The 71365-nt window shown below is 39.5% G+C and overlaps 5 protein-coding genes, 1 long non-coding RNA gene and 1 pseudogene across 6 annotated transcripts; 6 read left to right on the top strand and 1 right to left on the bottom strand.

Moving 5' to 3' along the window:
* Window positions 1-14084: 14084 nt before the first annotated feature.
* LOC149394156 (uncharacterized) lies at window positions 14085-17744 on the top strand. The gene is made up of 3 exons (XR_016299774.1): window positions 14085-14730; window positions 16332-16458; window positions 17447-17744. It is a non-coding gene; the product is annotated as an uncharacterized LOC149394156 (long non-coding RNA).
* Window positions 17745-19794: 2050 nt separating this feature from the next.
* Window positions 19795-21986, top strand: LOC149394155 (putative aldo-keto reductase 2). Its single transcript, XM_089617263.1, has 5 exons — window positions 19795-20088; window positions 20165-20368; window positions 20663-20835; window positions 20950-21052; window positions 21527-21986. Exons 1-5 carry the CDS (start codon window positions 19852-19854, stop codon window positions 21863-21865), a joined length of 1056 nt encoding a protein of 351 aa, XP_089473389.1. The 5' UTR covers window positions 19795-19851; the 3' UTR covers window positions 21866-21986.
* Window positions 21987-24046: 2060 nt separating this feature from the next.
* LOC149394154 (putative aldo-keto reductase 2) lies at window positions 24047-26440 on the top strand. Its single transcript, XM_089617262.1, has 5 exons — window positions 24047-24285; window positions 24728-24928; window positions 25034-25206; window positions 25285-25387; window positions 25881-26440. Exons 1-5 carry the CDS (start codon window positions 24058-24060, stop codon window positions 26253-26255), a joined length of 1080 nt encoding a protein of 359 aa, XP_089473388.1. The 5' UTR covers window positions 24047-24057; the 3' UTR covers window positions 26256-26440.
* A 3855-nt stretch (window positions 26441-30295) lies between these two features.
* LOC149394153 (uncharacterized) lies at window positions 30296-32411 on the bottom strand (annotated as a pseudogene).
* Window positions 32412-54624: 22213 nt separating this feature from the next.
* LOC149394152 (putative aldo-keto reductase 2) lies at window positions 54625-56648 on the top strand. Its single transcript, XM_089617267.1, has 5 exons — window positions 54625-54934; window positions 55016-55216; window positions 55467-55639; window positions 55754-55856; window positions 56133-56648. The coding sequence occupies exons 1-5, from the start codon at window positions 54698-54700 to the stop codon at window positions 56469-56471; spliced, it is 1053 nt and encodes a 350-aa protein (XP_089473393.1). The 5' UTR covers window positions 54625-54697; the 3' UTR covers window positions 56472-56648.
* A 4595-nt stretch (window positions 56649-61243) lies between these two features.
* Window positions 61244-63164, top strand: NAP57 (NAP57 homolog). The gene has a single exon (XM_089616906.1). The coding sequence runs from the start codon at window positions 61358-61360 to the stop codon at window positions 63023-63025; it is 1668 nt and encodes a 555-aa protein (XP_089473032.1). The 5' UTR covers window positions 61244-61357; the 3' UTR covers window positions 63026-63164.
* Window positions 63165-66593: 3429 nt separating this feature from the next.
* LOC149394150 (protein FAR-RED ELONGATED HYPOCOTYL 3-like) lies at window positions 66594-68721 on the top strand. The gene is made up of 4 exons (XM_089618270.1): window positions 66594-66811; window positions 67198-67290; window positions 67568-68282; window positions 68371-68721. Exons 1-4 carry the CDS (start codon window positions 66594-66596, stop codon window positions 68719-68721), a joined length of 1377 nt encoding a protein of 458 aa, XP_089474396.1.
* Window positions 68722-71365: the final 2644 nt, after the last annotated feature.

The raw sequence follows: 71365 nt of genomic DNA, 5'->3' as shown, positions 1-71365 counted from the left end.
GAAGCATAAGGGATCTTGTCCATGTACGCCAGCTCGTCCTCTGTCACTGGCGACTGTTGCTTGGACAATTTGAAGTGGCTGGCCAGCGGCGAGCTGACCGACCTCGCGTCCTCCATGTTGAAGCGTTGGAGCACCTTCTTCACGTACTCCTCCTGTGAGAGCTCGATGCTCTCTCTCGTCCTCTTGATCCTCATCCCAAGAATCTGCTTCGCGGCTCCTAGATCCTTCATCGCGAACTCTTCGTACAATCTCTTCTTCAGCTCGTCGATCTCGTGTAGGTTGGCACCTGCGATCAGCATGTCGTCGACGTAGAGCAGAAGAATCACATAGGAGTCTTAAAGTCTCTTGAAGTAACAGCAGTGGTCGGCCTCACATCTGCCGAACTCAGCTCGCTTCATGAAGTTGTCGAACTTCTTGTACCACTGTCGTGGGGCTTGCTTCAGCCCGTAGAGACTCTTCTGGAGCTTGCACACGAGCTCCTCTCTTCATTTCACCTCGAAACCTTCGGGTTGTCTCATATAGATCTCTTCGTCGAGATGACCGTGAAGAAATGCGGTCTTCACATCCATCTGTTGCAGATGCAGATTTCCTTTGGCAACCAATCCCAGCACGGTTCTGATCGTCACGAGCTTGACGACCGGAGAGAAGATTTCTGTGAAATCGATTCCCTCCTTTTGCTGGAAACCTTTCACCACCAGCCTCGCCTTGAACCGTTGGCTTCCATTGCTCTCCTCCTTTATCCGGTACACCCACTTGTTGTGCAGTGCTTTCTTCCCAGCTGGTAACTCTGCCAGCTCCCAAGTATGATTCGTGGTCAATGAATCCATCTCGTCCTTCATGGCGAGCTCCCACTTGGTCGAGGTGTCGACCTCCATAGCCTCTTCATAGCATTCCGGCTCTCCTCTGTCGGTAAGGAGGATGTAGTTGAGAGACGGAGAAAACTTGTGTACCGGTTTTCTGACTCTTGTCGATCTCCGCAGCTCGGTGATCGGAGTCCACTGATTCACCTCGAGCTCGGTGTTCTCATAAGCTTCTTCTTCAATATCGTGACCGTCATCAGCTCGGCCTGATCTCACCTCGGTCATCGAAGTGTCTTCTTCAATCTCGTGACCGCCATCAGCTCGGCCTGATCTCACCTCGGTCATCGAAGTGTCTTCTTCTTCCAGCTCGGTCGTCGAGAAGTCTTTCAGGTCGATCATTGACTTCTCGCCCTCAGGAGCTTTCTTGGTCGAGCTCCCCTTCAGCTCGTCCCCGTACGTCGTCTGCTCATTGAAGACAACATTCCTGCTTCGGACTATCTTTCTTGCATGGGCATCCCAGAAACGATAGCCGAGCTCAGTGTCACCATAACCAATGAAATAACACTTTTTAGATTTCGGGTCGAGCTTACTTCGAACAGATTCATCAATATGAACATATGATAAACAACCAAACACTTTCAGATAAGAAAGGTTTACCTTCTTCCCATTCCATGCTTCTTCTGGAATTTTGAAATCCAAAGGAACGCTTGGTCCTCTGTTTATCAAGAAGGCTGCCGTGTTGATTGCATCGGCCCAAAATGTCTTGGGCCGGCCGGAGTGAATTCGCATACTCCGAGCTCGTTCATTCATCTTGATCCCGTTCTCAGCACAATAACGCTTGAAGTCGGAGTCGACGTACTCCCCTCCGTTGTCGGACTTCAAGCACTTCACTTTCGAGCTCGTCTCCAGCTCGACCATCGCCTTCCACATTTTGAAGGTAGCGAACACGTCAGATTTATTCTTCAGGAAATAAACCCATACCTTCCTTGTGGAATCGTCTATGAACGTCACGTAGTAGCGAGATCCTCCAAGTGAAGGGACTGGAGCTGGTCCCCATACGTCGGTATGTACTAGCTCGAGTTTCTCCGCCTTCAGCTCTCTGCTCGCATTCGAGAAGCTAACTCGCTTCTGCTTCCCGAGAATGCAGCTCTCGCATTGGTGATGTTCCACCGTCTTCAGCTCCGGGATCATGCTGTCTTTTACCAGCATCTTCATTCCATTCTCGCTCATGTGCCTGAGCTTGCGGTGCCACAGCTCGGTCTTCGCGGTGTTGTCGACTACGGCCACCATGTCTCTGCAGCTCGACGTCATGTAGAGCGTGCCTGTCTTCTGTCCGCGAGCTACCACCATAGCTCCCTTTGAGATCTTCCACGAGTTATTCCCGAACGTCGTGGTGTAACCTTCATCGTCGAGCTGACCCATCGAGATTAGGTTCCTCATCAACTTCGGCACGTGTCTAACCTTGTTGATTTTCCAGACTTGCCCGTTTCCCATTTTCAGCCTGACGTCGCCGACACTAACAATGTCTAGAGGCTCGCCATCAGCCACGTCGACCTTCCCGTGATTTCCTGCGACATAGTTCTCCAGAATGTCGCTGTCAGGGGTGGTGTGAAACGACGCTCCTGAGTCGAGCACCCAAGAGTCGATCGAGTTGTCCACCGTTAGCAGTAACGCATCTGCTAACTCTTCAGTGACGGCGTAGGCACCTCCTTTCTCCTTGGCGGGCTTCTTGCAGTACTTCCTGATGTGGCCGGACTCGCCACAGTTCCAGCACGCAAAAGGTCGCCCCGACCTAGATTGACTTCGTCCACTCCGTGACTTCGACCTGTTCTTCCCTCGGTTCTGATTTCGGCTGTGGTTTCTTCCCCTGTTCTCCACGTTCAAGGCCGAACTCGTCGAGGCCTCGCCAGAATCAATCCTTCGCACCTCTTCGGCGAGGATGCGATCTCGTACGTCGTTAAACTTTAACTTCGCACTTCCAACCGAGTTGCTGACCGCGGCCCTCATCGGCTCCCAACTATTCGGCAAGGACGCGAGCAAAATCAGAGCTCGCACTTCGTCGTCGAACTCGATCTCAACCGATGACAGTTGGTTGATGATCGTGTTGAACTCGTTCACGTGAGTGGCCACCCCGGCTCATTCATCCATCTTCAAGCGAAAAGCCTCTTCATCAGAAACACCTTGTTGTTCGCCGAGGGTTTCTCGTACATGTCCGTCAGGACCTTCATCATTCCCGCCGTGGTCTTCTCCTTCGCCACGTTGTGAGCCACGTTCTTCAACAGCGTCAGTCGAATAACTCCCAGAACCTGCCTATCGAGGAGATTCCATTCTGCCTCGTCTATCTTTTCTGGTTTCTCGCTCAGCGGTTGATGAAGCTTTCTTCCGTACAGATAATCCTCGATCTGCATTCTCCAGAATGCATAGTCCGACCCGTCGAACTTCCCGATCCCATGCACCGTGCCTTCTTCGCTTCCCATCGTTTTCTACTTCGCTTCTTCTCCACAGGCCGCACTCCGTTTTGATTAAGAAACTGCAAACCTAGAAGCTCTGATACCAGTTGTTGAAAGGGCCGAGTTCCTCCACCGTGTTGGGCTGCCACCCACCTTAGTATGATATTGTCCGCTTTAGGCCCAAGCCCGCACGGATTTGTTTTGGGTTTCCTTCCCAAAAGGCCTCATACTAATGTAGTTAGGTGGGTCTCTTATATCCAATGCATTCTTTGCATTTACTTCCGATGTGGGACTTTGGTTTGCATCCCAACACGTATCCCATCAAAAACCAGTGGCTTCCGTCAGTCCTTGGAAGATCTTGGCATGACTTTTAAGTCGGTGCCACTTTTGCTTTAATTTGTCCACCTTATAGGCCTTACCGAAGTTAGCCACCATTTCCAACTCAATTTTCATCCAAGACCGTTTGTCGAATTGAGCTGGTCCCATACGGCCTTGGACTTCTTCATGACAAAGGTCAATGAACTTAGCCAAAGCCTCTTCCGACCAATGAGCACCGTCATCCATTTTTCAAAACACTGAACCATAATTGATATGCGATGAAATGAAAACAATGCAGCTTTGCAGGGCATACCACTTTGATTAAAAACATTTTTAGTACATTCCATAATCAGTATGAATTTAGTATTGACCATGTATTGACAAATGAACATGTATTCACCAAATCAAATGAACATGTGGTGCAGTGTAAACAGAAAACAAGTATTGACCATATCAGTATGAACAAATCAGTGTATCACATTCAGAACAAATAAACTTATCAGTTCAACCCTGCAAATAAACTCAACAAAACCATATCACATTCAGAACAAAAGAATCCATTCAAAACACTTCAAATCCAAGCAAATAATATGAAATCCGAACCCACACAATAAGGACCAAGAGTGAACCAAAACACATCCCACGTGAAATCTGTAATTGAACAAGTAAAACTCCAATTCAACACTTAAAACCGAGTCCAATAAATCAATTACAATCTTCACAACTGAAAACCCCCAATTTTCCCTTCAAAATTGTGGCCAAACAGGACTAATATTCTGCTTACTTACTATGCTATTGTCAATAAGCATTTTTAAAAAAAGTATGAGTCCAATTACATTCTCCTTAAAATAAACAATTTTGACCTGCAATCATACACTACTTACGAGCTTGTCTACCTAACGGCTTGTTCGACACAAAGTCAAAGTGCAATGTCTGGCCTTCATAATTTTACAATATCAATTCATTATTGGTAAAAGAATCTCAATGACATAGGATTTTATTCAAGAGTTAATATTTGCTTGAAAAAAATTGGATTGTGTTTGTGTATGTGTGTGTGTCTGTGGTATATTAGATTTTGTTTTTGGCTACAGAGTTATGGTTTCATGCTAAATCTGGAATCGTAAAAGGCCGAGCCCAAACCGAGCAAACCACAAATAATTTCAGATCATCAAACGAAATCAATTAATCATCAAAATAATCCAAATGAAATCAATTAATCATCAAAACTGAAACCCTACACATAATGTCAGATCAACAACGACCACAACCCGAGCCTAAACACAAGCAAACCACGAAATAATCCAAACGACATCAAAACCCCTAATTGGAAACCCTAGAAATCAGATTTCGAAGAGAACAAAAAGGAATTGGATTTCTACCTTGATGTAGAACGCGAACCCACACTCTCGGCCTCTCCTACTCCAAGAAATCACGCTCAACCTTGTAGAGAGAACAAAGTCGAAGCCAAATGCGTTTCAGAACATGAATGAAGAAGATGAACGAAGACAAATAAGAACAGATACATACGATAAGGACGAACGGAGAAGAAGAAGAAGAAGAAGAAAAACTCACCCACAACTCCGGCGTCTCTCTCTCTCTCTCTCTCTCTCTCTCGGATCTGCTCTCAAAATCCCTCTTCCGATTTTTTTTTGTTCGACAATGAGAGACGAGTGAAGAGAAAAAAATGTCGAGTACCGCACGAGGAAATTTCCAAAAACACCTTCTTTCACTTTTCACTTTCCTTTACTCTATTTTCAAAACAACTTCAAAAATTCTTAAAATATTTTACCCGAAAATTTTACCAAACCCCCCTTTCACTTTTTATTTCCTATTTTTTTAACTTAAAAACTCAAAAACACTTTTTGAGAGGTATACCAAACACAACCTTAGTCCCTCATTTTGCTTTCTTCTCAGAGCTTGTTAAAAATATCTCGACGATTAACCGTCAAAGTCCTTGTCAAATCATGTGTCTTCTTTTCTATTTGTCTCAATATATATATATATATATATATATATATATATATATATATATATATACACACATGTAACTAGTTTGCAAAAAATATAATTTATTTGATAAGAAATTATAGTAAAAAAAAACGACGTAGTGATATTAGCGAAAAATCGTTTCAAATAGGCAACCCATGATGTTTGATATTTTTAGGAGCTAGACGACATAAAATATTTTCATAAAGGGCTTTGTATAGTCACAAATTTTGTTTGATTAGTGAATCCCTCTGGTTGTGCCATAAAGTTAGCTCCTTTAAAAACGTTGTTGAAGAATGCATTGTGAACATTTACTTGATGAATATCTCCGTTTTTAGTCACTTCAAGTGTAAAGATAACTTTTAGAGTGATTTGTTAAGGTTCAACATATAAATCTGACTTAAAATCAAAAAGCAAAATTTGCGAAGAACAAAATAAAGAGCATACAGTTTTATAGTGGTTCACTTTCAATGCGAAAGCTACGTCCATTTTGTCGTTGAAGATTCTCACTAAAACCCAAATCCGGAGGAAATGTGTTTACAACTCTCTTGCGCTCTACAAAGAACATCGGCGCATATAGTATTTATAGGGAAGAAACTAAGGCTAATAGACAGGTCTGAAATTCATTTTTCCTTCTTAAAATACTCCCAACTAATAATGTTTAGAATAGGTCGATCCGCAAATCATCGTCATAAAGTCTTCAGTCGTCACCTTGACGTCGATTCAGCTCCACACCTTTAACACACACTCTCTATCTCTCTTATTTACTTAGGTTTCTAGGGTTTCAATATACACTGCCGATACACCGTCAGGTTGCCACCGTCGCCTCGGACATTGTCTGCTATCCTCACGCCATGGTAAGTATTCTTTGCCTCTCCATCTCTGTGAAATTGTTATATGTATGTGTTGGTACGTGTTATATGTGTGTGTTATGTGGACGTGTGTGTGTAGTTATAACCATTTATATCACTCGTTCATTTCTTAATTTCAAAATACACTCTCCTATATTGACTATAGTAATACTAAAACAATCTAATTAGTTATTAACTTATTAAATTCCAATCAAAAAAATAAAATAAAAATAAAAATAAAAGTAATTATTACATGAGAAATTTCATTAAGTGGGCTTAATAAGCCATTAAATATCTAATTTAGACCCTAATATTGAAAAATATCCCAAAATAGACTTTTGTACCATAATCGGACAAAAATACCCTTATACTCTATTTGAACTCACTCATTCCCCCCGAAATCAATATCTCACTCGATCACTTCAAAAAAAAAAAAAAAAACTCTACGATCGTGTACGAGGGCATACGACGGCATACGATCTTGTACGACTCGGTACGATAGAGGACGATGGCGTACGATGGAAATGCTTCGAGATCTGGCGGCGGTGACGGACAGAAATCCCGAGCTTCAAAACCAAGTAAAAAGGTAAGTTTTCATGAAATTTCTTGTTAAACTTCGTTAAAAATAGTTAGAATAGGGTTTAGGATTTAGTTATTATCTGATTTGAGTTGATTTGAGCTTATTTGGGTCGGATTTAGAATGTTAGGGTTTGAAATTAGGGCCAGTGTACGATGAGGTTGATGCATCGTACGATGTCATACGATGCTGTACGATGTCGTACGATGAAATTCATAGAGCTGTACGATGTGATACGATGGTGTACGATGGGTTTAAGTTTTTTAAAAAAATTGTCATACGATGCGATATGATGTCGTACGATGCTGTACGATGCTATACGATTCTGTACGATGATATACGATGATGTACGATAGTTTTAAAAAAAATTAAAAAAATTAAATTTTTTTGTTGTACGATGCTGTACGATAGTTTTAAAAAAAATTGAAATTTTTTTGTTTTACGATGTTATACGAGTTTGTACGATGTCATAGGATGAATTATGATTCTGACCTAATTTTGTCATTTTTAGGACAATTTGAACTACATATACAACGTCCCATTCCCGGGTCGTATCACGTACGGTGGGACGGGGATCTTGAAGCTCGTAAGGAGGAGATTCGATGAGCTCGGGATAAAAGATCGAATCCTCGAGACTTCGTTCGAGCAATTTTTTTCGGAGAGCGAGCTCGGCTTCTTACCGGTGCTCGTACATACTTTCCTTCAGAAGAAGATCGAGGCGACGGTACGGGGGGAGATACATTTTGGTATCGGAGGCAAACGAGTAAGATTTGGACGCCTCGAGTATACACTCGTCTTGGGGATGAGCTATGAAGACGGTCCGACGAAAGCCGAACAAGACGAGCGAAACAGCGATCGATTGATCACAGACTACTTGAACGGCGTCGTCGGAAGCAAGTTGAGCGCATTGATCAATGCGTTCACCATATGTCAGAGCCATGACGACGCGTTCAAGCTCGGGCTGCTCGTATTTGTCTATGCGTATCTTCTGAGACAACCGGCCAACAAAGTCATCGAGGAAAGGTGGCAGAAATTTCTGTACATCGTAGAAGACCTCCCCTTCTTCTTCAAGATGCCTTGGGGAAATTTGAGTTGGGCGGAGACGTATTCCAGCCTCTCGGTGAACCTAAGGCATTATCACGAGACGCTGCAGAAGAAGTTGAAGGACAAGCCGGACGTGGCTCAGAAAGAGGCCAAGTACACATTGACGGGTAATCTTCATACCCTTCATTATTGGGTGTACGAGGCTATCTCAGAGATCGGGATGAGGTTCAGGTCGAACCAGGGGAATCGTGTGCCCAGGATGCACTCGTGGTCTAGTAATGTGGTCATCATGGGCAAAGACATCGAGACCGTCCTGAATAAAAAAACGGTAACTTTTTATTATTTAACTTTTATTAAATGAATGTTACATTATTTTGGAATATTAATAATTGTTTTTGGTTTTGTAGGTGGGTGTTCTTCAAATGCTGAGACCAAGGGCAGCAGAGAAAGAATTTTTTACTCTCCTCGAGACACAGACGAGCAAATGTCTGTATCCCATAGAAGTCGAGGGAGAAGATGCGACAGAGCCGCGAGATATCGAAGAAGAAATAGATCGAGTCGCGACTGTTGCAGAAGATGTCATCGTCGGAGACTCCGACGACGAACACGTGTCAGACACTCCCGGCGTTCGACTTGATAGTCCGACCACTCCCGCAATGGGATCGAGGCCCACACCGACCCCTCGCGCCGACATTCCCGAGTCCTTTGTCATAACACGGGAAATGTGGTAAGAAATACGAGCTTCCCAAGAACAACTGCGAGCATCCCAAGAACAAATGCTGCAGTCAGAAGGGATAGTCTTACATGCTCTTAGCACGAGCGGCCGTAGAATTGAGCGCATTAGGGAAAACCAGGTTAGATTTAAATCAAGTTATATTTAAGTTGAAACTTCATTTTAGAGTTAAGTTTAAATTTCATTTTATATTTAAGTTTAAATTTCATTTAACTTTTTAAAGTTGAGTTTAAATTTCATTTTAACGTTTTAGAGTTAAGTTTAAATTTAATTTAACATTTTAGAGTTAAGTTTAAATTTAATTTAACGTTTTAAAGTTAAGTTTAAATATCATTTTAGTTTAACTTTAATTTAACGGTTTAGGGTTACCCTTAAATTTAATTTAACGGTTTAGAGTTAACTTTAAATTTTATTTAACGTTTTAGAGTTAAGTTTAAATATCATTTTAGTTTAACTTTAATTTAACGTTTTAGAGTTAAGTTTAAATTTAATTTAACGTTTTAGAGTTAAGTATAAATTTAATTCAACTTTAAATATCATTTTATTTTATTTTTAGTTTTTGTGACGAGTTTAAATTTCGTGACATATTTTGTTACTTTGACTTGCAGCTTGATATGTGGAAGAGGCTGCACATTTTGTTCGAGGAAGAAACGGGCTTGCCTGGGGGTGATATTCCCACGACCCAAGCTGATGGTCGTCGTAAACGCCGCCGGACCCCTCCCCCTCCTCCTCTTCCGGCGACTGGTCAAAAGTCGGCGTCTTCATCGCACGAGCCGTCTTCTTCGCATCGCGAGTCATCGAAGAAGTCGAAGAAGCCGTCTTCTACGCATCGCGAGTCGTCGAAGCGATCGGAGATCAAGCCGGTGACTTCGCCCAGGTTGTCGACGTCTTCGTCGAATCCTCGTAGAGAAGACATTTCGAATAAGCAACGCCCGCTCACAACTCCGCTTAAAAGGAAAAGCCACAAGGCATAACTTACGCCGCCACGTCCAGATCGTCGCGTTGGGCCGATTTCACTGATCCGACGAGGCCCAAATATTCAGAAAAGCCGATCCCCAAGTTCAACCCGTTGAAGGACGCGAAGCTAAAAGAGTTTGATAATTTCGTTAAGTGGTTACGGACAAAAAAGTGGGACGGCAAGTTCATGGAGTCTACTCGCCTGAAGACGTGCGACGGAGACGCGAATTTCTTCGACACGATATTGACAGAAACCAGATGGCTACATGATTCGGTACGTTATTAATTATATAATTTAACTTTCCATATCAATTTAAAATAACGCTATATGTTTGTTATGTCTCAGCATATTGATGCTATATTTCACATGATTCGGGCTCGCCAATGAGCTCTCGACGGATATCGGCAAGACGTCCGAATCATGGATTGTCGGTGGGTCCAGCACGTGTACGGCTGATTCACCACGGAAGAAGCGAACATCAAGAAGGCCATCGAGCTGGGGGCAGAGCCCGAACCCGTGGATTGGGACATGAGGGCAACTATTACCCCGATGACTGGGTATAGGGACACCGATATTTTGCCTTGGGATGGTGCTCGTGAGATTCTGTTTGTCGTGAACTTCAATAACCTTCATTGGTTCACATTTCGGATCGACATCCAGGCCTGGACCATTACCGTCCTCGATTGCCAAAAGGATCACATGCAGTCGTCGAATAATCAAAAGGACTTCACGGAGATGATGGAGGTACGTAAAATGTTATGTTATTAACAATTATTACCTTTATTTGTGGTTAATTAAATTATAAGGGTTACTTAACATTGTTAAAATGTTTATTATTCAGACTTGGACTCGAGCATTTGCTAGGATTGTGGCCATAGGTGGTTTCTTCAAGAACCATCCCAACTCTTACCGGGAGAGTGAGCAGGGTGAAATTAAGTTCGCTAACCTGACGTGGCTCGTCGATGACAATGTCCCACAATGTGCATACAGGTAAACATGTTTTCATTTTTTTTGTTACAATTATTTTAGAAGTTTTTTTTTTACAAGTTATGATATTCAACTTTTTTTGAAAAGTTATTTAACAAGTTTGTTTATTTTTTGACAAGATTATTACAAGTTCTTTTAAAAAAGTTTTTTTGACTAGTTAATTGAACTTTTTTTGACAAGTTTTAAACAATTATGTTTTTATTGTTAAGTTATTTTAGAAGTTTTTTTTTTTTTTTTTTTTTTTTTTTTTTTTTTTTTTTACAAGTTATGATATTCAACTTTTTTTGAAAAGTTATTTGACAAGTTTGTTTATTTTTTGACAAGATTTTTTACAAGTTCTTTTAAAAAAGTTTTTTTGACTAGTTAATTGAACTTTTTTTGACAAGTTTTAAACAATTATGTTTTTATTGTTAAGTTATTTTAGAAGTTTTTTTTTTTTTACAAGTTATGATATTCAACTTTTTTTGAAAAGTTATTTTACAAGTTTGTTTATTTTTTGACAAGATTTTTTACAAATTCTTTTAAAAAAGTTTTTTTTAACTAGTTAATTGAACTGTTTTTGACAAGTTTTAAACAATTATGTTTTTATTGACAAGTTATTTTAGAAGTTTGGTTTTTTTTTTTTTTACAAGTTATGATATTCAACTTTTTTTGAAAAGTTATTTTACAAGTTTGTTTATTTTTTACAAGTTCTTTTAAAAAAGTTTTTTTACTAGTTAATTGAACTTTTTTTGACAATTTTTAAACAATTATGTTTTTATTGACAAGTTATTTTAGAATTTTGACAAATTCTTTTACTTATTTTTGTGTTGTAGCGGTGATTGCGGGATGTTCGCAGTGAAGTATGTCGAACACATAGAACTAAACGAATCATTTGACACTCTTCAAAGTGTCAATATGAGAACGTTCAGGAAGAAATGGTGCGTGGACTTATTCTACAACCACCTTATCCCGTGATTTTGTATTTTCGGATGTTTTTTTTTTAATCTTTTTGTTTTGTATGTATGTAATAGTACCTTATAAACATATTATCGAGATGGTTTTTTTAATATTGACTTTCACCCGCCATCCATTTTTTTTATTTTCCGGAACTGGTAATATTAAGAAATAGACATTTCTTCTCTAAATCATCATTCCCTATACAAAGACTAGATCAATATTTAATGCAAGCCCTTCACACACCAAACAAAAAGCCATCACAAATTTCACACAAAAACAAAAACAAAAAAGGGTTTAGAACTGGAGAAGATTTGTGGACGAAAACGAGTCTAGAGAATAGTGAGTCCAACATTTAGCTCTTTCGCGGCTTTTGTTATGGACATCAACAACTTTGAGGCACCACCACAGTTATTACTACTATCGCTGCTTCTTTCTTTCGAGGACGATAATATTCGACTCCTCAGCTTCTTGTTGTTATGATGTGATGAGAAATAGATAATTAACCTTGAAACTTAATGCTTTCCAGAGTTGAATCGAAAAAAGGTCCATGAGACGGATGAAACTCCATTAAACAAAATAAAAAGGTCACTCAAATAAACATTAAAGTTTTAAACTTAAAAAATAATACCAGGTCTAAAGTTTTAATCCCTCCAAGTGCATGTTTTTCTGTTATGTCCCCTATCACCACATTTCCCGCATTTTCGCTGGATAACCTTTTCGCCTTGAGATGGGTATCGATTAATCCTTCTTCTTCCTTATTTACTTTTCTTCGGTCGACCGGCTTGCTTCTTTTCAACGGGTTCCGAAACTTTCATGTTTTTTATCTCATCCGGGACATCCCATTGATCTTCATTGCCAACCAGATATATGGCTTCCTTGTACATCTCAATCCACGTCTCCTTCAAATAAAAGTCACTGCATAACGAGTACACGTCCACGCTTCGATGTTGGGCTGCTGTGATAGAATGCTCGCACGGGATATTCAATTGTTGTGGTAGTCCGCAAGTGCATGTCTTCGCCATAAGGTCTACATCGAAATCACCTCTTGCGTCTTTGACATGACATTCATATAGACCAAGCTCGTACGCATTGACGAACTGTGCCTTATTATTTAGCTGTGCGAGATCATTTTGCCACGTTGGTGTCAATTTTGTGTTCAACTTGTTCGCTATCTCTTCTCGTTCAAAAAACCAAGTTTGGAGTGTGAATCGAATAAACTCGAGCAACGTCGTAATGGGAAACGTCCTAGCATTCCTTGTTTTGTTGTTGAAGCTTTCTGCGTTGTTGCTCGTCATTAGGTCGTACCTATATAAAACATACATGATTTATATAATCAACGACATAAAAAATTCAGTACAAAAGAAGTTCTAGACTTTTACCGTTTTCCGGGAAAGAAAGCTCTGGCCCACCGATCGACACCAACTTCTTCGAGATACTTTGCCATCTCGACATCCTTACGTCTCAACTGTCTAAAATTAGCTTCGAATGCTGTTTTACTGAAGGCGTAAGCCGCATCGTAAAGTTCAAAGCGACAATGGTCAGTATTGAACTTGTGTTGGACATTCAGTTGTAAATGATGGTAACATGCTCCGTGAGTGATACCAGGAAACACAACCTCGACACCATGTATGATGCTAACGTGGCGATTGAATATGAACGACAAATTAGGTACGTCTTCACCGATAACTTCTTGCAATCTTCTCAAAAACCAAATCCAAGAAGCATGACACTCGCTATCTACAACTCCAAATGCAAGTGGATATAATTGTGAATTCGCATCCATTGCAATTGCGCAAAGCAACTGTCCGCCGTATTTTGTCTTCAGAAATGCACCGTCCAATGCTATGACCGGCCGACATGCTTTGAAGCCTCTACGACATGCCCCAATGGAAAAGAAAGCATACTTGAATTTGTCACCATCTTGCACAAAGTCTGTTAACGTCCCAGGATTCTTTTGCTTCAAGATGTACAGCCAAGACGGTAACTTCTGGTACGATTGTTCGGGCGTACCCCGCACGTACCCAATAGATTTCTCCCTGGATCTCCAAGCTTTCAAATACGATATGTTCACACCTCATCTTGTCTTCACTTCTTCCCTGACGTTATGCGCCGAATATTCCGCCATAGAGTTAATTGAGTACTTTTCTTTAAATACGTGACCGATGACCCATGGTGCCGCTCCTCGATGGCCCTCTGTTCGAACAACATGCCCACATGAGTGTTTATGTAAGGACGAGCTTTTGCGTCACTCGTATTTGGAGATTTGGAATTAATTAATGAGTTTCCGTTGTTACAACTAAATTCTCGAGGGAACTATGGACCAATGGATTTATCGAATTAATTTTAAAATATATTAAGGTAAGGAGAAATCTCGGAATAAATAAGGGAATTATCGAGGTTATCTCGATTAATAAATTAATTCCGAGAAAATATTCCGGAAATTAATTTAAGAAATAAATTCTCAAGAACGAGAATTAATTCCGAGAAAACCTTAAATATATTTTAATTAATCGAGAACGAACGAGAAAATTCTCGAGTTCGAATCATATAATTATAATCCGTTAGGTTATGGATTTAATTAAATAATTATATGAAAGGACTTGGTTGTAATGATTTTTAAGGGACCCATTTGAAAGAAAACAAGGAAAAGAGATTGGTTTGTGAATAATAGGATAAGGATTGCCTATCCACGTCATCAATCAAAGAAATGAGATTTTTTTAAAGTGATGTTTATCACTTTGCCGAGTGAAAGGAAGAAGTGAAATCTTATTTAAGTGATGAATATCACTTTATCGGCCAAACCACACCAGCCCACGCGAGGAAAAAAAAAAGAAAGGAAAAGAAAAGAGAAAGAAGAAGAAGAGAGCACGGGAGAGAGAGAGAGAGAGAGAGAGACGAGAGAGTGAGAGAGAGGAAGAGAGCGAGACGAGGGTGAACTCGCGAAGGGGACGCTCGGCCGACAGCCACCGAGCCCGAGCGCCACCCACACGCGGCCGAGAAGGGACCAGCGCCGCCGCGAGCAAGCCGAGGACGCCGGAGCAGAGAAACTCGCCGGAGAAGAAGGAGAGAGGGACGGCGACAGAGAAGGTAAGCTCGATTTTGAACTTATCTTCCTCTATGGTTCGGATTTGAGGAAAATCATAGAGTTAGGGTTTGGAGATTTGGGGCTTTTGTGGAAATTAGCTGGAATCTCTTGTGTTATGCCCGATTATTCTTGGTTGAGTGTTGGATCGAAGGATAATTGCTTGATTTCGGGATTTATGAGATTGTTTGTCTTGGATTTCTTTGGATGAGTTTGGATTTGGAATTGTTTCAGCCGTGTGTTTGAGCTTGGTGTGGGTTGTTATTGATTTTGTGACATGATTCCTTGGTTGATATGGCCGTGATATTGAAATCAAGAATCTGAGAAGGTTGGGTTTGAATTTTGTTGTTGGCCGTGTGACTGTTTAGCTGTGAGATTAAAACCTTGAATCTGAGAATCGGTTTTGCGTTAGTGGTTTGTGAGGATTATTGGTTTGATGTTGGTGTTTGTTTAATAGCGGGTTTGTTTTGGAATTTGGTAAATGTTCGTTAAGTTTGGTCTTGTTGTGAGTTGGTTGTCGAGAGTATCGGCTTGGTTAGGTGAGCTGAACATGGCGTGGACCAGCGGCTCGGGACGGCGAGGAGGCCGTCCGAAGATTGGCGGAGGTGCCGTGCGAGCGATGCGAGCAGCCTCGAGGGATGTTGTGAGGACCGAATAGAGTCCGTTAGAAGTTAGCGAGTCGAGAAATTTCCCGAGTCTCGACTCGAGCTAGGCGCGAGCCGTTAATTAATTTTATAAGTCTTTTGATGTATTGTGAATTATAGTGTTATTATGTTTATGGTAAAGTTCGTTTCAATATAATTAGTAAAGAAAAATAAATTATTATGTTATCGTTATAAACTCGTTGATTATTTAAGTAACTACTTAATATCCTTATTGAAGATATGTACTAAAAATCGAGTTCAACTATAAGCTCGACTCTTTTAATTTTGAAAAAGAATATCAACGAGAAATATTTTATTTACGTAAGAAAATAGAAATAAAAGGAAGGTTCGACTACGAACCGAAGGTTCGGTTATTTCATAAACATTTTATTAAATCGAACCCAAAATTATTTGCAATATGGTTAGACATTTAAAATAAACGACTTAGTTTATTTTAAATGAAAGGTTTTTTGCGTTATGTATTTCATTTCTCTAATGGTTATAACTTGTCAATAAAAGAGACAAGTCAAAGATATTTTCTAGAACATATTTGAAAAGTATCGTTTTGAGTTATTTTCATATAACTTACATATGCTATAGATTGTTAGTAATAACTTCTATATACGTTCTTTTCTCTTTGAGTTCGACCGTCGGGAACCTATTCTATACAGTGGGCTTTGCCCAGTCAGAAGAATAGGTGGTCGAATAGTGTAGAACGTTCCTTAGCTTAGGTTAGAAAAGCGATGTCAAGGCCTTATTTATAGGCGTCGATTCTTTTCTGCATCTCTGTTTTGTCCTGTGTGTTCTTGATTGCTTGTGTTTAAGACGCTCTGAGTAGCGTGAATAGGAGGACGTTTTGAATACGTTCCTTGTGAGCTTTCTTTCCAGTAGAAGTATGTACGTTAGTGTATCGAGGGATGAGATACTAAGTACGCTCGACGTTCGATCTTTCTCTTCCATAGATAAGTCCAGATTGCTATAAGGATTAGCAACGAGCAGAAAGCTTACGTGGACTGGGTTACGTGGAGTTAAGAAGAACCCTTTTGTTTGGAAGAGAAGATTTCAGGATTCGTGAGAATCGTTATCCAGGTAGGTGGATTTTAGGCACCTACAATATCAAGAAATATTATATATATATATATATATCTATATATATACATATATTGTACGTGCATTATTTATTTTTGTGTGCTTCTAGTAAGCAAGATTAAGATAAGCCAAAAGATAAGTCACTATCAAGATTAAGGGCTTTAAGCCACTAACGAATTGGAAAACGGAATTAGTCCGGCTAACAAAAATGGCTAGAGGTAACTAGGAACCCGAGCCTTTGTTATGTGTTTAGTTAGTTCCCCCTAAGAGATCCAGTCCTAGTAAACTGGGTTATGAGAGACTGTTATTAAGACTCGTATTCAAAAGCGAGGATATTATGATAGGATCTTTGGGAGTCACATCCTGAGATCTTATAAGTCACGAATTAATAAGCGAAAAGAATATATGTAAGATCGGGATTGAACCCGAACTAAACAGTCTCTCATGTTAGGTTAATTAAAGAGAAAACATGGAATGGTACCGCCTCCGACATATACCCCATATACGGGGATTAGGCAGGAGATTGTGCACCCTCCTGTCTGGCGCCAATAAGACATGTGTTGTGCGGATATCATTAAGGGATCCCGAGCATGAAATGTATTGTATGATGGGAATTGCTGGGACCTAAGCTGGCATATTCTCAAGTAAGAGGAGTTACCGGGACCTAAGCTGGTAATTCCATAGATTATGATGAAAGTATGTTATGATGTGAATCACCGGGACCTAAGCTGGTGAATTCTTAAGTAAGAGGAATCTCTCGGGACCTAAGCTGAGTGATTCCTAAGTAAGATGAATTTATCGGGACCTAAGCCGATTGATTCTTAAGAAAGGTGGATTTATCGGGACCTAAGCCGATACTTCCGCAAGTTATGATAAGATATGAATTGCATGTTATGTATTGCTTATGTGTTATGTGCACGATGCATTAGTTATATAGATATCCGCTTACTGAGTCTTTCGACTCACAGTTATTATCTTGATATTGTAGATAAAGGCAAAGCTAAAGAAGATTAAGCAGAGCATCAGCAAAAGCCGGTAAGTAAGTAGGCGTGTGTATGTACGGCTGCCGACCTGTGGCTAAGTCAAGGGCGAATGAGTCTGTTTTGTTTTTAAAAGACGAGTCTTTTGTTTATAAAGTTTTGAATAGTATGTTTTAAGAAAAACGAAAAAATTCGCCCATATTTTTTAGACGTTTATATAAATCTTTTAAAAGTTTTTCTAGAAAATGTTTTCCGGAAGCGCTTCCACCAAAGTTTTTATGAATTTTATTTATGTTAAGTAAGATACGGAAGTCCTCTGCCGCGGCTCGCGGGCGAGCTAAGGCTCGCGGGTCGTGACAGTTTACCCTCGTACGACGTAATCTCCCACATCTCAGACCACTGCACGACACCCCTCAACCTCCATGTGCATCTCTCGTCTTTGCATAGAACATACCATCTCTTTTTCGAAGAAGATTTCACTCTAAATTCGAAATTATGTTTCAACGCGTACAGGTAGATATGTTTCTTCAGTTCATGCTTGTTTTCAAATTGCTGCCCAATATATATTTCTTCTGAGCTACCTGTTAGTTTCAAAGGTTAGTTAAACAATAGGTGGTTTCATATTATACTTGAATCTCATTTGAATCCACTTAAATTACCTGTAGAAGAATGACTTGGATAATGACTCGGGTTTTCCTTCACAACATCATCAGCGGTGAACTCGGGTGCTTTCCATGAATAAGGAACGATAGGTGATCCGATCATCGGAGGCTCACGCTGACATTGACCCGATGGTTCACAATGACCCGTTGGTACTGTAAACGTTTCCACAAATTCTTCATATTCTTCAGGGTTGGCGAATTCTTCAAATTATTCACTTCTATCATTGTTATCTCCATCATATCCGTCACTATTCTCTTCATCACCATCGCCACCTTCGTTTTCATCACCTTCGCCACCTTCGTTTTCATCACCTTCGCCATCTTCGTATTCATCACCATTGTGTCCATCATATTCGCCACTGTTGTGATTACAATCTCTATCACGCCTATATACTTCGTCACCGTTTTCGGCACCCTTGTACTCGTTAAACAAGTCCTCATCACAGCCACCGTCTTTGTTTTCAATTATAGGATCATTTTGTCGATCCTCGATAACAAGTGTATTCCGTCTCTTCTTCGGTTCATTGCGAGACACCCTTCCAACTTCCACATATTTCCCTTTATATACTCCTGGATACGCAATAGGTGCAATGATCTGTTTCGGTACCAAACTTACACAAAGTGGAAATCTATTACGATATTTGTGCTTCATAAAATGCGAAACATCACCATTGTCCTTCAATACGGCAGGACCCAGCGGAATTGTACCCACTGTGTATGGGACTTCGAGTTTTAAGTCGAACGCGAATCTGTCTAACTCGAACTTCTCGTATAACAAATCTACTAACTCCGTATACGTTACCTCTTTCGGAACTACGAATGCACGCATTTCTGCATTGGTGAAAACCCATTGGTGTCCTTCCTTCTCCCAAGTGTCGTTAATCATGACAAAAATTGCAAAAAACAGACAAACTATGCAAAATTAGCTTCTATATCGTACAACATCGTACAAAGATGCATCATACAGTATCGTACAGCATCGTACAGCATCATACAGAGTGCAATTTTTTTTTTCTAAATTTCATCGTACAAAAAGTTAAATCTCATCCTACCACATCGTATACTATCGTACAAACAAGTTAAAACTCATATTTTAGACTTTGTTTTCAGATCTGATCGATTTTTTTTTGTTACATTCTATCATATACAATTATAAACTTTGTAAAAATGATTAAGTTAGTAATCTTACCCATGATTCTTTTGAAAACCGCTTAAGTAGAGAGGATTTGAGTGGATTTGAGTGTGATTGAGATGATAAAAATAAAGAGTGAGAGATGTATAGGGTTCAGAGAGGTATTTTTGTCCGATTTTGGGTCAAAAATCCATATTTAGATATTTTTAAACATTATGGTCTAATCTTGATATTTAATGACTTATTAAGTCCAATTAATGAAATTTCTTTGAAAACCGCTTAAGTAGAGAGGATTTGAGTGTGATTGAAATGATAAAAATAAAGAGTGAGAAATGTATAGGGTTCAGAGGGGTATTTTTGTCCGATTTTGGGTCAAAAATCCATATTTAGATATTTTTAACATTATGGTCTAATCTTGATATTTAATGACTTATTAAGTCCAATTAATGAAATTTCTCTATTACATTCCCAACAAACGTTGACCATCGACACCGGGTCCACCTACATTCCGCTCCCAAAAAAAACGAAAAAAGAACACTATAAAAACCCAACCACCACAGTTTGCTCAGACACCAACTACACAATCTTTTTCTTCTCTCGATCTCGCTAACCCAAAGAAATGGCGTCCAAATCTGCAGCTACGACGATGACTGTGAGGAGAATGAAACTGGGCTCACAGGGCTTGGAAGTATCGGCGCAGGGACTGGGCTGCATGGGAATGTCAGCAGCTTACGGCCCACCCAAACCCGACCCGGAAATGATCTCTCTCATCCACCACGCCGTCGCCGCCGGCGTCACGTTCCTCGATACCTCCGATGTCTACGGTCCCCACACCAACGAGATCCTCATCGGAAAGGTCTGTATTTCGTCTTCGTCTCTCTCTCTCTCTCTCTTCTCTTTCTGAAAGTGATTTTTTTTTTTTTTTTGTGAAGGCGCTGAAAGGAGGGGTGAGAGAGAAGGTTGAGCTGGCGACGAAGTTCGCCGCGAGCTTTACCGATGACGGGAAGGTGGAAATCCGCGGCGACCCTGCTTACGTCAGATCAGCTTGCGAGGCCAGTTTGAAGCGACTCGGTCTAGATTGCATCGACCTCTATTACCAGCATCGCATCGACACTCGCTTACCCATCGAAATCACGGTCTCTCTCTCTCTCTCTCTCTCTCTCTCTCTCTAGAGAATTTTATGAGGTTTTGGATGTGACTCATCTACCGAGTAGGATAAACTTGATACGAGTTTTTCAAGGGATGTGTGTTATAAGTAGGGTACCCAAAAATCTGTCCACTGATCATCACTTTAACTAGATTAATCCTTCACTTTAACTTGTTTTTGCACCTAGTTATTAAGTTTACTTTTATTTTATTTTTTTGTTCTTTCTATTAGTTTTTTTGGGAGTGATTTGACAATTTGTGGGTTCTTGTGGTCCATTTTGAAGATTGGGGAGCTGAAGAAACTAGTTGAGGAGGGTAAGATCAAGTACGTCGGCTTATCGGAGGCCTCGGCTTCGACGATCAGAAGAGCGCACGCTGTTCATCCAATCACAGCCATCCAGCTGGAGTGGTCCTTGTGGACGAGAGACGTCGAGGAGGATATTGTCCCTACCTGCAGGCAAAGATCCTATAGACCTATAAATAATTTGTGCTATGTTCTCAAAATGTTATTAAGCTATAAGCAATCAAGTATTGCCATGTTCTCAATTTCATTTTTCTCTACATTTATCAGGGAGCTTGGAATCGGCATCGTTGCATATAGTCCTCTAGGTCGTGGTTTCCTTTCGTCTGGCGCTAAAATATTGGAGAGTCTATCCGATAATGACTTTCGCAAGGTAAGCTTTCAATGGGTTTAAACCTTTTTTTTTTCTCTCTAAAGATCTGCAACTACAAAGTTCAAAATTTGAACCCCTAAATCATATTTTAGAGTTTGATTTCCATCTAAAAAAAAAAAAAAAAAAGAGTTATTGGCGACAAAAATATTCGAAGTTTTTGATTTATTGCACTTTAATATTGAATCTTTAAAAGTTACGTGAAAAATCTTCAATGTTAAAAAAGTGTCTCTCTGTTACTACTTCAGTCATGATGGAAAAACGTGCAAGACTGAAATTCTCAATAATCGGCTGCAATAGTAAGCTATAATTGTATCTGTTTAGTCATTTGGTTGATACTTCAACTCAGAAATCAACAAAATTACTTCATTTGGATAATCCCTAAAATTGACATGGGGAAGATAGACTATTCATTTTGGCATGTTTTATATTGTATAATTAAGGATATAAAAAAAGTCTACCTCATTTTCCTTGCAGCATCTTCCGAGATTTCAAGGCGAGAATCTTGAGAACAACAAAGCGATATTCGAGCGGGTTAGCGAAATGGCGGCGAGAAAAGGGTGTACTGCAGCTCAGCTGGCGTTGGCTTGGGTTCATCACCAAGGCGAGGACGTTTGTCCCATTCCCGGGACCACCAAAGTCAAGAATCTCGAGCAGAACATCGGGGCTTTGTCCGTGAAACTTTCGCCCGAGGAGATGGCCGAACTCGAGTCTTACACTTCGGCCGATGCCGTGAAAGGCGACAGATACGGAGGTACTTTCACCACTTGGGAAACCTCTGACACTCCCGATCTGTCTTCGTGGAAACCCGAGTGAGCACACATGTGTTCTTGTTACCTCTCTCACGCAAGGCCTTATTTGTTTGGTGTGCTCAATCACTTAAGTTAAATAAGGGACTTATAATAACTTTGCAATGAAAATTCCAATTGATAATCTAGTTAAATGGTCGTATGAGGTGATTCTTTTCAGGTTTGAAATATCAGTTACTTATCGTGTCGCGACTTCAAGTTTATTGGTTAACCTCTTACCGCCGTGTTATTTTACGAGAGTATACCGCGTAGTATGAATGATATATGCAGTATTTTCTAAAAGAATCTAAAATACTTGTGGTGGTTTCAATATTCTCTAAAATAAATGTGGTATTTGCGACATTTTTTGCGATATTTGTGAAATTTGCGAAAACATTTTGGGCATGCGGTATCCGCGACAAAATGCGAAATTTGAATCCCAACATAGAAGAATACATTTTATTTTTTCTTGGGAAAATAACACATATATACCTGTGTTTTAGTGAAATGTCGAGTTTAGCCTTTGATTTTTCAAAAATGTCGAGTTCATACTCTTTGTTTAACTAAAATGACAAAATTATACCCTAAAATGGATAACAGTGTCACAAATCTCCCTTTCGTTGATACTAACTATTATATAAGAAAAATCGAATCAAATCCAAATCAGTACCTTAACTTCTAAATTCTTAATTTTGAAATAAAAGTCATAGATTAAAATTAAATAATAAAATTCATATCTCCCAAGATATGACTTCATTCTCTGTTCGAATTGCAATTATGAATCTTGGATTCCCTATTCGAATTTGTGATTTTGATGACTATCAACTGTCGATTTCTACCCCTTTGTCTCTTTATGGGTTCTTCACGATTACGAGTTTGTTTGTTTATTTTTTAGTTTTTAAATAAATTGCATATATGACGGGAATGGATAAAGATAATTGGTGTTTATATATAGATTTTATAATCAACGTCTATGAAAAGTCAATAAAAATTCAATGAAAATAAGATTCATGGCAATGTTGTCTATTTCAGGGTATAATTTCGTCATTTTAATTAAACAGAGGGTATGAACTCGACATTTTTTAAAATCAAGGTTAAAGTCAAACCCAAACATAAATTCTCCCTTTGAAGTCTAAACAAATTTAAACTTTAGTTAGAAGCAAGTTTCAAACATAATAAAAATGAGACTGAATCTATCTAAAATTAAATTGTCCTACATATAATGAAAACACATCAAAATTTAAATAAGAGATCATGAAAAAAATATTAAACTAAATATCACAAGGCTGATGTTAGGGAGTTAGGCATATAACCATTTATCTGTGTTAAATTTTTAGTTTAAATATCTAAAAAATTAAGAAAATAACGTAAATCAAGACAAAGACGCATGCACCATAGCTATATATTTACTATTTGAATAATTTGACTATAATTTTAATTTATAATTTTAATATTTGAGGGTGACCACTTGGTTGTTTATAAAAAATAAATTTGTTATTATCAAACTCTTAGGGTTATTTTATAAACTTCGGCAACCATCTGTAAAATTGCTATAATATTTAGCCATTGTGACCATTTCGCCTAGATTGTCATTAAAACGAATTATATATGTGTATTGGTCATTATCAAACCCTTATGGCTATTTTATAAACTTTAGCAAACATTAACAAATATGCTATTAATATTTAACCAATGTGACTATTTCGCCTAGATTCTCATTGATTTTAACGAGTCAATGCGACTATTTGGCCTAGATTCTCATTAAATGATTAAAAAAAAGGTTTAATGTTGAAAAAGTATTACACAACCAGCTATAATCTATTTCCAATCCCACCTAATTGTTTCGTTTTCTAGAGAACTAAAACCCTAGAAGTTTAAAGTAATAATGATAATCATAAACCTTAAAACGATGAATAAAAAGTTCTATATGGGAAAATTATTAACCCCAGAAATACTTCCCATATATGATGATAACTCAAAACGATATGCATGGGAACTTATAATTTTATTTATTTATTTTATTTCTTTGAATCAAACGGAAACTTAAATGATATCATACGTAAGCAACTATGTAATAATAACATTTAAACAATTAATACTCCGACCATACGTCGACGACTTAGTGCCCACCTACCCCAGTCCGCTCCAAAAACGTTATATAAACGAAGCCTATACAACAGCGCTTCCTAAGACACCATCTGAAACTCAACCGACAGAGAAATGGCGTCAGAATCAGCGACGAAGGTGAGGAGAATGAAACTGGGGTCGCAGGGCTTGGAAGTATCGGCGCAGGGATTGGGCTGCATGGGAATGTCTGCCTTATACGGCCCGCCGAAGCCCGAACCGGAAATGATCGCTCTGATCCACCACGCCGTCGCCGCCGGAGTCACGTTCCTCGACACCTCCGACGTCTACGGTCCCCACACCAACGAGATCCTCATCGGAAAGGTATGTATGTATTCCGACTCGTCTCTCTCTCTCTCTCTCTCTCGGAATATTAGATTTTATTGTTTATTCTCTCTTTGTGTGTTGAGTAGTGTATAGGTTTGTACTGATTATCAACCTGATAGTTAGTTGTTTTTGCTTTTACCTTAATGTCCTTAACTTGTGAGGAGGATAAGTAAGGGGCTCTGATACCATTTTAGATTCAAGACCTCTGAGAGAAAACTGGGAACGAAGCACAGATGAATTTCAGAAAAGGAAAAACTTCATTCTCTTCAGTTAAGGGAGTCAAACAATACAATAAATACACTTGACCAAAAAAAATAAAAAACCAAAAAAGCCCCTTACTTATCCTCACAAGTTAAGGACATTAAGGTAAAAGCGAATACTGTTTTGTGATCCCTAACCGGTCGTGGTTTTTGTGGCTCATCAAAATGCGATAACGAAGGCGCTGAAAGGAGGAGTGAGGGAGAAGGTGGAGCTCGCAACAAAGTTCGGGGCCAGCTTTACTGACGGGAAGATGGAGGTCCGCGGCGACCCTTCTTACGTCAGAGTCGCTTGCGAGGCGAGCTTGAATCGGCTCGGTCTAGACTGCATCGACCTCTATTACCTGCATCGCATCGACACTCGCTTGCCTGTCGAAATCACGGTCTCTCTCTCTCTCTCTTATTATTATAAGTTGCCTCTTTTTTTTTAGTCATTTCTATTATTATTACAATTTCATTGGATGACATAACTTTGTGTCCCTTTGAAGATTGGGGAGCTGAAGAAGCTAGTCGAGGAGGGTAAGATCAAGTACATCGGCTTATCGGAGGCCTCCGCTTCGACGATCAGAAGAGCGCACGCTGTTCATCCAATCACAGCCGTCCAGCTGGAGTGGTCCTTGTGGACGAGAGACGTCGAGGAAGATATAATCCCTACCTGCAGGCAAAGATCCTATAGACCTAAATAAAGCTATTAGCATTGCAAGCACACAATCAAACTAAAGCTCTTTCCATATTTCAGGGAACTCGGAATAGGTATCGTCGCATACAGTCCTCTGGGACGCGGTTTCCTCTCGTCGGGTACTAAAATGTTGGAGAGTCTTTCAGACGTGGACTTTCGCAGGGTTGGTTCAATGTTTTTAAGCATGCTTTTTAATATTATTTTAAAGGGTCCAGTAGCAATCTAGCCATATGAAACGTTATAAATTTTGAAATAACCAACGTTTCGTTAATTTTTGGTAAATAACCACGTAAATCTATTTACGCTATCAAAATAACCAAAAACTCAGAGTGAGTTCATAGTAAATACGGCTATTTAAGAAACATTTATTAAAGTTTTTGGCTATTTACGAAAAATTTACAAAACCTTGGCTAAAACGTAAATGTTTATATTTATGTGACTTATATTGCTAAATTTCTATATTTGATCCCCTAAATAATACTCTGATAGTTGCTTGCCCTCCCATTCAACAAATCAACCATAAAATCTCTATATTAATACAACTTTCAGCTTACAAAACTAACCCAAATACTAATCAGGATTTGTGACAATTTTATCGTGGCAAGCTTTATCTATTAATCAGGATTTGTGAAGTCATGACACCAATTTCCTTGCAGCATCTTCCAAGATTTCAAGGCGAGAACCTCGAGAACAACAAAATGATATTCGAGCGAGTTAGCGAAATGGCTGCGAGAAAAGGGTGTACCGCCGCGCAGTTGGGTTTGGCTTGGGTTCACCACCAGGGTAATGACGTTTGTCCCATTCCCGGGACCACAAAAATCAAGAATCTCGAACAGAACATAGGGGCACTGTCTGTGGAGCTTTCGCCCGAGGAGATGGCAGAACTTGAGTCTTACGCTTCGGCTGATTCCGTTAAAGGCGACAGATATGGTGTTGCCGACGCTTCCGCCACGTGGAAAACCTCCGACACCCCCGAGCTATCTTCGTGGAAACCCGAGGGAGGACATGTATACTTGTCACCTCTCACGTAGGGGTTCATTTGTTTGATGGGCTTACTTTAAGTGAATAAGGTTATCTTACTATGAATATTAAGTTACATGAGTGAATGGTCTATCAGCGACGGTTGAGATTAGCTTACTCAACATGTGTCTATAAGCTTTGAATAATGTTTCATTCAGTCAAATCAATATATAAACAAACTTGCAATAATGTTTCATTCAGTCAAATCAATATATATATATATATATATATATATATATATATATATATATATATATGCATACTAGGTTAGTAAGCGTGCTTCGCATGTGTTTGTTGGTATATAAATTATATAATAGAGATTTTGTATGATATACATTATTTAATTCATCAAATTAATTATGAAGCACTACTTTTTTCTTCTAAATTTAACTAATTGGGTTGTCAGGTAAATCTTTTCACCGGGTAAGTAATGTAGTCAACGTGACGATTTTATATAGATAATAATGGGAAAATTGCCAAAAATAGGAATAAATTAAGGCCAATTTCCAATTTCCTACTTTTTCAAAAATTTACCAAACTAGGACTAGCAAAAAAAAAATTCTTTTACTCGATGGGCTGAGCGGGAAAAGGAGAAAGAAAGAGAAAAAAGAAGAGATTTTATTGGAGAAGATGGTATGTTGTTAATTAGTATGAGAGTATAATAGGTATAATTTTGTTATCTCTCATTTGACTTTTTTTTCACTAGTCATAATTTGGTAAATTTTTTAAAATAGTAAGAAATTGAAAATGGAACTTAATTTAGTCCTACATAAGGAAATGTCATATGGGTTGTCACGTATAAATTTTTCACCGGATTTCGTAAGCCAACGAAATTTCAAGAAAATACAACATCCAAATATCTAGTTTCAATATACATATATATAAAATAAAAACCATTATTAAGTCAGCACTAAGATCCAACATATTATTCATTTCATCCCAGCATGGCACAATAAAGGTAGCTATCAGCTATGAAAACTCAAAATTTGTCAAAAGAAAAAGAAAAATAAGCAACAAAATGAAAATGAAGATTAAAGGTGGTGTCGCCCCAAATGGATATGAAACTCATATTATCATGGAAATATATATTTTTTTTTTCGAGAACAGCAGCGACATATAAGGATACAGCCGTGACTTATCGTGACTGTTTCTAATTTCATGATTTCATTTTCGCGGCACATATTCCGCGCCTATAATTTAGAATTTCTTTGATAGCCACGACGTTTTTCGTGGCTAAATATAGGTTATAACTATTTGTGCTTCATTATTTCTTATTTTAGACTCTCTTTCTCTTTGAAATAGACCAAGCCAAGCCCCCTCGACCTCGACCACAACTCCCCAAGCCACCACGACCGCGACCGCCAAATTCATCACCCCCAAATCTCTTTTCTCACTCCCAAATCATTAATTCACCACCCCCAAATCTCGACCTCACTCCATCTTCATCAAATTTTGACCGCTCAAGTCCGCCGTCACTCCACGCCTCCACCTCCGCCGTAGGCCTGCCGTCCACTCAGACACGGTAATTTCTTTCTTTATCTCTCTCATTCTCTATCTCGTCTATGCTCTCTGTTAGGATTCGACACACAAATCTTACAAAAAATGAGAAAAAAACGAAATCGAAAAGAACAAAATTAGCACACACAGATTTATAGTAGTTCACTTTGAATGCGAAAGCTACGTCCACTTTGCCACTTTACAACTCTCTTGTGCTCTACAAAGAACATCGGCGCATAGGGTATTTATAGGAAAAACATTAGCGCTAACAGACAGGTATGAAATTCCTTTTCCCTTTCTAAAATACACCCAATTATTATATAAACTTTACAATAGGTCGATCCGCAAATCATCGTCGTAAGATCTTCAATCGTCAGCTTCGTCACCTCAGCCCCGATTAGACTCCACACCTCTAACATCATTGGCTTGATGCAGTGTTTTAAATGCCGGAGAAAATCGGCGGCGACGCCGCTGCCGGAGCAAAAACGGGCGGCGAATACACATTGTTGTTTCACCATTAAAATGTCATTCGATTTTCGTGGAGTCGATTGGCCAAAAAACGATCGCTCATTCTCGTTTGTTTTAATATATTCTACAACATTATTTCTGTTCGGTTTTCCATCGGCATGTCAATTTTTCATTAAAAAAAAAGGCATTTCATTTGCCAATTCCCACATTTTTTTTCGTTCGGTTTTCCGTCGACGTGTCGATTTTCCGTAAATCATGAGTCTCGAAACGGCATGTCGAACCTTCGCTTGATGACATGACTGAATATCACAAAAAAGTCAACATTGTCAGTCTCTTGGAATCCTGTTACCACTAAGTGTGCCTTCAAGCCTTCAAGCCCTCTGCATTGTGCTTTTCACTACATTCATTGAAGAAGTATATGTCACTAAGCTCCGAGTGCATTTTTCTACAAAGCTGAATATTCAAAGTCTATGAAAAAGACAAAAGAGAAGTTTGAATTCGACGGAAAATCAATACGGATCGTTAAAGGTTCTTATTCGAATTGGTAATTGAGGTGTTAGATTGAGTATCAAAAGAGCCAAGGTGATGCAGGCGGAAGGTAAGATAAGTCGGTAACTTCGGTTGTTGATTCGGCGCACGAATACCCAACCAAGGTTCTTCCAAGTCGTGTTGATTCGTCGGACGAACACAAAACCCGGGCAACAAAATTCGGTTCAAAAAAAGAAACAAAAATTGGTTTTTCTTTTTATAATATTACTTCAAAAACTGCCTTACAAGATCTGAAAACGTGGCTTAAAAACACAACACGAGAATCCCAAAGGTCGGGAAAAACCAAAGGACAAAACAACCCAAAAGACACGAAATAAACACACAATTAAACTCTAGACTTAAACTCGAAATAAAGGCTGTTAAACAGCATTTTTTTCCACTGAAAGGTCGCAGCTGAATAGACTCGTGTCCGGGTCAAAAGTTATGCAGCCTTAAAGTCTCCGTTTCTCTGAACGTTCCAAAAATGTAAGAAAATGATCGATGTCCCATCACAAGCTCATCGACGATGTTCTCGATCTTCCAATAATAGTATATGAATAAATAAATAAATATTTGAGTTTTTCTAGTCATATGACTGCTTTCTTTTACTATGCAAGGGTTAGATTTCAGTTTTGACAACTTCCAGAAGAAAGAGGAAAAAGCAACGGAGAAGTGGGAGAGGAAATGGCACACGTGATGGTATATGGTCCTTGAAGAAGGCTTGCTCTGAGTCATCTCGAACACAACTCGGGCCTCGACATACTGATATTGTTGCAGTGAATACACCAATGTCTTCGCTCGATTTTGAATCAGCAAGGTATTTCCTATGGTTGAGTTTACTGTTTACAATCTTAAAAAAATCTTTTACATTACTATAAAGTATAAACTGCTTACAATTATGAAAATATTTACCATTCTGAAAATGTTTACGATTTTGAAAAAAATTTACCATTCTGAAAATATCCCAAGGGAGCTCAATCGTGACGGGCGTTCAAGCTGCGTGATAATGTCTTGGAGTTTGTTCACAATCAGGTAGCTAGTATTTTTATCACTTGAGATATTTTCTCTATGGGACAGAGACTGATATTTTTATTATGTTTGGGTGATGTGAACTTAAATGTGTTTTAGGCTGATTGCCTTTTATGTTATAATGAGTTGAAGGCACATATTAGTTTTACTACAAGCTTTGAGAATATGAAAATATTGCGTAGCGAAGTAGATGAGCCTTGCGACCAAACAAATAACTAGAATATCAGATATCGTTGGATCGATGAGTTGTTCTTTCACATCCACTCTCTCAAGCTCGCGCATGGAAGTGGTTGGTAAATCTCTCTCTCTCTCTCTCAGTATTCAAATCCATGAAGCATTACTTTTTTTCTCAGTTGGTTCTCTGTAATACTGACTTGTATCGAAACATCATGGCTTTACTTCTTTTACAACTCGTTTTTATCAATACGAGTCCAGTACTATCATCACAGTCACTAAACGACAACCTAATTATTGTGATTTCAAGAACATTACGATCAAATGCTTAAATTTGGTTTCAAACAAATACCCACCATGCCGTTGTCAAGTGGAAACAGCAAAGAAGACAAAGTTTCAACATTCAGAGTATTACATTTGGTTTCTACGGAATATGTTACTCCAACTTACAGAAATAAATAAAAAAAGAGAAATAACTGACCTTGACATGTCAAAACTAAGACCAGTAAATATTCGAAATTAATAACCTTCACCGCCTATTGCAGGGTTATTTTACGTGCTTTTCAACCTCATTTCATGAATCTTCTTCAAACTGTTCCTTGCTATATTATCAGGTACCACGCCACCATAGATCATATCCTTGAGAAGCTTGAGAGCAACATCTATTTGATCCCCCTTTATGTAGCCTTGGACCAGAGTGTTGTACGAAACGATATTCGGCAGAATATTCTTTGATGACATTTCTTCAAACATCTCCTTTGCCTTCTCCATTGCACCTTGTAGGCAATATCCATGTATCAATGTGGTGTAAGTTACCACATTTGGCTCCAAACCATGTTGCACCATATCTTCAAACAATTGTTGAGCCTTATCCATCTTCCCATCTCTAGCAAACCCGTCGATAAGAATACTTACAGTCACGATGTTAGGATAGATATTTAGAGACACCATCTTGTCAAACAACCTCTTGGCTCCTTCCACATTATTAGAACGACACAGCCCACATACCAAAGAGCTGTATGTCATAATGTTTGGAGGGATATCTCTTTGAATCATCAACTTGAACACAGCCCAAGCGTCTTTTGTCCTTCCAACCTTGGAGAAAGCATCGACTAAAATAGAGTATGTTATTACATTCGGCGATACACCTTGATCCTTCATTTTGTCAAACAGCTCTTTTGCTTCTATCCATAAGCCCGACTTGCACAAACCGTAGATCAAAGAATTGTAGGTGGATATATCGGACTTGAGACCCCTCTTACTCATAATTTCAAAATTATCCAGTGCCTCTTTGCCTCTTCCGTTTCTGCAAAGAGCATCCAACATTATATTGATAGTGATGATGTTGGGGAGAATTCCAGAATCGACCATCTTCTCAATGAACTGCTTTGCTTCTTCCAATCGGCCAACCTTACACAACGCATCAATTATAGAAGTGAATGTGACAACATTAGGCTCGACACCTTTTGTTGGCATCAATTCAAACAGTGAGATCGCATCCAGGATTTTATCGACTTTACAAAGTGAATCAATGAGAACATTGTAAGTCGGGACATCAGGCGAAACTCCATCATTGTCCATGTCAGCTAGAAGTTTCTGTACTTCTTCCCAACAGCCAGATTTGCATAATCCATTAATCAGTGAATTATAGCAAACAACATTGGGCTGAAGACCGCGGCTGGTCAGGTCCCGAAACAAGCTCAATGCCTCCTCAGTTCGTCTTTTTTACAAAGGCCGTCGATGAGTGCACTAAAACAGTATAAATCAAGTTTAATCCCTTCAATTTTGAGGATTCGATAAAGAAGATCGATTGCCTTTTGGGTCTTTCCGGCCTTACAAAACCCATTGATGATGGTCCCATATGTCACCTCGTTGCACAAAACTTTCTGCTTGACCATCTTCTCGAACAAATCCATAGCCTCAGCCATAGAACCTTCCTTACAGAGACCGTGGAGAAGAGTATTCATGGTGAACAAATTAGAACCAAGCCCACTTTTAATGGCCACGGAGAGAACTGAGAAGCCTGACTTCGCACTGTTTGATCGCCACAAACATTTGGCAACAATGGTCAAAGTACAGACGTTGGGCTGGAAATCAGTTCCGCGAAACCTAACGAGGTGTGAGTACATAGAGACCACAGTGGAGAACTGGTTCTTCTTTGACATTGAATCAATCAATTGATTAAAACTCCGAACAGAGGGCGTTGGTCTCATATCAGAAAAGGTATCGAAGAGTCGCAGAGCTTCGACCACAGTAAAGTCTCTCGATTTGCACCGAGATTGGACCAATGCCTCAAACTGAGCATGTGAATTGTAATTACGAAAATGGGCAAAGAGAGAAGCAGAATTACCGGTTAAGAATTGGAAAGCTTTCATCTTCAAACCCATTTCCAATCTCAGCAATCCGGAGCTCGTCGATTCTCTACCTGAAGCTCTTCTGCTCAAGATGTGAGGTTTTTTCATTTGGTTTTGCCTTTTGATTTATGTATATAATCTATTATATATCGGACTCTCTGTACTTCCACAAGTCCCTGGATAGAAGGGTTTTTTACTTTTTTTTTAAGCGTAAAGTACCCCTCAATTAAGTTTTATTTATTTATTTATTTCAATCTCGAGCTTTAGTTAAAGTTATTTTTTTTTTATTATCGTTTAAGTTAAAGAAAATGGTACGAAGTAACCAATTCAAACTATGATAAATTTAAATACTATATATACCTTGTTTTTTAGTTTCGTATTTATTCTTAGATTAACCCTACTGCGAATCTACAAAGAATGACATAACTAAACTATCAGCTATCTCACATCTGAATTAGTTTATCCCTGTTTTTCCATTCTAGCTTATCTGGTTTAGTCACAAAAAAATATTAAAAAAATGAAGAACACTTTTTTTTTATGTAAAGAATGAACAACACTTTAACTCCAATAAAAAGAAAATGAAGAGTCCATGTTTAACCAGCTCTGTTGTAAGGGATTAAGAGGCAAGGTAAGAGTTATTATCAACAATAAAGCTCCGTTCTTTCAATATTGAGCTATGCCTTTTTTTTCAGTATCTTTTTTTCTTTTTAAATTGACTAATTTTTTACCACATAACTCCTAACGTTTCCTCTTAGCTAATGTTTTTTTTTTCCTCTTATAACTAATGTAAGTATTTGGGTCAGTGCAATTACTTTGGTTAGAAGTTAGACTTATTTATTTATTTTTATTTTTTCAAAATGTTACGCTTTTGTTTTTTGTATGTGTGTTATATTTGATACGTGAGCATCACGTGTTATTTGTGTTAATGTGTTGTGTTAATTTCAGATTTTGATAACATGCCGATTCATTCAGCTTTGGATCTCGTGATACCAAATGTTAGGAGGTGACCAATGTTCTAAATATCGGGATATATCGCCGAGATATCATTTTTTGAAGAGTCTCGGTAAAATATTTGTTGTAATCGTTATCATTTTGTAAATGTCGTTAAAATATCAATGATATATCGATAAAACACCGATATTTTTTAGTAGTTAAAAGATACAAAATATCGACAAAAAATCGTCTAAATTTGAAAATATCGTTTTTTTTATTTTTTTTATTTTTTTTATATATTTTACCTCGTATAATGATATTATGAATATTTCCTTATATATATTTCATAATACATATAATTATATATGTATGACAAATAACGTATTATATGTATATATGATAGCTATACTAATAGACTAAATAATTAAATATATAATACTATTCGTTTTATTATTTTAAAGAATATTTGTAATGTAGTAGAAAAATATAACAATTTTTTTGAAAAAATTATTTTATTATATTTTTTAATATTGAGAAAGTAATGTAAATATTAAAAGTGTATATCTATATGAAAAAAGTTATAGGTATATTTTAAATTTGATTGTTTAATTAGAAATTCAAAAATATGAATAGTAGTACATATTTTATTATATTTTGTTATAAGATTTTTGTTGATATATCCGTCGATAATCGGTATACCATTGATATATCACCGATATAATCGGTAGTCGGTATGAAAATTGTTATAGAATATCTGTCGATACTCGATATATCCGTAAAATCAGAACCTCGGTGTGAGTATCGGTATCGATATTATAAGCCTTGGAGGTGACAAATGGAATTTCTGGCATTGCATAAGTTGGTGCCTAAAGAAGTAAACAGTCATAAGCAGGCCCGCCCACCCTTTAAGCAACATAGGGCAACTGACTAAGGTCTCACAGTTTTTTTTTTAAATGTCTCAAATGATGGGAAATGACATCAACTACTAATAATTTTAAAAACTTGGACCAAAATAGTAGCAGTTATGTTTTTGGACATTTTTAAAAGTAACTGTAGACTTATAATTCTACAATTAACATCTTAAGATATATAAGTTTACAACTACTAGTAAAAGTGTCCAAAAATATAATTGCTAATCCAAAGCATAAACGTTGCTATTAGTTGAGGCTGTTTCCCTCAAATGATTCAGTGGAATCGTATCTACATGGGCAGGCCTCAAATGTTGTATTTTGCTAATGAAAGCTTTTTAATCGTGTTATTTGGGTTGTACATCTAAATGTTACTAGTAAAAAAGTCAAAAAAAGTTGTGGTATTATACATGGCATGGCAGGGTTGTTGAACATGGGCATGAGCGAATTGAGAAGCCTGACTTTGCAGAGTTTAACCGGCAGAAACACTTGGCCACAACAGTCAGAGCACATATGTCAGGTTTGAAATCAGGGCCGCGAAAACTGACGAGATGCGAGTACATAAAAACCACAGTGGAGAACTGATTCATCTTTGAAATTGAGCCCATCAATCGATTGAAACTCTGAAGAGAGGGCATGGGTGTAAAGGATCTTTTGAGTCTCGCCATTTGTAAATTTACGTTTAATAAATGAGCTTCTGTGTGTTACAAGTAAGTTCTTGAATGAATTATGGACGTGTGAGTTTATTGAGTTAATTTAAATTATTTTGAGGTAATGGAAAATCTCGGAGTAAATAAAAGATTTATCGAGTTCGTCTCGAATAATAAATTATTTTCCGATGAAATATTTCTAAATTTAATTCAAGAAAATAAATTCTCAATGATGAGAATTATTTCCGAGAAACCTTGAATATATTTAAATTAATCGAGAACGAACGAGAAAATCTCAGTTTGAATCATTTAATTAAAAGTTCGAGCAGGTACGGTTTTAGTCACAAAATTTTGTGACAAGGACATGATTGTCATGTTTTTGGAACCATTTGAAAATAAAAACTTGAGTTGGAGCTGATTTAAAAAGATAGAGAAAAAGAAAGGATTTAATAATAAATTCTTTTTTTTTTCTCTCTTTCTCTTAACTTCTTCTATCTTCTTCTTCATTCTTCACGTTATTCTTCTTCTTCCTCCATCCTAGACCTGGCCTAACGGTAGCGGGACGGGACGGGATCCCTACTACCGTTAGGCACAATAACGGGACCGGGAGTCCCTTATTGCTATTGGTACGGGACGGGAGTCCCGTTAATGGGACTTACGGGACCGGGACTCCCGTTATTCCCGGTAAATATTTTTTTTTAATTTCGGCCAACTGCCCAAAAAAACTAGCCGTTTTTTTCCCGTTGGAATATAGTCGTTGCTGCATATTCCATAGCCTCCGTATCTAACTGAGTCACGTGCTGGGCACCTGAGTTCGGGCGGTGTGCTAAAACATGGTCGATGACTGATATACGCCTGGAAAACTATATCTAAAGTCATATATGTGGAACACATGGGTGAAGGTTGATCACTATGTGGGAGCATTCTACACTTGTGGTAAGTGTACGACCCGGACAGGTCTTGGTGTAGATGTGTCGTTTAAGGACCGTTACGACACACTAACCGAGGCCACTATGATGGTCACAGTGAGACTTGATCTAAATCCTGAAGTGATCATGGACACTGGGTTATGTTACTGAGCTCTTTGACTCATTCGCTAAAAGGCTATTCATGCTAATCACAGCTTTTGTCTTGGGAGTTTTTTCAGAGCATAATTCGAGTGGAAAGTGATTTACAGATACGGAATCTTGCCTTCCTGAAAGAAGGTTAATGTTCTCTCACCTAAGGTTTGATTCCAGAACCGATAGATTGCGCGCACTTTCGAAGTAAGAAACGTTCGAAAGAATCTTTCGCTGGGGAAGCAACAATGCTTAGGGCTGATATGTATCAAGAGAAGTATAACGGAAAAATTGACTTCTCTCGATACGGGTTGAACCTGGAGGATCTTGATCACGAACTGACTATATCAGTGGACACTCGTCACGATGAGTAAATATAATTCTAGTATAAAAGAGAGTTCAGTCTTGGCTTACAAGGTGGAGTATTTGACCAAGATTAGACGAATCGATGGACAAAAGAGAAAGGACTATTTCGTCTTTTTCATCGGATTTGTTAAGCTTCTATTACTAGGTCCATAGTCCCCGATTCGGCTCTGATAAAGGCGGATAAGAACTTTCGTATAATAATGTTTATCATTATTAATCTCACTTGCTGTAATTGTGATTGACAGCATTAATTCTGGAAAACGGGTATTCGCAGAATTAAATAAATATTTATGGTAGAATTGTTTATTTATTGTTTGATCAAGTAAATAAACAATTATTAATTATTTGTTTATTGTTGGACCAAGTAAATAAATGATTAATTGGGTTTTAAGCAATTGGGCCTTGCACACATGAAAAGTCGAATTAGGGTTTCGGCATTAGAAGTTGCGCAAATCCCTAGGCCGTGTGCCTCCAAATTCGATTTTCATAATATTGGTATTTACCAATATTTTATCTTTAATTGTTTAAATAACGGAGAGAGAAAAATATAAGATATTGTCCTATATTTTCTCCTTATTTAAAGGAAAGTATTTAGGAGAATATTTAGGAGAATAATATATTCTCTTTTATTATCTCTCTAAATAAATTATTCTCTATTTAAATAAAAGAATAATATCCCATAGATATTGATCTGATGGATGAGAGAAAAAGTAGGATTCACTTGTTGAGATCCAAGGGCCTAGATTAAATCCTCTAGTGTGAACACAATAAAAGGAAATAAAATATTCTGGAAGATTCCATGAATATCTCATTTTTACTACTATAAATAGGGGTTCATGAGAAGGCAAAAATTAAGGTTTTGACCTAATAATTTCGTGCACTCTAGGCTACCTTAGCCGTGCAAAACAGCCTCTCCCTCCCCTCGGAAATTCATTTCCATTCTTAGTAAAATAAGAGCGAGATCTCGAAACACCTAGTTTCGTGATCTAGTGAGATAAAGATTGTGCCCACTCATCTTTCTTATTCGTCTCGGAGATTACGTTTCGGAAGACTAAGGTGTCATCACATCGAGTCCTTGAAGAATGAGTTCTTTGTTGGATCGTGTGGAAGCTTGTACGTTCAAGACGAAGACGGATTGTGAAAGCTTTCAGTTCGTGAACCGAAAATCAATGTAAGTACTCGTTCACTCTTATTCGGTTGCTTGACTTATATGCTCTCTCATAATATTAATTAATGTAAATCTAGATCTTGTCATATAATCATTGAATTAATTAGCTCATGATTAGCGTAATTAATCAATTTTCCGCATTTATATGGTTATATGGGGGAATCATCCCCGACATAAATACCCCCCAATTCATTCATTTTCTTCACACCTTTCTCTCTCTCAAATTCTCTCAATCTCAATCTCAAATACTCTCGAAACGCTCTCGATTTTAATCTCTAATACTCTTTACCGCTTTCAATTTTTCATGGCATCCTCATCCCACAACCGAGGAGGTCGAAGGGGAAGAGTTTCCCGAGGTGAACGAATGCACCATTTTGAAGAAAATTGGTTGCACTTGTCTCAAAACGCCCCCGACCCAACCACCCAATACTCTTTCGATCCAAATTATGTTGCTCCTACTTTCGGCCATTCGGAATTCACCAAAATTCTAAACAACCAAATGTCATACTACCCTCAAATGGATCCCGAGCAAGCTTTTCAAGCTCAAATTCCGCCATCCGAAGTGGCTTTTCAAGAATTTCAAGTATTCGAACAACATTATCGTAAATCCCAAAATCCAAATGAAGAAGAAGATGACGATGAAACCCAAAATCCAAATGAAGAATAGGAGGAAGAGGAGGAAGAAGAAGAAGACCTACCACCACCACCACCTCAACGTCGAAGTCAAGTTCCACGACCTCGATAACGTGAACAACAAGAGGTGACACAACAATGATGAGCACGACAAGAACAACAACAACAACAACAACATGAAGGTGCTCAACAACAACAACCACCACCACCACGACGTTGTGCTAGGTCCGTTGTGTGGACTTTCTTTGAAGAGGTGATTGCGAACGGCGAAAAAGCCAGAAAATGTCACAGTTGTGGAAAAATCTTCAGCGCTCACAACACAAGAGTCGGGACATCGCTATTGTGGAGTCATCACAGGCACTGCCAGGGGAATCAATCTGGAGCCTCGTCAAGCCAGGTAAGTCACATCGATCCTATAAGCTTTAGACGTGATTTAGTAGAATATTTTGTTTCCACTGATTAATCTTTTAGTCATATCGAATCTCAAGGTTTCGTTAGATTCATGAGTTCTATAATTCCAAACATTCAGATAATGTCTAGAAAAGCCTTAAGATCCGATATCCTAAAATGGTTTTTAGGAGAAAAGGAACAAATGAAACAAACAATATCATCTGGTAGATATAGCGTAGTATTAACCTCGGATATCTAGACTGATCAATCTAAGATGGATTTTGTGAGCGTTGTAGTGCATAATATAGACGACGATTGGAACATCAACAAAGGTATCATAGCCTTTAGGAGGATAGAAGGTTCTCACACTGGTGAAAACATCTTAGACATCATAGTTAGTGTTATAGCTGAGTGGGGTTTGACCGATAAGATTATATCTATAACCTTAGATAATGCCACAAGCAACAACGCCATGATTAGGGAGTTAAAGGAGAAACTTAATGTTGACGATACCCTTTTGCATCAATGTTATGCTACCCATATCATAAACCTCATAGTTCAAGCTGGAGCCGGTAGTTATGACCCTTCGATCAATAAGATTAGGAATTACATTAGTTGGATAAATAGTTCAACCTCTAAAGTAGATGAGCTTAAGAGACACCTTAGAGTAAACGGTGTCCAATAGCGCATCTTTCACCTAGATAACAAAATTAGGTGGAATTCTACCTTTCTCATGTTGACCAACTTCTTATCCGAGCATTACGTCAATGTTATTGTTTCTTACATTAACAGCGAACATGGCGAAAATGCTATATCCGAATATGATATTAGGATGGCTGAATCATTTGTTTCTTTTCTCGACATTTTTTACTAAAAAACTTATTATCTCTCTACTGTTTACACTTCTACTTCTTTTCTTGGTCTTCATACTATGACCGTAATTGCTGTGCATCTTGATAAATATAAAAACAAAACAATTTTTGAAGATTGTATTCAAGCAATGAGAGCCAAGTTTCTAAAATATTGGAAGGCTGGAAAGGTTCCATTACTATACGGTTTTGGAGCCATTCTAGACTGCCGATGTAAAATTAGTGGTTTAAAAAAAAAATTTAAGTACATTAGAAACCATTTCGATGATCAAGATTACGTTGCACTTGATCTCGCGAGGATCGTGCAAGCTTTTTATGATCTTTTCAGGGTATACGAGGCGAAACTTCTACCGCAATATCGAGCACAAGCATCTATCACAAACGCAGTATCCAAGAAGACATCAATACACGAATGTCTTCGTCAACTCGCCCGCTTACATCCCATCGCCTCAACAACAAGAAGCTGGAACAAGTCAGACGAGGTCGAGCGCAACCGACGCACGGTTCCATCCGGAGATTCAATAGTACAATCGAAACGAGTGGGTCAAACCAGATGACGAAGCCATCAAATTATTGGTTTGGTGGAGGCAGAATGCGAGGAGGTTCCCGGTCTTGTCATCTATGGCACAAGACATCCTCACCATCCTTGTTTCAACCGTGTCATCTGAGGCGGCTTTTAGTGGCACGGGCCGCATCATCGACGATAGAAGATGTAGCTTGAAACCGGAGATGGTCGAAGCATTGACGTGTGGTAAGGATTGGATTCAACATAGAAATCGAGCACAAGAAACATTCATGTGCTTCGATATTATTGACGATTTTGAAGTTGATTTCGCAAATGTAAACATAAATGGTTAGACTAACTTATATAACTAAGGGATATCCCGGTCCTTGTCCGGGATAAATTTTCAAATAATTAACGAGGAAAGGGTGCTCTTTTTCCTCGCCGTCGCACCTTTTTAGGGATCAGTGAGGTTTTATAGGAGGCCCATTTTTAGTTTCACATTCTTCTTTATTATTTTTTTTCTACCCACTTAGTTTAAAATCATTTCAATTACATCCTTGTATATAATTATTTAAATTCATTTTTTTTTAATATTTTTTCTTATTTTTTACGCCTAACGGGGTCCGAATCCCGTTAGGCGGGACTCCCATTACTGTCCCGTTCATTAACGGGACGGGACTCCCGTTTGGTCAACTAACGGGAGTCCGGGCTTGGCAGGAGCGGGAGTCGCGGTATCTCCCGTCAAGCCAGGTTTACTCCATCCTCACTGTGCATCACCTTCAAGAAAGAAGAAACAAAGGAAAAAAATATTCAACAACAAGAATAACCCATATCTCTCGCCCGCCTGAACCACCATCACCTCTCCTTCATCTTCTCTTCTCCTTCTTTGCTTGCGCTCGGCCAGCAGCTCCACCACTAAGCCGCGTGCGCGCCACCAGCCGAGAGGAGAGAAATGCCGCGTGTCTCGGGAGCTCCGGCGAGCATCTCCGACGAGGGAAAGAGAGAGTAGATGGTCTGGGTAGCTCAACTCTTCAAACAAGGTAGGAATTTTTCTTTGCTGAATTAAAGAACTCGAAAATTAGGGTTCATATTCCAATTTTGGGGGTTTTGAGTTCTATGGTGATTTCTGAGGAATTGAGTGTGATTAGTTGTTGTTTGAGCTTGATATTTAATATTGATAACTTGAATTGGAGGAATTGTACTCGAATTTCTTGTCTTGGTTTGAATTTGGCCGAAAATGGGTTAAGGGTATGAACTTATTTTGGGGTTCTGATTTTGAGCGTGAATTGATGTGTGTTTAGTTATTTGAGAATGATTGATGAACGTTTGTTTGTGGCTATGATGATTTTGAGGTTTTGGAATTGTTTGGTTTGAGTTTTGTTGTGGCCGTGTGTGACTTTGTGGGGGTTTGGTTTGGGTTCGTTGTGTGTTTTTGGCCGTGAGCTTAATTTTTCAGGCTGATTCAATCTGGTTATTCGTGGTTATAAATTCTGAGCCTCGGATTTACTTTTACGATTTGATTGGTTAATGCTCGGTTTGATTTTGTGTGGTTTGGTAATGGTTTGGCCATGAGGATGTTTTGCGCTCGTGTTTGTGTGAGTTGTATGCTAGGTTTGAATTGGTTTTATGATTTGGATTTGGAATTATTTCGGGAAGAAATACGATTTAGTTGGTTATGAATTTGAGAATTGAGATTTTTAATTGGGAATTGATTTGAAAGTGAATTTGAATTTTGGTTATTTTGGTTTCGGGATTTGAGACTTTGGATTTGAGATTGCTAGTTTGATTTGAGAATTTAGGTATGGAATTATGATTAATGATTTGAGATTTGATATTTCTTCGGTCTCGGGTTTTTGGTTAACTCGTTTTTGAGATTGAGATTGGATTTTATGACAAGTTAAGTGATTTGTTGAGAAGTTCAAAAGAATTTTATTAATAAGCTTAGAAATTTTGTGACAAGTTATATTAGTAATGGTTGATTTGAGATTCTAGGTTCGAGTCAGGAATTAGACTTTAGAAATTGACTCGATGTTTATTTTTAAATTTCACAGCTCAGTCACAGATCAGAGAAAATCGAGCGAGAGCCGGCGGAACTGAACACGTCGAAGCCGAAAAAATAGAGAATTCAGAAAAAGAATTCGTAAAGCTCGATCTCACTCGTGAGTCATTTATCGCTTTATAGCGTTGGACTCGAGTTATTTTTTTTTTAGTAATTCGAGTTTGTATTCAAGGATTATTAATTATTTACTTAAGAATGTTCGAGAATTTAATTTCTAGTTAATTAAATTAAGAGTTCTCGGTTTGTATGATTTTCGGATTATTTGTTTAATTTATTTAAGACTCATTAAATAATGATTTGGATTTTATTTCGTACTCGTTCTCTGGTATGAATTCGCACGAGTCTTGAATCAGTTTAAGTTCTGAAAAGCCGGGAAATAAGTTATTAAATTCTCGAATCCCTGAACCGACTCGCAGTGAATCCCGATAACAAATCTTAAGCTCGTTAATTTCTCTTGAATCAAATATCTTATGAGATTTCAACTTCGGGTTTTAGTTTCTCGACGCTTTAGGACGTGTTAACGCTTCGGGACGTATAGAGTCTCGGGAAGCGTGAAAAGCAAGGAAACTCCGGAAGTCAACAAGTTTTCAGACGATCTTTTCCGGGTAAGTATGGAGACTTAAGTCAACTACATACCAAGGGAATAACTTTGTTTACGTGCATTATTACTTGTTAGTAAACAAGAATAGGAAAAGCTTTAAAAACGAATAATCTCAAAGATTAAGGCTTCGGCCGCTTTTCCTGAAAACTTAGCGTGAGTTTGCTCAATAAGTTCAAACATAAGATTCGTGAAACCCAGTCTCTGCTACGTGATATAATCATCCATTAGGTTCTGTGATTGACCCGTTAGAACGGGGGAGACAGAAGAGCTATTATCGGGAGTCATATCCCGAGTCTTCAACCTAAAACACTAACGAGCATAAAAGGGAAATGAAATTTCTTTCAGGATTTATCTTGAGTCGCTCTCCTGTAAGAAGCATAGGTGTGTACTCTGAGTGCAGCAGAGTACCCGAACCTTAAAGAATTGTCATGTCGATGGTAACAAAACGAAAGAAACCCTGACGGACTATGAGGGCCTGGGGGATGGCGCTAAGTACTCATTTATCGGGAAGTCGACCAAGAATCGCACCCGATCTTGTTGCCAGTTATGAAGACCTGAAGATTGCACCTTGACGAGATATGAAGGCCTTGGATTGCGCCGACGTCGAATGAATTTGGTACCATTAGTGGATCCCAGACTGACGTTAAAACTCTTAGGTCGTCGGACGACTGCTGCTCGAAGTCTAAGGTTGGTCTCTTGTCGTTCTGAAGGTTATAGCGAGGGATGTGTGTAACCTTAAAGACGACAAGTACTAGTTAGAGTGTGTATACATGAGTCATGCTCTAGAATTTATTAGATTTGAATCCATGCATTCTTATGTGCTTGTTTGCACATCAATGTTATCACATGGCATTTAATTGCTTTATTTTTCTAAGCTAGACTCCTACTTGCTGAGTCAATCGACTCATAGTTTATGACCCTTGGTAATGTAGAGAAGGGCAATGCGCCGATGTGAACAAGGAAGTTGAAGACGAAGACCGGACATGTATCTCTTGACCTTGGGCTATGGAGACTCACTCGGGATCAACCTCTCCTATAGTTATAACTATATTTTGTTGAACTCTTCCGTAAACTATGCTCCTAAAACTATCTCCTATAATTATACGTAAACCCAAGAGCTATTATGTAAATATTTAGAGTCGTTGTAAGACTCAAAGTTTAAATTGAGAAAAACGAAAAAATTTACCCAGGTTTTTATATAACGACTGAAAATTCTGATTAGTCGCAAAGACAAGATGTCGCACACAATGTGTTGACAATGTGTCCGACAACTTGCTTGAACACAGATATGGATAAACAACAAAAAGCAGTAAACAAATAACACACGATATGGTTACCCAGTTCGGTGAAACACACCTACATCTGGGGGCACGCTGCCAGTGGAAAGGATTTTCACTATCTTGTAGTCAATAGTACACACAAGGTTTATATCTGATTACAATCAACAAATCAATAAAACCTAGAGACTATTACTACCAGTGATCACCTAGACAGGGACTCCCCCTGAATTTGAGCTCCGTCTCAATTCCACCCTTCGAGCAACCTCCTAGCTCGGATCACATTTAGTCTTCAGCAGATCGTGAACCTTCAATCACGAGAACACAAAACCCAAATCTCACAAACACTCAATCTTTGTGGAATAGTGTTTGAGGAATTACACCGCTCTTATCAAAACACAAAGCCTCCCAATCCGCCGGTCTTGCACGTCTAGGAGCTCTAGGTATTTTGATAAAGCGTCAAGGCTGCTAAGGGAGAGCGCATGGCTTTTATAGCAGATGTACAATCCTGGAAGGTATCTCGGGTTTCCTTACCCGGCCTCAAGCGAATATCACAAAGTAAAGACTCCAACAAAGTGAATATTCGTGCAATGAAGATAGCAGCGAAGGATATCTTGCAATGAAGGCTCCAGCGAGGCAGATATCTTGTAATGAAGACAGCAGCGAGGCAATAACTCAGCAATAAGACACCAGCGAGGCAATCTGTCAAAACTGGAAACTTGCCTGAAATACTGTCTGCACACACGAGGAAAGATGTCAAACCAGAAGTGACAACATAACACCCGACATCTTTCCATACCACTTGCACTAAAAAATAAAGCCAACAAAACAACGTAACAACAATCTCCCCCTTTGGCTATTTTTTAGGCAAGCACTTCCAGGACCAGTTCTCATACAAGCGTCATAAATGACCTCATGACGCCTCTCCCCCTGATTGCCTCAAAAAGATACCAAAGGCAAGGATCGACCAACACAGAGGGAGGAAAAACAGCCTGTAAAGGTAATGAGAACTAGAAGAGCAGCATATCATTCAACAGAAACGGTACGATAGAGCTGTCTTACAAACAATCCAGAGAGAAAACATCAATCTGAAACACAGTAGCATGCGAAGAAACCAACATAAAGGTGTCTAAAAAGAGGTTAGATGTTACAGACCAGAATAAACATCAACCAGAGGGATTAGAAACATCGTTGGAAAGAGAACTTTGAGAATCGCTACTGACATCATCTTCTGATTCTTGTTCATCAGGACACGCAGAGGAACTTGGTTGAGAAGTGGAAGCACCATCCGTGGCAGAAGGGAGAGTCATGACAGAGATAAGACGCTCACACGCAGTCTTTCTTCGAGAAGAGATAGAATGACTTCCTTAAGAGCAGCAACTTCTTCCATCAAACCCTTGAGAATATCGCTCTTGGCACTTTCTGACAGGGGAGCCACTTTGATGGTACCACCAAGCGAGACAGATGTTGCGACAGAAGGCATGACAAGATCCCTGGCATGTTTCCCTTCAAACAACTTAGGACTGAAAGAGAGTTCACTGGGAGGTTTACTTGCAACATCGTCAGCCCTGAGCAGATCCGTCTTATGAGTTACCAACAACCCAGACAGGAGCGAAGGGAAGCCAATAGGAAGCTTCACTGCATAGGACTTAGCATGCTTCGCCAGGTGGCTGAAAACAAACTCCCCAAAGTCGAAGGACGCCCGAGTACCAATCTGATAAATGAGGCATGCCAGGTCGGAGTTGATACTGGAGCCGTGAGAGGAAGGGGCCCAATTCGCAATCCCAATTCTGTACAGAACATAATACTTCGCCGAGAGATCTGAGGAAGGCAGAGAACCCTTGGTGGGCCAAGTCTTCTTATCATCGTTAGTGAGCTCTTTGGCAACCTCATCCAAGGAAGGAAGCCGATCAGCAGTGACAATTTTTCCTCTACCCAGAAACTCGTTGATAGCAGTGGACGATATATCAAAGCAATGGCCACGAACATAGACTTTCCCAAACTCAGGGTGATGAGGCTGGTCAATCTCAGAGGACAGATTCACAATGCACTCTTTCACCAGTCTGGGATAATAAGGCCCGATCCCAGAGACAGTTTTCCCAAGTTGAGCGTCGGACAAAAGTTCCATGATCACATCAATCTTCAGGGCCTCCTTAGACAATTCTTTTTCCGGAAAAATAGATCTGTGATAGACATACCTCCATTTTCTGACACGATCTTCCTCATGGAAGGAGACATTGTCCAGAGGAGCGGCGGGGACATCCTTGGGAAGCTTTTGGCCTCCGACAGATTTCCTGGAGATGAGAGACACCCCTTCAGGACGGGCAACATCTTCTTCCTCTTCCAAATCCTTCAGGACATCTGGCATTGTTTCTTCAACAGACTTTCCCTTCAGCTTCTTCTTGTTCAAGCCCATCTTCACCGGTTTCTTCATCTTCTTTTTAGCCGGGATGGTAGTGGGAGCAGCTTCTTTCACCAGCTTTCTTTTCTTCTTTTTCTTCTCTGAGAGAAGAGTGGCTAGACACACATCGTCATCTTTCTGAACTTTCTTTTTCAGAGAAGCAAGGATATCCTCTCCAACATCCTGGACAAGGTCGGACGTTCTTTCTTGCCTCTGAGAAGATGTAGGCACATCTTACGAAACATCTTTACTTAAGCCTAGCACAACCTTGTGAGGGCTTTCGACGGGGGATACACCGGATGGGGTTTCTTCATCAGGAGCATCGACACTTCTTCTTTCTTCCTCAGATGAACTGCTGGAACTAGCTTCTCATGTGATGTCAGTGATAGAGAGAGCAGCTTTCTTCATAATTGCGCGTCTGGCGGCAGAGAGAGATAGGTTCTCAGGAGGCACTGATGACCCAGTGATCGCACCTCCGGCCTGACCATCGGCGCGTATGCTGGGTTTCAGACCTCGAACCCTAACTCCATGCATGTTGCTCTCAGCACCGGGCTTTCTTGTCCCGACATTTTTCTTCCTCATTGTGGCTTTGACTTTTCCAGAGAGAGTAGAGGTACTGATCCCGCTTCTTGTACCCACCATTTTGGAAATAGAAATAAGGAAACTGTCACACAGATAACCGTCAATGAGGGTAAGCGAAACATAGCTCAAGATCAGCGAAGAAAAATGAGAAATTTCAAAGTTCGAACAAGTGGAAACTTCCCTTTCTTTCTCGAGAGTGTAACCGTCTGCATGAATGAAATCATGGTAGGGAGTAAAACGACGTCGTGACTTAAGGAGGGCCTTGATTGTTCTTAGGCCCAGAGAGACAACAATTGGCATTTTAGCCCGGCAAATCAGTCGAATGGGCCAACCAGAAACATGGGCCCATGAGAGAAAAAACACAATAGTAATGCGAACAAGGATCAACGAAGGATTAGCACATAAGTTAAGACCAAAAATTCCCCCAATAAACTTTAATTGCTATTGATCAATAACGCATAACCAAAGTGAGGACCGAAGATCTTCAAGACTGTCAACATCCAAAACCTTAGCAAAAATGTCAGCTAATTGATTTTTAGAGATAATCATACCACTGATGTTGTTGCAGAACAATGTCTTGACATCTTGGCCGACACCATACTCAGCACTCATTTGTTTCAACCACAAAGGTAGAGTATTGCTGCTACCAGCTACAATATATTCAGACTCTGATATGCTTTTTCTATCAACTGCACTTCCTACCCAGTCAATGTCACGGTATCCCACAATAGTAGAGGTAGCAGCACAGGAATATAAGAGCCCAAAGTCAGCAGTTCCAGAGATGTACCTTACAGTGCGCTTAGCCAGAGAAAGATGGCTAACTTTAGGATTAGCTTGATACAGAGCACACACACCAACACAGTAAGCAATATCTAGACGGCTGGTGGTGAGATATGAAAGGCTTCCAATAAAACGTATCCCATCTTCAATATCACCAATGACCTCTTCAACATGATGATTTTTCTGAATAACTGTAGAAGGAGCACATCTTTGCGGCACAGCTTCAGTCTCCTTGTCAGGGAACGACTTATCCCGAGGAGAATCGTCTTTAGTCACAATGTCGACCACTTTGTCACCAACATTTGTCCTGACATCTGTGCTACTAGATAAAACTTCATCCTCATCATCAGCACTTTCAAAATCATCATAAACGTCATTAACAACCACATTTATAGACTCCATCATAAACTTGGTGCGTTTGATAAAGGCACAATAAGCACAATTATTTCTGGAATACCCAAGAGAGATACCTTCATCACTTTTGGAATAAAGCTTACGACGAGGAGCCCGACCAGCAAGGATGTGGCACACAGAGCCAAAGACATGGAAGTACTCGACGTTCTTTCTCCCTCTCCATATCTCATACTGAGTTACAGTAGTGCCCGAAAACGAATGATAACTCTGTTATGAATATGGCAAACTGTGTTGAGTGCTTCAGCCCTCAAGAGTAGAGGAATGTCTTTGGCAAGCATCATCAATCGAGCCATTTCCTGAAGAGTCCGATTCTTTATTTCAACAACCTCATTTTGTTGTGGGACGATGGGGCCAGAAAATTCAGGAGCTATTCCTTATATGCTTTCTCCTTTGTCTCTTTGCACTTGCCCTTTTCCACTGAGACTTTCAGTTTGCATAGGACCCATCAAGTTCATGTGTGGGAGCTCCAGAACACGTGAAGTGGTAAGATGTTGCACCATCTTGTGCGACTTCTGAACCTGTTTTCCTATCCTAGCTTCATCTGCCTTGGACATGAGACACTTGGTGACTTGAGAGACTTTGACCGGGGACCACATGTAACAGTCGTCCGGAGTCCTGGTTCCTTTCATAAGCTCAACCTGTTCCTCATTTATCACAACACACTCATCATGAGTAAAATCAACACGTAAGCTCAAGTCACAAAGTTGGCTAATGCTAATAAGATTAGCAGTGAGGCCTTCAACCAACAAAGCCTCTGTTAAGCAAGACAAACCAGGATAATTAAGTTGACATTTTCCAATAATCTTTGCCTTCACTCCATCACCAAAAGTAACATGACAGTTAGAGTAAGGTTTTATGTTGGATAAAAAGGTTTGGTCACCTGTCATGTGTCGAGAACAACCACTGTCAAAGTACCAATCGTTACCAGTGAAGGCATGCTGAGAGGTGTAAGCAAGGTTGGCGCGATATGACTCATTTTTCACTCTCCATTCCATACGAGATGAGGGGGAACGACTTGGTTGAGCTTGCCTATGGGATGATTGATGCCGATGAAGATTCCTCCCATATAGACAATAACAAAATGGCCGAATATGACCCCTACGTCCACAGTGATGGCAGACCCAACGAGGTCTGTTGACAAGAGACCTGATTGGTCTATAAGGATGTTGCTGATGCTGATTCTGGAACTTGTCACGAACAGATGTCTGAGGCATATTTCGCGGCATCTGGGCAGCAGACTTTTGAGGGACAAAAGTAGTCTGAGACGTGGAAGCACCGTGAGTATACCCAAGCCCCTTCATGTTCTTTGCAGACTTTCCAACAGCCGACTTTTGAGGGACAAAAGTAGTCTGAGACGTGGAAGCACCGTGAGTATACCCAAGCCCCTTCATGTTCTTTGCAGGCTTTCCAACTGTGAGAATTTTATCAAGGCTGTCGGTGCCGGAGTTCAGCATCCTGACTGATTTAGTCATCTGATCCAGCTCTCCATTCAGCCGACTGACTTCCTTCTTTAGATCCACAATCGTCTCTAGAAGCCTTGCCTTGTCTTCAGTCAGAGTGAGAATAAGAACACTCTGTTTGTCGAGAATCTGAGACTCCTCAACCCATTTGGTGTGCAAGGTATTGTATGCGTCATTCATGGCATCGTCAGATAGTTCTCCATCTAGAATAATTTTCTGAGAACATTCACCAAATTTATCAGTAGACTCATGAGCAGTAAAGGCCACAAAATTACTTATCTTATCAGAGTCGCTATCTTCATCCGAAAAGGTAGCGTTGTACCCATTTTCCTGTTTCTTGAGGAAATTAGGACACTCCTTTTGAATATGTCCGAAACCTTCACATTCGTGGCACTGAATGCCTTTGCCTTTGCCAGGTCGTTCACCGCTATCACTGTTCCTGTGAGGGTTGACATCCTTCTGGAATCTTTGTTGAAACTTGTCCTTAACATCTTGTGAGACATTTTTTCCATTCATCTGGTTGAATCTCTTCATGACCCTGCTATAATTTCTTGCAAGCATAGCTATAGTATCGTCAATGTCACTATCAGAATCTGAGTATACCTGATCCTTTTGTTTATGAATAGAGCCTTTTAGGGCCACCCCTTTGTGTTTCTTCTCTGTCTTGGGCAGGGAGAGCTCAAATGTCATGAGAGATCCCATAAGTTCATCAAACTTCAAGGTTTTGAGGTCATGGACTTCTTCAATAGCTGTGATCTTCATTTTGAATCTGAGACTCAAAGCTCTCAGAGTTTTCCGAACAAGATCTTCGTCGGTCATGGGTTTCCCAAGAGAGTAGGATTCATTGGCAAGGTCTCGGATGCGAATGTTGAATTCAGCAACAGATTCATCCTCAAGCATAGTAAGGGCTTCAAAATTGGTTGTGAGGTATTGAAGCTTCTGCTCACGGACCTTTGTGGTACCCTCATACGCAACAGCAAGGATTTCCCAGGCCTCTTTGGCACTAGTGCATGTATTTATCAACCTGAAAACATTTGTATCGACCCCATTAAATATAGCATTTAGAGCACGTGAGTTACCAAGGGCCGCCTCCTCTTCAGCAGGAGTCCAGTCTTTTTCCGGTTTTGCACCAATAGGGACTCCTTTGTCATCAGCCTGAACAGGAGCTTCCCACCCGTGTATCACTGCTTTCCAGGTTCTGCTATCAAGGGACTTCATGAAGGCAGTCATGCGTGTCTTCCAATAACCATAGTTGGTTCCGTCGATAACTGGAGGGCGATTGACAGAACCTCCTTCTCGGGAACTATCCATAGTAGGCAATCAGAAAGAAAATACAGGAAACCACCTAAGAGATCAAGGTGCCTGCTCTGATACCAATTGAAAATTCTGATTAGTCGCAAAGACAAGATGTCGCACACAATGTGTTGACAATGTGTCCGACAACTTGCTTGAACACAGATATGGATAAACAACAAAAAGCAGTAAACAAATAACACACGATATGGTTACCCAGTTCGGTGAAACACACCTACATCTGGGGGCACGCTGCCAGTGGAAAGGATTTTCACTATCTTGTAGTCAATAGTACACACAAGGTTTATATCTGATTACAATCAACAAATCAATAAAACCTAGAGACTATTACTACCAGTGATCACCTAGACAGGGACTCCCCCTGAATTTGAGCTCCGTCTCAATTCCACCCTTCGAGCAACCTCCTAGCTCGGATCACCTTTAGTCTTCAGCAGATCGTGAACCTTCAATCACGAGAACACAAAACCCAAATCTCACAAACACTCAATCTTTGTGGAATAGTGTTTGAGGAATTACACCGCTCTTATCAAAACACAAAGCCTCCCAATCCGCCGGTCTTACACGTCTAGGAGCTCTAGGTATTTTGATAAAGCGTCAAGGCTGCTAAGGGAGAGCGCATGGCTTTTATAGCAGCTGTACAATCCTGGAAGGTATCTCGGGTTTCCTTACCCGGCCTCAAGCGAATATCACAAAGTAAAGACTCCAACAAAGTGAATATTCGTGCAATGAAGATAGCAGCGAAGGATATCTTGCAATGAAGGCTCCAGCGAGGCAGATATCTTGTAATGAAGACAGCAGCGAGGCAATAACTCAGCAATAAGACACCAGCGAGGCAATCTGTCAAAACTGGAAACTTGCCTGAAATACTGTCTGCACACATGAGGAAAGATGTCAAACCAGAAGTGACAACATAACACCCGACATCTTTCCATACCACTTGCACTAAAAAATAAAGCCAACAAAACAACGTAACAACAACGACTTATAATACTTATATGTTATTGTATTATGTTTAATATAAGTATTATGATTATTATGTTTATTTGATTCTGTTTCTGTTGATACGAGATATATTACTATATATATGTTGTGATTTGTGACGTAACCCATCGTCGTGACAATGGGTCTCAAATTAGCGAAGGTATTGAATAAACGCATAGCTTCGACCACTGACAAGTCTCGGGATTTGCACTAAGTTTGGATCAATTTCTCAAATTCAGCCCTAGAAGTACGAGTAGAAGCCATAAAAAAACCTGGTACTAATTTCGTTAGTTTGTAGAAAACACCTAATGTTTGCCTATATGTCTAGTCATTTTAAAATTTACACCCAAAACTCTTATTAAAAAAAAAAACCAAAGCTTTAGTCCCTCATTTTGCTTTCTTCTCAGAGCTTGTTAAAAATATCTCGACGATTAACCGTCAAAGTCCTTGTCAAATCATGTTCTTCTTTTTCAATTTGTCTCAAAATATATATACATGAAACTAGTTTGCAAAAAATATAATTTGTTTGATAAGAAATTATAGTAAAAAAAAGAACTGACGTAGAAATATTAGTGAAAAATCGTGTCAAATAGGCAACCCGTGATGTTTGATATTTTTAGGAGCTAGAGGACATAAAATATTTTCATAAAGGGCTTTGTATAGTCACAAAATTTTGTTTGATTAGTGAATCCCTCTGATTGTGCCATAAAGTTAGCTCTTTTAAAAACGTTGTTGAAGTATGCATTGTGAACATTTACTTGATGAATATCTCCATTTTTAGTCACTTCAAGTGTAAAGATAACTATTAGAGTGATTTGTTAAGGTGCAGCATATAAATATGACTTAAAATCATAAAAGCAAAATTTGCGAAGAACAAAATAAAGTGCATACAGTTTTATAGTGGTTCACTTTCAATGCGAAACCTACGTCCATTTTGCCGTTGGAGATTCTCACTAAAACCCAAATTCGGATAAAATGTGTTTACAATTCTCTCGCGATCTACAAAAAACATCGGTTCATATGGTATTCATAGGGAAGAAACTAAGGCTAATAGACAAGCTTGAAATTCATTTTCCCTTCTTAAAATACTCCCAACTAATAATGTTTAGAATAGGTCGATCCGCAAATCATCGTCATAAAGTCTTCAGTCGTCATCTCGACGTCGATTCAGCTCCACACCTTTAATACACACTCTCTCTCTTATTTACTTAGGTTTCTAAGGTTTCGATACACCGCCGAGACACCGTCAGGTTGCCACCGTCGCCTCGGACATTGTCTGCTCTCCTCACGCCATGGTAAGTTTTCTTTGCCTCTCCATCTCTGCGAAATTGTTACACGTGTGCGTTGGTACGTGTTATATGTGTGTGTAGATAGTGTCTGTGGACGTGTGTGTGTAGTTATAACTTATAACCATTTATATCACTTGTTCATTTCTTATTTTCAAAATACACTCTCGTACAATAATACCTTCCTTTTAATATGGAAAAAAAAATGCAAGAAAATATGTAAGCCCATCGTAGTTGTTAGTTATTAACTTATTACATTCCAATCACAAAAATAAAAATAAAAAGGGTTATTGGCGGCATAAATACCATAACTTTTTTATTTATACACTTTTATACCACAACTTTTTTTCGGCGGCAAAAATACATAACGTTAAGTTTTAGAACCATTGCTATTATCAATCCGTTAAAATAACACGTGGACCCCGACATAAATACCATAACTTTCAATTTTATGGGTAATTGACGGCATAAATATCACAACTTTTCGATTTTATACACTTTTATACCCATCGGATCTCACATGAGCCAAAATTTTCTCCTCCTATTCGCCGACATATGCTCACTCACTTTCTCACGCCGAAGATCCCACTTTCTGTTCCATCCTCAAATCACTCACGCGCTTAACCTTCTCACACGGAACATCACTCTATGCTCATGCACTCCGCCTCAGCGTCATCGCCGACTCTTTTATCGCCACATCATTCCTTGTTCTCTATGTCAACGTCGGCAACATCCAAAATGCGCGCAAGATGTTCGACAAAATGCCCCAAAAGAGACTGTTGATGTCATTTTCGAGCCTAAAAAATTACGAAGAAAATCGTCATAAGGAAACGAGAGGACAATTATAAACAATTCCTTAAGAACAAGTAAACGAATCTATTTTTTATTCGGTCTTGAGTACACTAGTCGAGCTCGGATGATTATGAACACAATCGACGTGCTCAGAAGTAAAATTTGGGAAATCCTTGGAGACACATGCTGGCGACTTCGTCCTTCATCGCCTCTTCTTCTGCCACGTCGAACTGCGTTTGAACAAGCTCGATAGAAATCATCAATTCTCCGTATCTCAAGGCGATATCACTTCTCCTGTGTTGACTTCAACTTCGTCACGACCTTGGTAGTCACATTGTGAGCTCGTAAAATAGACTTGGGTCGGGCCCAAGTGAGTTATTAAATTCGTACGACAATGATTAATAACAATCAATTAATAATTATCGTTTATTAATTATTTAAATTATTTTTATCGAAATGGCTTTGATGAATGTTGGACTTTAGCGGTCCAATATCAAATTATTTTATGAGGTCGAACTCTACCCCCAAAATTAGCTCCCAGTCTATTAATTATTTATTCTATAAAACTTTTGATGTAAAAGTGTATAAAATAGAAAAGTTGTGGTATTTATGTCGTCACTAACCCATAAAATTGAGAAGTTGTGGTATTTATGTCGGGGTTTACGTGTTATTCTAATAGAATGAGAATAACGGTAGTCCTAAAACCTAACGTTATGTATTTTTACTGCTGAAAAAAAGTTATGGTATAAAATTGTATAAAATCAAAAAGTTGTAATATTTATGCAGACAATAACCAAATAAAAATGAGTAGTTATTACGTTCCCAACAAACGTTGACCATCGACACCGGGTCCACCTACATTCCGCTCAAAAAAAAAAAAAGAACACTCTAAAAACCCAACCACCACAGTTTGCTCAGACACCAACTACACAATCTTTTTCTTCTCTCTTCTCTCTTCTCTCGTAAACCCAAAGAAATGGCGTCTGAATCTGCAGCTACGACGGTGACTGTGAGGAGAATGAAACTGGGCTCACAGGGCTTGGAAGTATCGGCGCAGGGACTGGGCTGCATGGGAATGTCAGCATTCTACGGCCCACCCAAACCCGACCCGGAAATGATCGCTCTCATCCACCACGCCGTCGCCGCCGGAGTCACGTTCCTCGACACCTCCGACCTCTACGGTCCCCACACCAACGAGATCCTCATCGGAAAGGTCTGTATTTCGTCTTCGTCTCTTTCTCTCTCTCGGATTGTTTAGTTGTGTTTTGTGAATTTTTTTTTTTTTTGTGTAAAGGCGTTGAAAGGAGGGGTGAGGGAAAAGGTGGAGCTCTCGACGAAGTTCGGGATCAGCTTCGCCGACGGGAAGAGGGAAATCCGCGGCGACCCTGCTTACGTCAGAGCCGCTTGCGAGGCCAGCTTGAAGCGACTCGGTCTAAATTGCATCGACCTCTATTACCAGCATCGCATTGACACTCGCTTGCCTATCGAAATCACGGTCTCTCTCTCTCTCTCTCTGGATGAACTTAGGATACAAAAAAAAAAAAAAAAAATTCCAAGTAATTGTAACCTAGTTATTTGAACTTATGGATTCAGGGCAATTCGCTAGAACTTCTAAACGTTAGGTTTCATTTATTCCTAAAAGAAAAAAAGTATTATGTTGCCTTTCTTTTCTGTTGTCATTTTTTAATAATATGATGTTGTGTTTGGTGTGGTTTGACATTTTGACATTTTGTGTCCCTTCGAAGATTGGGGAGCTGAAGAAGCTGGTTGAGGAGGGTAAGATCAAGTACATTGGCTTATCGGAGGCCTCGGCTTCGACGATCAGAAGAGCACACGCTGTTCATCCAATCACAGCCGTCCAGCTGGAGTGGTCCTTGTGGACGAGAGATGTCGAGGAAGATATTGTCCCTACCTGCAGGCAAAGATCCTATAGACCTATAAATAATTTGTGCTATGTTCTCAAAATGTTATTAAGCTATAAGAAATCAAGTATTGCCGTGTTCTCGATTTCATGTTTCTCTACTTTTTTCAGGGAACTTGGGATCGGCATCGTTGCATATAGTCCTCTAGGTCGTGGTTTCCTTTCGTGTGGGGCTAAAATGTTGGAGAGTCTGTCCGATGTTGACTTTCGCAGGGTTAGTTTCCTATGGTTTTAGAACTTTTTTTTAAGGATTTGCTAATACCACGTTTAGTATTTGAACCCTCTATATGATATTTTATAGTTTGATTTCCATCTTAAAAAAATAAAATAAAAATTAATCGGCTGCAATAGTAAGCTATAATTGTATCTGTTTAATCATTTTGTTGATTCTTTAACTCAGAAGTGATCAAAATTGCTTAATTGCTCAAAACAACCAAATTACTTCATTCGGATATGAAAAAGTCTCATCTCATTTTTTTGTTTGTTTCAGCATCTTCCGAGATTTCAAGGCGAGAATCTTGAGAACAACAAAGCGATATTCGAGCGGGTCAACGAAATGGCGGCGAGAAAAGGGTGTACTCCAGCTCAGCTTGCGTTGGCTTGGGTTCATCACCAAGGCGAGAACGTTTGTCCCATTCCCGGGACCACCAAAGTCAAGAATCTCGAGCAGAACATCGGGGCTTTGTCCGTGAAGCTTTCGCCCGAGGAGATGGCCGAACTCGAGTCTTACGCTTCGGCCGATGCCGTGAAAGGCGACAGATACGGCGGTAATTCCGCCACGTGGCAAACCTCTGACACCCCCGAGCTGTCTTCGTGGAAATCCGAGTGAGGACACATGTACTCTTGTCACCTCTCTCACTCAGGGCCTCATTTGTTTTGTGTGCTCAATCACTTGTTTGAGTGAAAAATAAGGTCATCTTATATGATTTGCGGACTTACAATTGAGCTTAGTCTTGTGTGGGGATTCTTTCTAAAGTAGGAATGTTAGGTTTTTATTTTATTATTATTTACTTCGTCTCTCTATCATGGATGGAATAATTAAAGAATCAAATATGAATATCATAATATAGAAAGGGACTAGTTTTCGGAGGAAAAAAAATACGTGGTAGTGTTTACTCCCCCTCAAGTATTACTCAATGTTGCCGAAAATTTCTTTCTATTAACAGGATAAATATTACACGATTATTCGTTACTTGATTGTTGAATTATTTTCTCTGGTTGTTTGCCAATATTCGGTTGAAATTCTATCACAGAATTTAATGTCATTTATATCACTTTTTCAAAATTTTCAATATATAGTAGATTCGTAATAATTAAATACGATTCCTGTTGGATTTGGAAGCCCAGCAATCTTTATTCGCCGAAGCCCAATTGGTAGGCCCAACAAGCAGATCAAGATGGACGTCGTTTGAAGATGGTGTTCTGTCGTTTGACCTAAACGACATTGGAGTATCACTCACTCGGAACCACACGATCAGGCTTCATCCTTCGGCCTCACGAGATCTCAGCTATTGTGTTATATAAAGAGCACGAATATCCCTGTGTACGATTATTACATTCATATTGGTGTGCCTAGGGTTTTATCTTCTCTCATATTCTCTCTGAGTGATTGTATTCTGAACGATCTTCTTGATCGTGTTTCCTTGTGAGAAGCTGGTAAAAGAATCTTCTGTGAGAGAGTGTTTTGTAATGAGAGAACGAGATTTGTGAGGCTGAGGGTGTAATCGACGACAAGATAGTACAGACTAAGCGCCTCCCACGGAGCTCAACGTGCACGTAGATCTTTCTGATCGAAGCACGGGAAAATTGGTTGTGTCTTTTACTTTTCTGTTTTTCTTTTTTGTTTGTCTTGTTTCTGATCTTAGTTGAGGCCAAATATCGCGTTTGGTTGCATAGTAATTAGGGCTAAATTCCTACAATTCCAATGAGATATTATTCTACCAACAATTCGGTCGTATGGGATCCCGCTGGAGGGACACAATTGATGGTATTATCCGGAAAAATGAAAAGAAAAGAAAAAAAAATACATATTATGAAAAATGGTATCGGGTTTTTTATCCCGGTATCCGGAAGGACACAATTTATGGAGTTATCCGAAAATGAAAATATATATATATATATATATATATATATATATATATATATTATGAAAAATGGTATTAGGTTTTTTTTACCATGGTATCCGAAAAATGAGACGGAATTAGAATCTCCGTTTAGCTTCATTTAGTATAGTTTTAGTATTTTTAAAGTTGTATTTGCTTTTTACTTATTTAAGTTACTTCAAAATTTAAGTAACTAAGAACAAACTAAAATAAAATAAAAATATGGGACTCCCAAAATCATATAAAATGGTAATGGGAATTCCCGATCTCTTGAAAAATAGTTATGAGAAATTAATAGATATCGCTTTTTTATAATTTTGAGAGTCCCTTTTCCCGCTAAATATGAGCTGAGAATAGGGAATCTGATTTCCCGGGTTTCATACGGCCAACTTTTTCAACAAGTGAGTCTCGCATCTCCCTTGTGCATGGCCAACATTATCGACTCCCGAGACCAACCATATTTGACACAAGGGTTTCGTGCCCAAAACTGATTATGGATTTTGTTCATTGTTTTTACTCCTTTTCTTTTGAGCTAGTTTGGTACTGAAAGAAATTATTTGAACAAAAAATGTTTTTAAAATATCATGACTAAATTATTAAAAAAATCTCAATCCTTCTAATTCCGACATGAAATGAACTACTAAAAAGTCCACATCGAAAAAATTTATTGATTCATACTCCGTATATTTGCGGTCATGTGTAACCCCCCAATATAATGTCGACATAGTATTTTTTTACGACATTATCCTTTGTGAATATTTGTAATTATAAAGGATGTAAAAGTACCATTTTATCTTTGTAATTATTATTTCTTCAACTCGTTTGTCTTTTGTGAACAAGAAATACATATCCATAAAACGTATTTTATGATACTCTATTAGATGGTGCATTTCATTGAGTACCGATCTGAATTTACATATTCACATCCTCTATAATATAGCACGGGGTAACATGCATTGCCATTGAACTTGTTGGAAATTGAACTTCTAAAATCTAGTAGGAGAAAGGACATCTATCTTTGGTGAGAGCAATGATGAAGGATGATTTTATTTCATTTGAATCTCATCGATCTTTTCATCCATCGAGGCGACTTTTGCCACAAGGTCGTCAATCCCGACATGGATTACAACATGGATCTTGGGAGTCTCGTTTGTTGCTAGTGCTCCTAGAGCTGTGAACGAGATTGTTCATGGACTAAAAAGTTCAATATTAATAAGGAGATGCGCTCATTAACCACTCGCGTTGGTATCTCTTTGTTTATTAGCATGTCGTTGCGTTGGTGGCGTTTGATCGTTCATGTATCATATACACTAAAACATAAGTGATTTATGATTATGCTTGGGAGGTGAGTTTAACCATGTCATTCTCACTCATTCTTTGTCAATTGGTTGATCTATAGCCGAGTTTAAGCTAATGTCTCCACAATCGGTCATCAGAGAGTCTCATATGGGGGTAACTGCACATTGGAAAAATACTCGCACTCGCTTCATTTAAGAGAGTTTTGAATTTGATGACGTGGTGTTATGTTTGATATTTTACCTACCAATATTCACTAAATTTGAAAAATTAACATAATACTAACACACACGTTGTTTACATTTTATTGTGAATATTTATATTTAGTATAAATTACTAGGGCTATCTTGTTTTTTTTTTTAAAATCTCATTTCTCATTCCCCTTATTTGGGATTATTCCTAAACTATGACCTCCACACTAATTTTGGACCAAAATCCAATATGTCTAAATTAATCCAAATCTATGACTACCCATTTGATTAAATTACGTTTTTAACCTTATTCTTTATTTTTCCTCTTTTCATTTCTTATCCCTCTAGTCAGTTTTTTTTTTTTTTTTTTTTAAACAATCCACATCCTCTCTCTCTCTCTGCGTCCAAAAAACCCCATTTCTCTCATCCATGAATGTTTTTTTTAAGCATTTTGTTCATTCATTATGAACAGCTCTATCCCCAAACCTTCATCTTCTCCCATCTCCGACGCTGAAGCTCCTGGGAACGACGGTCATGGCCGCCGGAGAGCAGCCCGTGGCCATCCCGGCGGCGGCGACCTCGAAGTGTCCGCCGAAACAGCCCGCCATGGATTCCGCGTAGAATTTATGTGGTTTTTAAAGTTAAAAAACAAAGAAAAAAGATTATCGGGATTCTGGATAATTTTGAAAAGTTTCTGAAAATTTATGGGTTTTCGTTGAAGATTTATTGACGTTGATGTCAATAAATATGCATTTTTATTGACATCAATGTCAATAAATCTTCAACGAAAACCCAGAAATTTCCAGAAACTTTCAAAATTTTCCAGAATCGCGAGAATCGTTTTTTCTTTGTTTCTTAACTTCAAAAACCACAGAAATTCAACGACTTAAAGAAAGATGAACCCAAACAAAGAAATCCCCCGCCAAGAAACCCAACCCCTCGCCTGAGAAATCGCCCCCGGTGGTGCGTAGAAGTCATCGCGTTTCCCATCCCAGCGCCGATGGGTCAAAGCCGAGCGTGGTTATGTTGTTGAGATGTTAATTATGTTACTAAAAATGCATCTCTAACTCTTGGTGCCCAAATTTTTTTTTCAAACAAGCTGTTGTTTCCCAATTTTGATAACATGTGTTTGGTGTTGTCGGGGTCGTTGACAGTAGCTAGTTTATTGATAACAATGTCAAACCTGCCGGTTTATTGACATTGATGTCAATAAACCAGACAGTTTATTGACATTGATGTCAATAAACCTGACAGTTTATTGACATCAATGTCAATAAACCGACAGGTTTGGCATTGTTAATAAAATTGAGGGTATTTTTGTATTTAAAGAAAATAGATAGTCATAGTTTAGGATTAAATTGAACTTATTTGATTTTGGTCCAAAATCATTGTGGAGGTCATAGAATATGAATAATCCCTTCTTATTTTGAGAATACACAATTTATTTTGTGCATTTTCTACTATGCCTTTAGTTCAATCATTTGGCTTCGCCTCATTCTTATTACTAAAGATAAAGGTACGAGATTAATCATGAAAACAAATGAGGATTTATGTAGCTATAAAATATAATATCAAGGTCTTCCTTTTCTCAATATTTATCTTTGTGAGGTATTTGAGGAAGGATCCAAACGTGGGACATTTACAGAAATTTGCGCCTCATTCAAAGTGGTTACGTAATGTCTCCGTAGCCGCCATTTCCTCTTTTTATTATGAGAGTTCCTCGTTCAATGTGTGCGTTTTCGATTATGTCTTTACTTCAATCTTCCGTCTTCGCCGAGGTATTATGTATAATATATAAGGTATTTCTGTCCGGATAATTAGTTGGTGAAGTATTCCACAAATAATTTAAAATAGAACATATTTAGAGAATTACGTGTACATTTTGACATAGCTATGCACCTAGGTTAAACGAGTCAGGCTGGTTGGTTCTCAGGCCCATATACAGGGTTTTAAAAGCCCAAGTCCAAGAGTTGAACCTAAAAGCAGAGAGAAATGTCATTTGGTATATAATACAACACTGATAGGGGTTTTTGAAGGGAAGTTGAAAGGCAGTGAAGTCGCCACTTAAACCCCACAAAACCCTAATCCGTTTCCAGGGAGGCGCAGCCAAAGACACCACGGCCGCCATGTCGGAGAAGAAGAAGAAGTCGGAGGCGGAGGAGCCGACGGAGGAGAGCTACATGATCAAGCCGCAGAGCTTCACTCCGGCGATCGACACCTCTCAATGGCCGATCCTGCTGAAGAACTACGACCGCCTCAACGTCCGTACCGGCCACTACACCCCTCTCCCCAACGGTCACTCCCCTCTGAAACGCCCTCTCGCGGAGTACCTGAAGTACGGAATCATGAACCTCGACAAGCCTTCGAACCCTTCCTCGCACGAGGTCGTCGCGTGGATCAAGCGCATCATCCGATCCGACAAGACCGGCCACAGCGGAACCCTAGACCCCAAGGTCACCGGAAACCTAATCGTCTGCATCGACAGAGCCACCAGGCTCGTCAAATCCCAGCAAGGCGCCGGAAAAGAGTACGTCTGCGTCGCCCGCCTCCACTCCGCCGTCTCCGACGTCGCTCGCGTCGCGCGAGCTCTGGAGACTCTCTCCGGCGCGGTGTTCCAACGCCCTCCGCTGATCTCCGCCGTGAAGCGCCAGCTCCGGATCCGCACGATCTACGAGAGCAAGCTCCTCGAGTTCGACGCCGATCGCCACTTGGTCGTTTTCTGGATCTCCTGCGAGGCCGGGACCTACGTCCGGACCCTCTGCGTCCACCTCGGGCTCGTCCTCGGCGTCGGAGCTCATATGCAGGAGCTCCGGCGAGTCCGCTCCGGGATCCTCGGCGAAAAGGACAACATGGTGACGATGCACGACGTCCTCGACGCCCAGTGGATGTACGACAACAACCGCGACGAGACCTACCTCCGCCGCGTCGTGATGCCATTGGAGGTGATCCTCACGAGCTACAAGCGCCTCGTGGTGAAGGACTCGGCGGTGAACGCGGTCTGCTACGGAGCCAAGCTCATGATCCCGGGGCTCCTCCGATTCGAGAACGACATCGAGGCCGGCGAGGAGGTCGTCCTGATGACGACGAAAGGCGAGGCGGTGGCGCTCGGGATCGCGGAGATGACCACAGCGGTGATGGCGACCTGCGACCACGGGGTCGTGGCCAAGATCAAGCGGGTCGTGATGGACCGCGACACGTACCCGAGGAAGTGGGGGCTCGGCCCGAGGGCTTCCATGAAGAAGAAGCTCATCGCCGACGGGAAGCTCGACAAGCACGGGAAGCCCAACGCCAACACCCCCGCCGAGTGGTCCCGCAACGTCGTGCTGCCCGCTGGCGCCGACTCGGCCGTGGCCGAGCTCGCCGCCGCGCCGGCTGCTGATGTGGCGGGGGAGAAGAAGAGGAAGGCCGGTGACGGGGACGCTGACGTGGACGAGGAGAAGAAGAGCAAGAAGAAGAGGAAGAAGGACGAGGGGGTCGAGAACGGGGGAGCCGAGGATGAGGAAAAGGAATCGAAGAAGAAGAAAAAGAAGAAGGCAAAGGAAGGTGAAGAAGAAGAAGTTGCTGTGGCTTCGGCGGAGAAGTCCGAGAAGAAGAAGGAGAAGAAGGAAAAGAAGGCCAAGGAAGGTGAAGAAGAAGAAGTTGCTGTGGCTTCGGCGGAGAAGTCCGAGAGGAAGAAGGAGAAGAAGGAAAAGAAGAAGAAAGAAGAGGCGGCGAAGGAGTCGGAGAAAGAGGAGAAATCCGAGAAGAAGAAAAAGAAGAAGAAGAAGAGTAAAGGCTCGAGTGACGAAGAGTAGTAGTTTTTGCGGTGTCTGTTCTCTCTTTTTTTTAATTAGTGTAATCTCTCTTATATGCTTTGCAATGGCTGTTTTTATTTTTTTCTGGTAATGTAGTAGTTTTGAACAATTAAAGTCTTTTGCTTTAGTGCTCTCTCTATATATCTCTCTGGCATGATTTTCTGTTTGTGAGAAATTGCTGGGCAGCAACAAGGCAGGTGAAGATGATTTGTAAAGCTCCAATCTTTGAAGAGTGGAAATGAGTCTGGAGTGGATTCTGGGCAGTGCTTGTTTGAGAGCAGCATTGTCTTTTTTTATTGGTAAAACTCGGTTTATTGTTTTGTTATCAGATTTTTATTGTTCTGAATCTGATCACACAGTTCCGATGTATGTTTTCTATATAAATCAGTCAGTTTTTATGCCGAGTTTTCTCTTCCTATTATCCATCATGTTCATTATCCGAGGCTAAGATCAGGTTGTAGTAGTAGTCTCTTGATTGAATCTGGCTGAGGATTTGCCTGAATTTTGCTGAACTCTTGTTAGAAATCTAGAGATGGGTGATGAAAAAATTACAGCTGATGCTGAATCAACCGGAAAATTGAGGCCTGTGTTCAATTATGAAAATTGTACCCTGTTTGGAAACAATAGCAGTTCCACTTCAATGTTACAGAGGCAAAAAAAATTCAAATAAGTTGAGGTCATCTACTTAAAATGATAAGAGAATATCACTCTCTTATAGTCAATTGAATATTATTTCTTTCCTTCCTAAAAATATAATGTGCGGAATTCATTTGGGCAAATCAAGTTTCACCAAGCAAATCAAGTCCGAACATAGTTCAAATAATTCAAATAAGATCGGATCAACATCTTTCTTGATACGAAAATATGATGGCGAACTTCCTTATATCTTACATGTTGGAATACAACTCTCAGAGCAAAGTGACCTTAGAGTAGTGAGCTAGAAAGCATTCCAAGAACAAATTGTGTGACACTCACTACGACGATGGAAGACTCGGAACGACGAAGCAAGCTAAGACTTTGCGAAGGAGACTTGACAAGCCCGCGCTCGTGATCCAGAATGTTTTGTATCTCGAATAATGTGCAAGAATGATTTAAGAAGCTCGTGAATGTTCAAGTGGTTCTAGCTTTAGCTTGTGGGATTATTTATGAAAAAAAAGTTAATGAAGTAATTTTGAAAATAAAGTATTAGAGATAATTTTTTTGAGGAAAAATAAAATAGGTACATTATTTTCAAACTAAAAATCTCATATTTATTTTTATTTTATTTTTTTTATAGTATTTTATGGTTCTTTATTATTTTTTTTTTACTGTTACCGATTAAATTTGACACGAATTTCTATTGGATATTAGATGTATTAATGACATTTTTGCCCTCTGAACTATGACTACTTTAACAATTGACTCCAGAAATTTTGAAAACTGCGTCTCACCCTTTTAGCTTAGACCTCAAATTTTATAGTCGTCAAAATAGATTGAAAATTATCGTGTTCTTATCATGTATTGTGGGAAAGGAGATAAATTATTAAAATGCCCTTATGTATCATTCATGAATCAAATGGATTAATTTTAATTTTTATTAAAAAGAACAAAAACAAAAATATTTCTCTCTCTCTCTCTCTCTCTCTCTCTCTCTCTCTCTCTCTCTCTCTCTCTCTCTCTCTCTCTCTCTCTCTCTCTCTCTCTCTCTCTCTCTCTTCGACTTCACCTGGACGATGAACACAACAACAAAAACCTGTTTGATTTGCGAAGCCTCATCCAAACGAAGTTCTCTAGCCGTGGACTCGCATCAGAGTCGAAATCTTCAACGATTTGATTTTGCTCCTACGAAGAAGAAGTAGAATATTTTAATTTCTTAATTTTTTTTTTTGATAAATTTTTTAAGGTTTTTTTTGTCATATCAATATATCCTTACTTTTGAGAGATCTTCGGCTTTAGATATATTTTATTTTTTCTTTTAATTATTATTTTTACTTTATTTTTTCTCTTTTATTAATTGTATTTTTATTTAGTTTTTAATTTTACATAGAATTACAATTTTATTCTCATTTAAAAGTCACAATTACATGCACATGATCCATTTAACATCTATTTTGACGCTAAACTTGAAAGAACAAACATCAATTGTCTATCATAAAAAAGAAAAATAACAATTTTTAAAGCAGTTGTTAAAAACGTTGTAGTTCAGGAGCAAAAATATCATTAAGATACGGGAAGTTTTCCAAAACTAGGAGTAAATAAAGGGCAAATGACTTTTTTGGACGTTTTTTTTAAAAGGTCAGCAATAGGACCTCTTCATTTATTTCTATTTATGTAATTACCATTATACCCTTATTTATTTTCTATTTTTTTTTTAAGAATCCTAAAAACTAAACCCTACTCTCAATCTCTCCTTTCTTTTCATTTCGGCTTCATCTTCTTCTCCACTGCACTTGTTTCATCTCCTCCATTGTCTCCGTCGCATCACCTCCATTGGCGTCGTGTCCCATTGTCGTCGGGGTGTCTGGATCTCAGCCAGCGTCCGTCCTCTCTCTCAAACTTGACGGCCATCCCTCCTCTCTCTCTTAGTTCGCGCCGTCCGTCGTCTTCCAAGGCCACCCACCTTCGCCGCCGTCTCTCTCTGCCCTTTCCGGCGCAGCAAGCTCCCACATTGACACTCTTTTCGCTCTTTATTCCGGTAAGCTCCCTCATACATAGCCATTTCGTTACAGTGTTTGTGACCAACGTTGTCACGAAAGATTCAGCATGACTCAATATTTTCGTGACAATATAGTCACAAAACGAAATTATTTCGTGACTGTCACGAAACTAAATTATTTCGTGACACCCATAGTCACGAAAGCTTCAGCATGACTCCATATTTCGTGACAATATAGTCACAAAACGAAATTATTTCGTGACACTATCGTCACGAAATTAAATTATTTCGTGACACCCATAGTCACGAAAGCTTCAGCATGACTCCATATTTCGTGACAATATAGTCACAAAACGAAATTATTTCGTGACACTATATTTAATTTCGTGACACTATTGTCACGAAATTAAATTATTTCGTGACACTATTGTCACGATATTAAATTATTTCGTGACACTATTGTCACGAAATTAAATTATTTTGTGACACTATTGTCACGAAACTAAAGTCTGCAATGACAAACATGAACGATATTATATAATATGGATTCAAGTGCTTACTATATATCTGCGCATATAATAAAGTTTTATGAGAAAATAATTTAATGTGACTTTATCTCCACTATTTGCAGTTATGAAAGACATTCATACCTTCGTCAAGCATAGCGGTAGATGGGTGAAACATGAACGATACGAGGCTGGCCCTGGGTGTGCAGTGGGAATCTTAATACCGGCAAAAGCAACGTACGAGGTGTTTATGCAGCTATTGTATGCCACGCTCAATCGCTCACCTAAAAATCAAGTCCTCCGTGTTTCTTATGAGACAGAAGGGTCGGTACCCCCAGTAAGTATTGACTCCGACCTAAATTTGAAATGTTACTTGCATCTTCGGAAGGAGAAACCGGACAGATCCAAATTTAGTTTGGTAGTAGATATGGAGCCATTGAAGCAAGAGCCGTTGGTTTCGGACTCAGGCGTTGGTTCAACTCCGACCACCGGTCAACCAGCACAAGCGGACATTCAAGCTAGTTCTCCTAAGTCGGAGGCTAGTTCTCCTAAGTCGGAGGCTAGTTCTCCCGAGATCCCCGACCCGAATCAGAGTCATTCAGGCACACCATGGCAGACCCCTCCGCGCTCAGGCACTCCAAAACGGTTTAGTACGCCTTGCTCTAGAACGAGGAGGACGAGTCAATGCGCTACGCCTTCCACGGATAACCAAAATATGCATCCTGACCTTGATGTGTCAGATATGCACTCTCCGCTGAGACTAGTCAAAGGATGATTGTACGCCAACAAAGCAACTCTGAAGAAACATTTATGCATGTTAGCAATCACCAAACATTTTACGTTCAAGACGAAGACTTCTAACAAACGGTATATCCATGTTGTTTGTCGAGATGACTCATGCGCGTGGTCTGTTCGTGGAGTAAAAAAGACTACATCCGAGATCTTTGAAGTGAGGAGGTGACTTATTACTTATTTCTACATTGATATTATCGTGGTGACCCGAAATTAACATTGCTCTTACATTCTTGCAGGTATGATTCTGAGTACACGTGTGCTACACAATTCAGACAAGGAGAACATCCTCAGGCTACGTCCACATTTGTAGGCGAGACTATGAAACACAGGTACATCGATCCCTCATGTTCACCATGCAAACCCAAAGACATCATGTCCTACATGCAACAAGATTTTGGAGTGGACATGTCCTACAAAAAAAGCATGGAGGTCAAGACAGGCAGCACTATCATCATTGTTTGGCACCGACGATGCATCGTATAGATCTCTGCCTAAATTCATGTACATGTGGTCGACTAACAATCCAGGTTCGTCATTCGACCTTGTCACAACTCCTCGATCCCACCGTTTCAAATACTTCTTCATGTCGTTTAGTGCTTGGAAAAGGGGGTGGAAGTATCTACGGCCCGTAGTTATCATCGACGGCATTTTTTTGAAGAGTTACTATAAAGGCACACTGTTTTCAGCATGTGGTATGGATGCGAATGAACAAGTTTACCCCCTCGCATTCGGCGCTGGTGATTCAGAATCTACTGAATCGTGGGTTTACTTCTTGACAAGGTTAAAGGAAGCAATCGGGGAGAGGTCACATCAGGTCATAGTGTCTGACAGGAACGCGAGAATCATTAACAGTGTGAAAAAGGTTTTCACTAACTCAGACCATGGTTATTGCATGTTTCATCTTTTGAAGAACGTGAAGAACCAAATCAAAGGTCTATCAAAAGAGGTGAATTGGACGTTCTATGCTGCAGCAAAGGCATACACGTATGCAGAGTTTGAAAAGTATATGCTTATGATAGATGAGGAAGATCCAAGAGTCCGAGCGTATCTTCAGAACGACGTAGGCTACGAAAAATGGGCTCGTAGTTTCTACACGGAGAAGAGGTACTCAATAATGACATCAAACAATGCCGAGTCGCTGAATGCAATGAATGTCAAACCGAGAGAGTTCCCTATTGCCAAGCTATTTGATTTTCTCCGGGAGAGAATGAGTAAATGGTTTTACGAACGTAGAGAAAAAGCGTTGGGAACATTGACGATCCTTTGCGTTGACGCGAATAAAAAACTTGAAGAATACCACGCTAAATCTACTGGACTGGGGGTACGTGATAGGCATTCAATTTTTAATTTTTTTTATAAGATGTTTTTTATTATAACCCGTAAACAAAATGGTATTGGGTGCGGAACAGGTGCGTCCATCATCGGTGTACGAGTTTGAAGTCGTTGATAGAGAGGGGCAAAAGTGGGCTGTAAATTTGAGAGAGAAGACATGTAGTTGCCGTGTCTTTCAAACTGACAACTTTATCTGTCCCCACGGCATTGCGGCTTGCGGTGTTCGAAACTTCGCAGTTGAGAAGTACATATCAAATTACTACACCACCGAATATTGGAGAAGTTGTTATGCAGGTGTAATTCATCCAATTGGCAGCGAGGAGTCGTGGAATTTTCCAGAGGAAGTCACGCAAAAAATAGTAAATCCACCTCATGTTGCGGCTCGTGCCGCCGGAAGACCGAAAAAGAAAAGAATACCCTCTCAATAGGAAGGGGATGAGGATAGAAGGAATAAATGCAGTCGCTGTGGTGGAGTAGGACATAATCGAGCCACATGTCGCAACGCGATCCCGACCCACCATAGCCGACCCCGAACATGAGCTCGATTGTTCCTTTTTTTAAAACTTTTTATTTGATGTACCAATTTGGATTTGTACTTTACTTTATTTCTCACTTAGTTTGTTATGTTTGTTATGGATTTTTATATTTCTCATTCGTGACGTTTTAGTCCCATTAAACAATTTCTCACTGACAGAGAAGTCACGAAATAACAATTCTTCGTGACATAGAAGTCACGACATCAAATTTTTTCGTGACAGAGACGTCACGAAATCATCATTTTTCATGACATATAAGTCACGACATCCAATTATTTCGTGACAGCGAAGTCACGACATCATCATTTTTCATGACATAGAAGTCACGACATCCAATTGTTTCGTGACAGGGAAGTCACGAAATCATCATTTTTCATGACATAGAAATCACGACATTAAATTGTTTCGTGACAGAGAAGTCACGATATCATCATTTTAGTGACAGAGAAGTCACGACATCAAGGGGCTTAAAGCATTTTATTTTATTTTATTTTAAAACCTCTTTAAACCATTTGTACGTATAAAACAATTGAGAATTATTTGAAACCCTAAATCCCCAAATTCGACCCAGATCTCTTTTGCTGTCTCTCGTCTGATCTATCTTCATCGCCGGTGAGGTTTCAACTTGAGAATGGCAGTGAACCGCGCTTCTTCATCGCAACACTCTTATTCGTCGCACACGAAGCACGAACGTTGAGACTCGACGACGACGAGAGACTCGACGACGATGAGAGACTCTCCAGGTGAATTTCTGTGTAAATGCGGCGTGCAATGGGTCGAGAGGACGTCATGGACCAAGGATAATCCCGGTATGAGGTTCAGAAATTGCCACGTGACGACGGTAAGGATTTTGATTTTGAATGTTTGGTTGAAATTGATTAAAATCCTATTCTGAGAGTGGTTTGGATTTTTGGGTATTTGGGTTTTTCGTCCCAAAGGTATTTGGTTAATATTGGACTTGCAGTTGTCCACTTTGCAGCTAGCCCGGATATTGTATCCTGTTTGAATACAACCAGAACTCATATATGCTCTAATACAAGAAACAAATACCTGATTTTTGAGGCTATAATTGGTGATTTTCAGGCAGAGGGTGGGTGTGGTTTTTTTCAATGGGTTGATCCTGAAGTTTCTGAAAGAGCAAAGAAAATCATTCCAGGATTGCTGAGAAGAATTGACCAGTTGCAGTTGGATATTGAGCATCACTGTCGAGCAAATCGGAGGCTGAGATTGATTATTGTGTTGTTGGTTATTATGATGTTTGCTGTAATATATGTGTGTATGATGTAAACAGATTTCAAGGTAACAGATTTATGTGTGTATGTGTTGTATTAGATTATGTATTGTGTTTTGTAACAGATACAAATTCCATTTTCGTGACATAGAAGTCACGAAGTTCGAGCCATTTTCATGAACCATGATATCTTTTGTTGTTTTGACCGACTTGGTAATTGGGATATGGATATTTAATATCAATAAATGGCATTAATAGCAATTAAATTACTGAACAACTAACTTTGGAAGTTAGGTAAGAAAATTTATTTTAGCATTTACGTACAAAAGTTAGGTAAGGAATCCTCATATTTATCCGACCTTAAATATTTACCTCAGATCAAACTGATAATATTGTTCGAAAGAGTCTAACGGTGAAATGGACGCTAAAGATCCAACGACGAAGGGAAGCGATTCGAGTAAAAAGGTGTCGACGGTGAATGAGACGTCGGAGATGCCTTCAGGAAGTAGAAACTCGACCGCGAGATATTACATGATTCCATATCCGCGCCCTCCCAGGAAATTAAAGAAGCGTCATGACATGAGCGACGCTGAATACAACGAGTATGTAGAGATGCATGCAGGTGAGGATTACAAATCTCCGGTTTTGATGGCTAACTCCGTTCTTGAAGATATATTTGGCGAGAATTGGGAGGAATTTTTGAAATCAAAGGGAGCTATTGTCGAAGACCATAAAGATTTGCCGGCTTGCCAAAGGGGGGTTGACGGAAAGAAATAAAATGTAGTTCGAGATGAGGTACTCAATATTTACAATGTTTTAATGTTTTAATGTTTTGATTTTAATTCCGTGACTGGTATGTCACGAAAACGTACCGTTTCGTGACTTGAAGACTTCATTTTCGTGACAGGAACGTCACGAAATCCCCATTTTTCGTGACAGGAACGTCACGAAGCCCCCATTTTTCGTGACAGGAACGTCACGAAATCCCCATTTTTCGTGATAAGAACGTCACGAAGTGCACAATATTCGTGACAGGAACGTCACGAAATCCCCATTTTTCGTGACATGAACGTCACGAAATCCCCATTTTTCGTGACAGGAACGTCACGAAGTTCCCATTTTTCGTGACAGTAACGTCACGAAGTGCACAATATTCGTGACAGGAACGTCACGAAGTGCCCCTTTTTCGTGACAGGAACGTCATGACATCTTATAGACTCTTAAATGAGTTGTTTTAGGAGGACTACGAACGCTATTAATAAAAAAATTCCAACATTAATGATAAATAAGAGTTGAAATCGACAT

Source organism: Urtica dioica, chromosome 6 (genome assembly GCF_054948205.1).
Source record: "Urtica dioica subsp. dioica isolate 48M chromosome 6, U.dioica_male_clone48M_v1_H2, whole genome shotgun sequence".
In the NCBI taxonomy this organism is placed as follows: Eukaryota; Viridiplantae; Streptophyta; class Magnoliopsida; order Rosales; family Urticaceae; genus Urtica; species Urtica dioica.
Note: the sequence above shows the minus strand (reverse complement) of the source record. Positions and strands in the feature narration are given on the sequence as shown.

What these genes read in the sequence shown, in the direction of transcription:
- NAP57 (XM_089616906.1), top strand. Translation starts at nt 61,358, where the DNA reads ATGTCGGAGAAGAAGAAGAAGTCGGAGGCGGAGGAGCCGACGGAGGAG.
- LOC149394154 (XM_089617262.1), top strand. Translation starts at nt 24,058, where the DNA reads ATGGCGTCAGAATCAGCGACGAAGGTGAGGAGAATGAAACTGGGGTCG. An exon ending in ACGAGATCCTCATCGGAAAG is followed by an intron (nt 24,286 to 24,727) that starts GTATGTATGTAT and finishes GCGATAACGAAG; the next exon opens with GCGCTGAAAGGAGGAGTGAG. An exon ending in CAGACGTGGACTTTCGCAGG is followed by an intron (nt 25,388 to 25,880) that starts GTTGGTTCAATG and finishes ATTTCCTTGCAG; the next exon opens with CATCTTCCAAGATTTCAAGG.
- LOC149394150 (XM_089618270.1), top strand. Translation starts at nt 66,594, where the DNA reads ATGGAGCCATTGAAGCAAGAGCCGTTGGTTTCGGACTCAGGCGTTGGT. An exon ending in GGCGAGACTATGAAACACAG is followed by an intron (nt 67,291 to 67,567) that starts GTACATCGATCC and finishes TGCTTGGAAAAG; the next exon opens with GGGGTGGAAGTATCTACGGC. An exon ending in CTAAATCTACTGGACTGGGG is followed by an intron (nt 68,283 to 68,370) that starts GTACGTGATAGG and finishes GGTGCGGAACAG; the next exon opens with GTGCGTCCATCATCGGTGTA.
- LOC149394152 (XM_089617267.1), top strand. Translation starts at nt 54,698, where the DNA reads ATGGCGTCTGAATCTGCAGCTACGACGGTGACTGTGAGGAGAATGAAA. An exon ending in ACGAGATCCTCATCGGAAAG is followed by an intron (nt 54,935 to 55,015) that starts GTCTGTATTTCG and finishes TTTTGTGTAAAG; the next exon opens with GCGTTGAAAGGAGGGGTGAG. An exon ending in GATATTGTCCCTACCTGCAG is followed by an intron (nt 55,640 to 55,753) that starts GCAAAGATCCTA and finishes TACTTTTTTCAG; the next exon opens with GGAACTTGGGATCGGCATCG.
- LOC149394155 (XM_089617263.1), top strand. Translation starts at nt 19,852, where the DNA reads ATGGCGTCCAAATCTGCAGCTACGACGATGACTGTGAGGAGAATGAAA. An exon ending in GATATTGTCCCTACCTGCAG is followed by an intron (nt 20,836 to 20,949) that starts GCAAAGATCCTA and finishes TACATTTATCAG; the next exon opens with GGAGCTTGGAATCGGCATCG. An exon ending in CCGATAATGACTTTCGCAAG is followed by an intron (nt 21,053 to 21,526) that starts GTAAGCTTTCAA and finishes TTTTCCTTGCAG; the next exon opens with CATCTTCCGAGATTTCAAGG.